General features: G+C 37.7%; 1 protein-coding gene across 1 annotated transcript; it reads left to right on the forward strand.

Moving 5' to 3' along the window:
- Positions 1-594: 594 nt before the first annotated feature.
- Positions 595-16423, forward strand: LOC131069427 (uncharacterized). The gene is made up of 6 exons (XM_058004849.2): positions 595-932; positions 5297-5421; positions 5692-5788; positions 6012-6121; positions 6385-6459; positions 15950-16423. The coding sequence occupies exons 1-6, from the start codon at positions 863-865 to the stop codon at positions 15998-16000; spliced, it is 528 nt and encodes a 175-aa protein (XP_057860832.1). The 5' UTR covers positions 595-862; the 3' UTR covers positions 16001-16423.
- Positions 16424-72089: the final 55666 nt, after the last annotated feature.

Consider the following 72089-nt stretch of genomic DNA (forward strand, 5'->3'; position numbering starts at 1 on the left):
CATTCTATTTCTAGACATCTCTCTCTCCATATATCCATATCTCTTTTATCCCCTAGCTTTATCTCTCCATACTTATTCTTACACATTTTCATTCATCTATATCTCATTATCTCTACACATCTCTCTCTCTCTCTCTCTCTCTCTCTCCATCTCCATCTTCCTCTCTATCTATATCCTTATACATTTACATCTCTCACTCGTCCCCCCTTCTCTCTCTTGTTATCCCTATCTCTCCCTCTATCCGTATTGCAAACATAGCATGAGCTTATTGGTAATTAAGCTTTATTATCTTCATGATTTCGAGTATTTTATTTTAGTCATGTTTACATCCATGTAAGTGAATGCATTGTTGATTTTAAGCTATCACTTCTCCATTGAGATCTATGTTTTATAGATAACATCATTTTCTAAATGACCTACCAATTCACTGCACTTACTATAAAATTGTATGTAAAAACTGGACCAAAATATTTTCTAATTGACCTTTCACACCAATTCGGCGTACCCATTGCACACCAAGGTGCAATTGCTAGTAGTATATCTCTTTAAACTATAAGGCAATGTAGACGGAGCTAATATTCTAGCACTTGCAACTACTAAATCTCACAAAAATGAACCTTCCATGCCCAAACCCTGTTCCAAAGCTACCATTTTCGCACAGGCTGCATCGTATAGAAAGTTTGGGACTGCAAGGCGGAGGTAATATTTTATTGGTAACCGCGGCGCACAACGGCTGATCCAAATGGGTGGCTGATATTATTTCCTCCACGTCAGCGGTTCGAGTCTTCCTCGTGTTAAGCTGTGTCTCACACTATCCTATCATCTGCGGTGCGAGTGGAGCAAAGGAAGTGTGCATACAGAGATGGGCAACACGTCAAGTATGCTTACTCAGTATGACATCGAGGAGGTCCAAGAGCACTGCAATAACATGTGTATGTTGATATTTCGTTTGAATCTCGTGGGTCACTCATGATTTTGTTTTTGGTGTTTCTAAATTGTCTTTCATTATATTTACCAATTTAATTTTTAAATCAACAAAATTTCCAGAATTTTGGTCCCTTACTTTAACATTTTCTAGGGTTTTGATGGAACGTTTGTTGGGTTTTTGATATGAGAAACTCTCAGAGAGATTCAGATCTCCTTTAGCAAAGAGAACCTTAAATTCTGTCAAATTTGCTGCCTAGAAATATCAATCAGCTCTAGACCGAATTTTTTTTGGGCAACCTGAAACTTTTTATTTCATATCGGTTGGAATCTATGCAAATTAAAAGAAAAACTTAGCAGTTTCCGAGGACTTTAAATATGTCTATACTTTAGCGATGAAATGAATTGTTAAATTGAATTGTGCCTTTGAAGCTTGTTTATGTTTGGGGTCAGTTCAATTTGGCGGAAATAAATATTTTTGTTAGGGTATTTGAAATTTCTCGTAAGTGTTGAATTTATTACAAAAAAATTGAATATCATAGAATTTCGAACATTATCCTGTCGAGCTTTTTTGGGTTGCTTCTGCTGCTATCGCCTTTTCTGTGTTAAATTTATCTTATTTGTGCCGAATTTATTTTCGGTTGTATTTTTTTAATTTTCTCTCTGATTGGCGGGAATATTTTTATAGGTCATTTTAACTTCTATTTAGTTTTGGTTAATCATGGGCTACTTTCGATGATAAAATTAGTTACATGTTAAATTTTATGAATTTTTAATTTCTGGAGTTTGGGTTTAAAATGTGGCCACGAGTACAAGCCGAGACTAGTTCTTAATGCCATTGGAATTTTGCTATTTGAAGCCTAGTTAGTACGGTTTATATTCTATTAATCTAAGGTTTATTTAGGTTTGATTCTGAATTACTAATTAATTAATATAGAGTAATGGAGATACAATTTTTTTTTTTGATCGGTAAATAGGATTGAATTACTTAGTCATAAAAAATAAATCTTTCAGTTTTCAAAAAAAGCTTCGAAAGTGTCTGTGCATTATCAACAATGTCTGTTCTATCTAAACCAGCATTGTCCTATCACACATTACTACCCTCTCCATATCATGGTTCCAGATTTACATAGTTTTAAACACAAAATAGGTATAAACAAAATGCGCTTAGAACAGAACAAGCTCCATATTCATGGAGCAGAGATTATCAGAACAAGCTCCATATTCATGGAGCAGAGATTATCTGCTTGCCTTTCCTGCTGGACGCCTCGGCCTGCTCCGTATCTTCTTCCTCATCCTCAATGTCATTGTCGTGTTCCTTGGGAGGAAAACCAATCCACAGTGTGCGCTTAGACTGCCTTTTCCTCACCTTTCTTGGCCGGCCCCTCTTACAATCGGTTGGTGTGGAGCTTCCTGATTGGGAGGGTTTGAACTCCATGCCTCCCCACTTTGACATCCCCATCCTCAACTCCTGCATCTCCCACGACCTCATAAATTCCTTGACACCGTGTAAGCCTATTTGTGCAGCGGTGCGTCTGGCCTCTTTGTTACAATTAGCGCTCCAAAGGAAGTATGGGCGCAATGGGGGTTTGAAGTCACTTGTTTATAACCATGCACCATTCGGGCACACAAATCCTACACCATCTCTAGTCATGCGAAGGAAACTATCCAGGCTGCCACACCATTCTTCTCGCACACACCCTCGGATTAACCATTCGGCCTGGTCTTTACTCTCTAGTTCTAAACACCAAGCAGCGAACATGGAGGCGACTTCGATGGTCGTCCGATACTTGAACTCCCCCCGCATGTATTCATCACCCAACACTATCTTCACGCGCATAAGAAAAGTCTGTTCTTCGAAGAGGAAAATGTTGGACAGCCTCTCATCTGAAATCGGACCCCAAAACGTCATCATTGATCGTGAAGCTTTGAGGGAGAAGTTTGGTTCCATGCTTCCGACTTTGCTTCCCGTTCGTCATGGATTTGTTTATGATGAGTACATACCCAGCGTCTTCTGGATTATTTAGCTTTCGTGTGTGGCTTGCCAAAGAAACTATCCCCACCAACTTTGCATTCTATCGAGGACAATTAATGCACTGTTGCCTCGAGGCGAGGCGGAGTTAATATGGGAGACGTTGTCTTCATCCACTTGTGCGTGTAGGTGAATAACACCGCCACCTTCTTGCCTTGCCTTCCCAGTTTGAAACTGCCGTCACAATCCATGTCAAGTTGAGGTGACATTGTATCAACTCGCATCCATGCTGGCCGTCTTCCTATCCTTCGCATTAATGTCTCCTGCTCACCCGTCTTTCCATGGCAAAAGTTGGCAGGAATGAAAATACATTTTCTAACCGTTGGGAGTAATCACCTCCCACTTGACTTCACCAAATTGAAGATCGAAAGCTCGGTTGGCACATTCATTAGCTTCTTTATTCCCCGCTCTTAAAGTATGGGAGATTTTGAAACTTTGAAAATTATTGAGGATGCTTCTAATCCACTTAACCTCCTTATCAATCCTCCAATTCTGAGTCTCACCTCGGATTAAAGCCTGCGTTATGAATTGAGAGTCACCCTGTAGATGAATCCTCTCAACCCCTAATCTTTCCCTACCTGAATTGCCAGTGAAGCGGCTTTCACCTCCGCTTCATTGTTTGTGCCTTGAGGTAGACGTTGTGCACATCTAGCTAGTATCACCCCCTTGCAATCCTTGGCAACATACCCCGCACTTGATGGTCCTGGATTACCTCAGGATGTGCCATCAAAGTTGACCTTAATCCAATCCGGTTCCGGTGGTAACCAGGTAGTAGGAATTGTTGTTGCTTTAGGAGGATTAGCCCTCAAAGACCCATTAACGGGTTATGGAGATACAAAATTTGCCTGAATGGGTTTAATGGATGATTTGAGCCCCATGGCCAAGGCAAGAAGATAAAAAATATTCCTACAAGAATAATATTTTGGTATCTTGTAGTTAGGACATTCAATGTTAATTAATAATTATATTGTATATTTAGTGTTGAAAGGATTAAAGTTGTTTTTTTTTATTGGGTTAAAAAAATAAATTAATACACACATTTCTTGTCATGTTATTTTTTTGTGATCAATAAAAGGCCAAGCCAAATTATATTCATTATAAAATATTATATCCATATAGTAAATCTGGAAGCCGAGCCGAACTCCAGGCTAAACCAGATAGGATTATGACTACCAGACACAGATACCTTGCAAAATGGTCTGAGACCTCCCTAAACCTGATACAAGCCTTTATATGATAATGCTGAGCCATGCTCAAGGCCATAAACTGGACTTGTACACCCAAGGTACATCCAAAAAAGACTGACATACTCAACTTAGCCGCTAACCCAAGTCAATACTAAAAGGACTAAATTCCACAATTAGAGCCGAACAGACCAGAGTAGACAACTCCAATTCCCGTGTCATTGCTGACCTCTCCAGTTCAGATGGACAAACTTCTTCCTGACAAGGGATAGGGCCACCAGCATCCACCAACGCCGGCTCGAACCCTTCCGCAATCAAATAGTCTTTCCACCAATTCCCACTTCCTGTCGTGTTGTTGTTGCCATTGTCCTTATTGGTAATTATGATGGACAATTCTTACATTCAACCTTTTTAGCCTCATTTCTGGTCATGTTATCATTGCCATTGTCATTTCTTGCAAGTATGATGGATAATAGATCAAAGTAGTTGTTGCACTTGCTACTTTGTTCATTTTGTTGAACTTTTGTGTGGAGGGAAATTTCATTCTTTCTTGAATACTGATGTAGAACGAAATTAGTTTCTTTTGTTTTTTTATCTGATCACATCTTTTTTAACTAATTCTTTGCTATAACAGGATATTGTCAAGCCTCCCATGCTTTCCTTAAGATAGTTTTCTTTTGCATCCATTAATATATATAAAAGGTGTCCTTTTTTCGGTTTGTGGACAATTATTTTGTATAATCGAATTTTATAATTTTGTAGCCTTCAATATATAGTGCAGGTATGATATTTCAAGGAAACAGATATTGTAGAAGTTTAGTAATTCTTGTCTTTTTTTCAATGTCATATTCCTCGTCATATTTTTTTCTTGTCCTTCTGAAATCAATAATATTTTTTGTATCTTATATGGAAAGTTAGCAAACTCTTATGTAGAGGAAACTCTGTTTCATAGAAATTCAGGCAAAACCTCATATTCCAATGACAAATGTTTATGGAGAAAATTTCAGGAAAATAGGCAATTGGGAAATTTTAACCTCTACACCAACATGCCTAGCAACAAGAGAAATGCCATGCCAAGGATTCAATTATATGAACAATGCATGCGTAATCACTTGTAATTCAGTGTCTTGATTTTCAAACTTTTTCATGGTTTCAGTTTCACAGCAAGAAATAGTTTCCCTCTATGAACGCTTTTGTGCTCTAGATCGAAATGGGACGGGTTTTATATCAGCAGACGAGTTTTTATCTGTGCCAGAGTTTGCAGTGAATCCACTTTCTAAGGTAATTTTTTTTGATGTTGAGGTTTATTGCAACTCTTTGTTTCATATAACTGAATTGCCCCTCACTATGTAGCTGAATGGTAAATCTTGATGTACCCTCTCAAACTAGATTCAAGATCACCCAATTTAGTTATATTGTTAATGAACACAAGTTAGCTAAATCTGTCACTAAAATAATAATGCAATTCAAAATATTGCTATTCATTTGCATATAGAATTGTATCAGCAGAATTCAGTTTGAAATTATTAATATTTGTCTTTTTCTGTGCAGAGGTTGTTGAGAATGCTTGATGGCTTAAACTTCAAAGATTTTATATCCTTTTTGTCACCTTTTAGCTCGAAAGCTAATCTGCTTCAAAAAATTGAATGTAAGAGTTCCAGTTAAGACCTTAATTAAAATTAATGTCCTTGAAATTCAAATGAAAGAAAAAAAGATATAGATATTTGTGTATTGGTTTTTACAAAGCATAAAGACATTACTAGGTTTGTTAAACATTGTTTTCCGATTTCCTACAACTTTTGATTCAAGAACATGGATTGACATTCATGCATGTACTTGGTGATCACTTTTGTTCTATGGCACTTTACCAGTCATCTACAAGGTTTATGATTCAGACGGCAATGGAAAAGTGACACTTCGTGATTTACTAGAAGTCTTGCAGGACTTGACTGGCTCTTTTATTTCTGAAGAGCAGCGCCAGGTAATTATATTCTCCTATCTTGTGTACTTAAACTAAATCCTCATCGGAATAGAATAGCTTCTTTGTACTTAGAATGCCATGCAGGTTTAAATTGTTCACTGTTTGCCGTAGAATGATTCATGCTTTTCATGAAAGATTGGACTTTTATGATAGATTTTGAAAGGAAAATTTTGGTTTGGTGCAATCGCTTTCCTTTCATAAATAACTGTATCTTTATTTTGTATACTTACTACTGAACTTCTAGATGCATTTCTTAACTGCAGCAAGTTGTGGGTCAAGTTTTGGAGGAAGCAGGGTATTCAAAAGATTGCACTTTGACGATAGATGATTTTGTGAAGGTATGCCCATTTCGAACTTACTGTTCTTTCTGGCTAGTTCAAAACTTCTAAGTGTTTAATAGGGACTCCCTCTTTGACCTCTCTATTTATGGAATGTTGGTATCTGGACAGTGTTATGGGATATAATTGGAGATAGGCTTTTCTTGCCAATTCCATCTGCATCTTCCTTATTTTTGCTATTCTCATGGCTCTGGCCATTTGGGAAGCTTTATTTTGGAATATGTAAGGTGATTCATTATTATTATTTTTCCATTTTGCCAAAAAAATAAAATAGGTATTCTCTTTGAATTCCTCTAATTAAATTCGATGGTCTTGATTTGTGTATTACTTAAGAAGGAGGGTTGGCACATAGGCACCCATGGGGCATATTAACCAAAGGAAACTGTTTAACTAAAGAGGAAAGCAAAAACGGAAGAGTGGTAAAAAAAGGAAAGAAAAATAAAGTGTCAATAAAGTGAAAGAACAGGATTGGGAAGGAGAAAAGTTAGTTGGAAATATAATGAGAGAGGGTTAGTGTTGAAAATTCCAATCACGATGTATAATTTTCATATTAACATTGAATTACACACAAAACATGAAATTAAAATGGTGCAGGAGCACCTGGGCAGACAAGCAATCAGCACCACCCAAAATATTTCCCGTTTGTTTTGGTTTAATGGTCTTGTTGGCATCTCTCTTTCAATGGAAGGTGAAAAGGAAAGTTTAAAATGCTGATTACGGGAACATTGATTCATGGGGTCACGAGTTTTCTCAAGTTGCAACTGTTGTCTCATGAAGCTGGAGTTCTTTTGTGAAATGCAATTAGCAAATGTGGAACCAAAAGCATACACCCTTGTCACTTGTCAGCATTCGGCAAGCATGTGGAGATGCTCAAAATGGCATTCTCAATGATGGATTGGATCTTTTTGATCAAATTGCATTTGCCAGGTGTGAAACCAAATTCCACAATCTTTGTCAGCATCAACGCAGGTTGTGTTAAGAGTCTTGGAACAGGCTGAACAAACATCCACCGAATGATAAAATAAGAAACCAATAAGATATGAATCGGTGAAATTGATCACTAGCAACGAAAAGACAAAGTGAGTCTTGTATTAAAGAAAAGGAAGAGAGCAGAATGCGTAGTGAAGAAGGGAACCTGGGAAATGATGCACAGATTTGTTTTTCAGTTTCAAAGTTTCAAACCCACAAACGAGTGCAGGCAAGAGGGGTAATAGCTGAGTGTCAGCTCAAATAATAGAAATTGGCTGGAATGACATGAGTAAGCACCAAATCGACTTTTTAGAAAAGGCTTTAACAACTTTCCAACGATTGCAATTGACAGGCGTTAGCCACCATTCAGACTTCCATTACGTAAAGCGATGAAAGAAGAGGCATCAGTTAGAAGCACAATGTTCATCCATCAAACAGATAACATTCTTATCGATTGGTCAAAACAACAAGCAATGACATGTGTTCTCATTTAATCATTTTGGAGGAAATACAGCCTAGAGAAGAGGAAGGAAAATTGAATTGGGAACACAGAGAGGCATCGATAGGAATTATGCAAATTGTTCAAGGGCTATTTAAAAGGGAGGCAACACAGTAGGTGAAGGAGTGAATGATTGAGTGGAACTGTGTAGTAAGTGGGCAGTTAGTAAAGAGTGTGGGGCTGCGTGTAGTGATTGTGAGAATCACGGGTGGGTTGCAGCTAATGGGAAGAGAATCTTGGTAGAAGACAGTAGAAAGATGTTAGCAGATCAAGAAAGGGTTGCAGAATGCGCAAAGAACAGAGTAGAAAGCAGTTTTAGATTACTTCATGAAAATTCTGTAATCATTGTTAATGAAAGGGAAGCCATTATTGGCCAATAAATGTAAACATTAAATTACAGATTTGATGTAAATTAAAGTATGTTTCTTTGTTGCAATCTTTGTGTTAGTATCATTTGAGTTTGTACGCAGAGAGTCTCTGCATTGTTGTTTCGTGTTAGTGAATGAAGTTGCAAGCAAGTGAAGGCTGTCTGGCATCATAAAACAGTGGAAATGATGAACGCGAGACAAATATTTACCCCTGTAATCTGCTTTGCATGCCTTCTGAAGCTTACAAGCAACCTCTACAATTAGTCCTGTTGTATTGAAATATTACATTGCTTTGAGTTATTGAACTTCTATTCAGCTAAAATATCTACTCTTCCAAAATAGAAATCTTATCTCTTGCAGGAGATAACTTGGAAGATATATATAAATCATTAGTGATTATCTACACTTTATTAGACTTATTGAACTAAATAAAATACTTTTACTCTAGTCACTAAAGTGAATTACAAAATAGAAATAACTCGAACTACTTGCATGCTCACACGGAACCTGTGCAGAAATTTCGAACTGAGGTTAAAAAACTCAAACAGTTAGGTGAGGTGAAAAGAAGAGAAGCTTTAGGAAGATAAACCACAACGAGATGAAATTTTTATTTTTGGGGCACAATAGTAAGATACAAACCAACCATAAATACAAAGGTCATGAGAAAGTGTAAAGAAACTAACATTAATTAAATCGTTGGAACAGGTAACAGCTTCTTGGATAGCAGTCAAATTTCAAGTGAGGCTAGGTCTAGCATAGGATCAATCCTATGTTTCACGTTGGAATCACCAAATTACCAGGGTTCGTATGAAGTAGAGGTCAAAAAGGTGCTTTTAGGTTGATTTGCAATAGAATGATTGATAGGAGCAAATTTCATGTGAGGCTAGGTCTAGCATGGGTTCAATCCTACATTCCATCTTGGAATCACCAAATTACCAGGGTTAGTATGAAGTAGAGGTCAAAAAGGTGCTTTAAGGTTGATTTGCAATGGAATGATTGATAGGAGCACAACAAAAAATGACATATTGAAATAGTAGAGATTAATGATAAAGTATCTTTCTCAACATTGCAAAGAATGTCAGAAGGGGCCATTGAATCTTTTCGTCCAGTGGTTAGTACACCTAGTACTTGCGATTCTTAATGGATATGGTTATGTGGCTCTTGGTTTCTGTGGTTGGAAGTTGAGGACTAGTTACATTCATCAGCATAGTCAATACAAAACTTCAACTCCTATGAGTGCATTTGGCCTGTGGTATAGGTGATCCCATTATTTTTTCCTGACAAGGACTTAATGTTGAGAGAGAGATAAGTAGATGAAGCAAGGCTAAATTAGATCATTCATTGTGGGCAAATGCTGTTTGTACATTTGTTGCGGTGTTCACATACAACATCATTTAATGTTTCTCTGGTTTTCACAGAAATATTTGGTTGGGAGACCCTTGGGCTCTTGAAAACCCAAGGTTTGATGCCATTTTTGAGTTATAATTGTTATAGATGCACTGAAGTTGGCTGTTAAAAGGGTTATTGTAGATGTTAAGGCACCACAAATGATTTGTGAAGTCATTAAAGTAGAATTCAAGAACCACAAAATATTTGTTTAAACAGATGAAGTTTGTTTTAAGAGAAGAGAATATTGTCATCAAAACAAAACATAAACTTGAATAAGGCTAACATAAAATGCAGATTTTTATCTTGGATTGGAAACTTCCAACGTGGAGGAAAAAACTAGACTTATGGTAGTGGCAATGGTCTTGCTACCTTATATATTAACTTTGGAAGATACTTATAACAAATGTGACTTCAATTTTATGCCCTCTATTTCTGCCTATCTCCTCTAATGAACAATTGAATTCTCTTACAATATTTTTCCTATACTCTCAACAATCCTAGTAATGCTTTAAAGCTCAAGATTCAACTCCCTTTTGTAGATTTCTGTAAACAAAAGGGTTCTTTGGGACCCTATAATAATTCCCGTGCACGCAGGAACTGAAATGATGACTATGCATTTCACATTTTGAATTTGGAGTGTTGACTATTGATGGCTACTGCTACAGTTGCAGTGTTGACCAGGTCATTATTGTGATTGTGTCCTATCTGTTGGAGTTTTTTTGTCAGTTGCTTGTTTTGTATCTGTTTTTGGTGTTTGAATCTACTTCAGTTCTGAAATTTTTGTTTCTCATACATTTTTCAAATCCAATATATTACTCACTCCCTCCTTAGGAGGCGTTTGGTGTTAGTGTGAGAGATTCCTTTATTGGACTAATTCCCTTTTGTATGCTATTCACACCTAGTAGGTTAAGCTTACTTAAGGATAGTTATCTAGTTGTCTCAAGACATGAGCACATGGCACTGTTACATGCTCATGTGTGGGCCAATGTATACTGGTGTTGTATCAGTATTGGCAATATATCACTTCTTGCTTCTCCTTATTTTGGAAAGTTATTAGGCATTGTAGAGGATTTTTGTTCATGTGAAATAATTTCAGTAACTTTGATATGATATCACGTGATTTTGCAAGCCCTTTTTCTTTTTTTGGGAGATCTTGCCAAGTCTTTTTATCTGGTGCAGCTTGGCCAAAAAGGATTTCACCTTTGAGTTTCGAAGTTCCAAATCAACTTGGAATGGTTCTAAACTTTGTGGGCTTTGGTTACAATACATGGAAAGTTTTTCTTGCCCCTCTTTGTCCTCTGTGTTTGCATGGTATTATATGATCTTCATGTCGTCATCACCTTTCATTTGGTCTGTAGTTGGCACAATAAGCATTTCATTGGAAAAAAAGGTATATAGTTTTTTTCGCACGTGTTAAGATTTTGATTTTAATTAAAAACCTAAGGTTTTATGAGAGTGCATCGTTCATGGATCGGTCATATAGTACAATGGGGTGCCCATTGAGCGTGGGCTCACACAATTCTTTATTTGTTTGAAGGTGGCAGATCAATACAGATCCATTTATTTCTTGTTGATATGAGGTACATGCTACTGTAGTCATATATCTTGTTGGCAATTTTTGGTCAGTCCCTAGTAGGTGTAAGAAATTCATGGTCCATTGTATTGTGTGTAGCATCAAAGATTTGCCCATATGAGTTCAAAATTGTTGTTGTATAGCATCGGTTGGATCCTACAGGGCCGACTTGTCATCAAATGCGTGAATGGCCTAATCGGCCTTACACATTTAATACATAGTTCGAATCCTATAATGCCGACCTTTGATTTATACTGGTAGATTAATAAAGCGGTTTATTAATATATAACTAATACTGAACTCGCCTTAATGAAGTGACGTGTTGGTTAAGCATTGAGGAAAGACGTGATGTTTGGGAAGAGCCGACTTTGAAGAAGTCGTGTTGTTCGATATTGATATATAGTTCGATCCACCTCACATTCCAACATGGCGATTTAACATACACAATTAGCAGATCATATACTATAAGCAGATTGAAGCAGATTGAATTGGCAGACCAAATACATTCTTCAGTGGATCGGATTCATCCTACAGCAGATTGACCTCCTTCATCTGCAGATTACGTAATACATTCAAGTCAGATTGAAGATCATCATTCATCCTTCTGCAGTCCGAGAATCCTACAGGAGTTCGGATTATATCACAGCAGTCTAGAGTGATTGACTTATTTATATAGATTCAAGAAGTGAAGCAACCTTGTAAAATCATATCCTTGTTTGATAAATATAATCAGAGACATTCACTGCTGGGTTTTTCACCTTCTAGAGGAAGGTTTTCCCAGGATATATTCTATGCATTTATGTTTGATTTACTGTCTATCTAATCTGATCATAAAAATTCAACAAAAATTGTTGCTGGTTTTTTAGGTCATGCATTGTACCCATGGCAGAGTTGCAGCTTTATTTCTTTGGTCGTTTAAATTTGTTGTTTGTGGGATTGAAGGATCCCTTTAGCAGATCTTGACATTTTATTATTAATACTATTGGGATTGTTGGGTTGTACATTGCATTCATTTGGCCATTCTATTGGCTACAAGCCGTACATTTGTGGCTTATTGCTTGGCACTGAAGCCATTTGTTGTGCTTAAGTACTCTCAAATTTGAAACTAGGGCTGCCACTTGAATCATGTGTGGTTTATTGCTTGGCACTTAAGCCTTTCGTGCCCTTTACCCTAAAATGTGAAACTAGAGTTGCCACTTAGATCTCGTGTGGCTTATTTCCAGGCAATTAAGCTTCTTGCTGCACTTAAGCACTCCAAAATTTGAAACTAGAGTCGCCACTTGGATCTTTGCCCTCCACTGTTACGCTAGGGATTTCCATCACTCTACCACGTTGCCACCACTTATTGGCTTTGCCTAATGAACTCTGCTCTTCCAAGTGCCTCACCACTTGTGCTCTCTCACCTACTGGCACCACCTTTGACTATCCTAGGGGCTCTTTTGTAGCCCTCAGAGGGCCTTTTCTTCAGATGTAGGGGATTTCAACTTCTAGGTATCACAAAAGTTCTTTCCAAGCTCTACAACATGATCCAGTTGGTTTTTTTTGGATTTTGGTTCAAGTAACTTTATTTTATGCTTGAAGCCTCTTGCATTTTTTTCTGTGATAGGGTGTAACTTTTGCCCACAAAGTTGAAATTGGACCTTTTGTTTTGAAATGATAAAAAATCACAAGGTTTTTATTTGCAACATTTTTTATTATTTGACAAGAACTTTTTCAGAAATTTGTAAAATTCATTGTGTTATAAATGGTCGATTCATCTTGTCGATTGTAAAGATGCAACTTTTATTATGTTAAGAGGGTAATGATTTCAACACTTATACAGTTTAGAGGGGGGTTGTAAGGCACAATTTAAGTACTTGTTCATTTTTGCTCTCTTGGTGTTTGTTGTCCTAACGGAAGAATCGAGAACAATTGAACTCCCAAGTCCACATAATTATTGCACATGGAAATTAAAGATGCAACTACTATAATCTGTGAGGGATTATGGCAAATGTTGGTTGAAATGCCACCAACTTTCACAGAGGAATTTGAGAAGTTTGCTTACAAAAATAAACTTGATGAAGCCACTTTTTTTGGATTTTAGGTATTAGATAGTTTTTTGTTTTGCACTATAGAGGGTACAACACCTAAGCAGATACGGGACAAGTTCAACTCATTGTTTGGCAAGGTCAGTGAATTTAGAGCCTTTCAGATTGAGGATTTTCTTACAAAGTTTGAGTTATTGTTGTTACAATTGAAGGGTTGTGGAAAGACTAAAGCAAAGAGTATATTTTTGGTTTTGTCGAAGTTGGAAGGTCCCTTTAAGGTCTTCTCTTCCACTTTTTGTTTCACCATGAATGCCTTAGGAGTTGATTTTAAGATACCCACAGTTGGACTTTCCTGCAAGCATCTTTGTATGGAACAAGCTAAACTTATGCAATTAGATGATCCCTGTAGTTCTAAGTGTCAAGCATTTGTGGCTCAATCATCCAAAGGCAATGGTAGAAATAGTCAGAAGCCTAAGATTGAATCCATTCTAGGATGTGAGTCTACCTCCAATTCTAAGGAGAAATCTAATTAGAAATCCACATCCTCCCATGGAATTTTTATGACAACTTTAAAGTTTTGAATCTTAATGTTGGAAGCAGCTAAGAGGCATTTGAGGAAGCCATGAAGTGGCTCATGATTTCTATCACCAAACCTTCTTCCATAGGTAAAGGGCAAGCCTGTTTTTCTTGAGCTTTGCATTGATCTTTGAATAATCGGATACTCGATTCAGGTTCCTTGCATCGTATGACTTATTTGCACAATCTTCTTTCTTCACTTTTTGATAGTTGCACTTCTCAAATTGCAGTTAGAAGGGTGCATCAATGATGTTCTCCTTGTTTTAGAGATTTCTGCTAACCTTATAGTTATATTTACTGATCAGATTTGTCATTTTGGTAAATGAGAAGAGAGTTGAGTTTTCTCCACATGATGTGGTCATTAGAGAGCTATGGAATCTAGAGATCGTTTTTGTTCAAGAAAGTGTGGACCATGATCATCACTCGTTGCACATGTTGATTCTTTGAGCAGACTTTGGCTTGAATGGTCTGGGCACATGCACTACAAGTGTTTGCAGCAAATGGGAACATAGAACTTAGTGCACAGTCTTCCTAAGGTATCTTGTATTGAGGGTGTTTGTAGAGGTTGTATGCTTGGCAAACAGTGTCAAGACCCCTTTTCTAAGGGTAAGGCATCCTTGAGTTGATACATATTAACTGGTCATTTTCAACCCCTTTTTTGGAGTCCAAGTATGCCTTCACCGTCATTGACGACATCTCATGACACATATGGATGTGCTTTTTTTTAAGTATAAGAGTGAGATCTTCACCACTTTTAGGACCTTCAAGGAATTCATCAAGAAGTAGTTTGACCTTTGAATAAGGAAGATATGCATTGATAATGGGGAGAGCATGAATCAAGCTTTCTTATCAATGTAAATCATTTTATAGCTGACAAAGTTCCCAAATTTACACCCTCTACATTTTCTTCACCAACCGACTTACTTGTCTTGTAACAATCAACATTGTCAAACATTCTTTCCAAAGCAACAAGACCTTTAGGAATGGTATTTGTTTTAAGCTGAATGATTTCGTTGCCAAAGAGAGTCTCCCTAGCTTCTTCATCCTTCTCCACCATGGGGTGCCAGTCAATTATCTGGCTCTTGAAATGATCAATGGAATTTAGGAACTCATATATCTACTGATCATTGTTGATGACTTGCTCTGTAGTATTGGGCCTAGTAAGAATTTGAACATCATACTAAGCATTTCTAGAAACCACAGACATTGCTGATATTGTCAGTTCCATTGAAGGGAATTTCAAATTCTCATCCTCACTTTTCAGCATGAGGCAACTCAGCCACTACAACAATAACCTATGAAAATCCTGTATTCCTTCCTGCAACTGTTTAATAATCTTGAAAAGGGATATTCAAGGCCATTTAGGCCTGCATATTTTCCATCTATTTTGGTGCAGAAGTTCTCTGCAATCTTGGTTTACATTATCAAAAAATGCATCTTTCTCCAGCAGGGATTAATTTAGATCTTCAAACGTTTTTATTCCCCCAATGTGATCAGATATACCTGGTAGAGATTGGGCTGCAAAGAATTGTAGTGCATTTTTTTGAACTTTACATCACATTTGATAAAATGACAGTTTGGACTTCTTCCTCTCTTGGCTGCGAATCTTGGTAATTTTTGCATCTTTTTCTTATTACCCTCTTCTGTAATTTGGTATCTTTTAGCTTTTCAAATTAACATATTAAAGACATAATTTCGACAGTACATGATATTAGCTTGAATATTTCTGGATTAGACTGTAAACTTTTTTCTTCATCAATGTTTTATATGACATTCCATGATCCATCACCAGGATGAGATAGCAAGAGATGAGGAAAAATGGATCATGGAGTGTGATAGAAATGTGGATGTGAAAAAAGTTTACATAGTCTAATCGAGAAATATTCAAGCTACTCTTCACATATTGTTTGATGTATTAAACTGAAGTTTGCAAACTGTTTCCAAATCATCTATAAAAGAGAGATTATTATTCAGGCATTTCACTTTTTTGTGACCCAACATTAAATTAGAATACAGAAATCTGAAATTTTTAGGAAGACAGTTTTTTCATTATTAGTGAGTGTTTTAAGTGAATTGCAACTTACTGCAGATTCTTGGAAAGTCTGGACTGAAGATGGAAGTTGAAGTCCCGGTAGATTGAAGCTCGTTGCTACATTTCTGCAAATGTCTGGAATGAAGATGGAAGTTGAAGTCCCAGTAGATATTCAGCATTTTACTACATTTCTGTACACAAGATTCATTCTCAGCATCTATTACAATTTGTTTTTTTTAACAGCTAAACTTCGGTGTTTCTGGAAAAAAAATTTCAAGCAGTTTTCAACACAGCTTTGATATATATCCATATTAAAGCTTCTCTTACCACACGTGGTCGAAAGTGTGAGTCCGCTATCTTAAATACTAGAAATTTATTATAATGCAGAAAACAGTATTGTCTTCAACTCTCAAAATCATAGGAAGCTTTGTTTGCATGTTATGTGCCAAGAAGCATGGTATTTCAAAAAATTAGAATGTTGTGCAAATGGAGGCTATAAGATCTTCAATCTTTCAAAGAAGATGTTTTTCACATTCTTTGTTTCATGTTTTTGGCTTTTTTATGATTTTTGTCTTGATAAGTAAAATAAAAATAACTAATGTATACAGTTGTATTAACAAAAAGGAATCTGATAAAAAATTTGTTCTACCAAATCCTAGATTTTATTTGCAGGAATACTGATGAAAACTAGATTTTATGCAACAGGCCTTACAATTTATTGAATTGTTCATGGATATTTCAACCCTAATTGAATGATATTATTATTAACTTGTGAAATTCTTAAATTAAGCACACTGTGTATATTCTATTTAAACCATTCTAGCATTGTAGTACAAAACGCTTTTATGTTCATCTCCCAGCCTTGTTACATCTCCATCCTTTTCTCTTCACAGATTGATTTATATTCATGTCTCGCTTCTGCATATGCCGTGCCATACCTTTCATAAATTTGTAATCTTATATGGTTTCATTCATAGGCACGCCTCTCTTTTTCTGATCTACGCATACCTTGTCATTTAATTTTTTTTTTCTGGGACCTTGTCATTTTTTCAAGATTTGCGCACCAATAATGTTGTTCAATATTTACCTCTAATTGTTGGGTTGCATGCTACACGATCATTGGGAATAAAATCTCTTAATATTTACAAGGTCATACCAAGCAAAAGGGGACAAACTTTACAAATAATATAGCTTGGACCTATGTTACTAGACCAATTTATCTCCTACTCCATTGACGTTGTGCCTCCAAGGACAATAGTCATGTTGATGCCATAGTCATAGTTTTTGTTGCTTCTTTAATGTCTTACCGTTGATGAAAGTACCATTATTCTGTAGTAGGCACATGATATAGTGCTTGTGGGGGTGACACTATTAGCCCAAAAGCTTTTTCATATGAAATACGATTGGAATTGGATGGAGAAGATTCACTTGAGTATGCTAAAAAATGCTTTATTTGTAAAAACATAGCACTCTTCTTCACACTTATATAGAATAAATTTAACTTTTTACTTCTCAATAAGTCATCTTATTTGTAAGATCATCTCTACCTCCTTCGTCAGTTACCTTTATTATCATTGCAACTGACTATTTCACAAAATTGGTGATGCCATCCCTCTTTCCCTCTTAAATCCACCATTGTTTTCAATATCTACAATTTTTTTACATAAAATATTATTTCTAGATTTGAACTTCCTATTATGCTCATAACAAATCTTTTAAAAACCCGAGTAAATAATTTTTGAAATTTTTTATTTTTAACAGTGCTGCTCTGCCTCTTACTACCCGCGATGCAATGGTTTATCTGAGGTGATAAATAAAACAATCAACCACATTCCATGAAAATTTATCAATAATCATGACACAAAATGACATTCCCAACTTCCTCCTACCTTATGTGATTACTGCATGTAATGTCCCCTAATAAATTCTAGTTTAAGTTCAACTAAATATTATATTAATTATCCATTTCATTAATATAAATTAATTAATAATTAAATAAATTATTCTCAGGTTAATTATTTTATATTAGTATTTCTTCACTAATATAAACTAATTAATAAGCCAATAAACTATTATTTATTTTGAAATGGAATAAGTTATCGGGTTGGTTTCCAAATAGTTCCTCACGGAACGGATTCCTTTCTAAATTCATTTTAAATAGAGGCACTGTTGGAAATGAGGGATAGCGGGAAATATCATTAGATTTAATAACTGGAAAAGAGTTCTTATTCATCTTTGTAGTTTCCGATAAGAAATATAGAGTATTCCTTTCGTCAATAATAATTGGCCTATTCGGATTTTCCTATTGCTTTTATATCCATGGCGGAATCGAAACAAAGGAAGTAACAACACGAATAGGTTCAAAATGGTATAATCTTGTCATTCTTCAGGCACAGAGGTATCACGTTGCTTATCTGCCAATATACGAATTGTCTGGGAGGCATCGGGTTGTTTATTAGGCAGTATACAAACACAAAGGTATCGTGTTGCTTGTGTCGTGTTTACTAAGATCGGGAGCCATTGCAAAGACAGTTTGAAACACGAAGGATTGCGGGTTTGTTCTAACATCATCGGGGGGCTAAGGCATGACTTGTCTATTCAACGCGGTAAACTACAAACCCGATATCTGGACTTAATTCATATACTATGCAAACCATGGAGAAACTGTCTTGCATCTGTGATTGCTTGTTGTGAATGCTTCGGTGTTTCCGGAAAGAGTCGTTTTAGTGTATTAATTTGAGTCAACACCGAATTGCCAATTTGGCTGTGAACTCTTCAAGTGCACAAATATTAAAATCTTTACCTGTTGCAAACTGCATATTCATTTACTTTCATTTGCAGAATTAAGAACATTATTTGAAATGATCAATAATCATTCCGCTGCGAATTAAGCAAGAGGAAGGATGCAATTAAAACATAACTATGTGATGAAATTTCCAGAAATTCAAAGATTCAATATCTTATGTTTTATTAGCAATCTTTTGCTTGATCTGTGATATTTCTTTTCCTTGCAAATGAATTCAGTTAAGGAATTTTACAATGGTATCAGAGCTTTTGAATCCTGCCAGCCTATAGGGTGTTTTTTTTAGTTGAAAATTCATTGAAGATCTATGCACAACCAAGTATGCACCAGGGAAATTTTAATTTTCGGAATACTAGGGCTCAACAAAACAGATATTTAAACTTTCCTTTAGCACAAAGTAGTTCTTCTATTCAGTTTGAAATTGAGGACAACCATACTGAAACTGACGAAGAGATTTTTTTTGAAACAAACAATATGGGGGAACCTGAAAACAATAGGGATTTCATAACAACTTTAATCAAAAGTCAACAAGATATGCAGGACAATGTCAACAAAATAACTAATTTAATGACCCAATTTATGACACAAAATAATAATCAACATCAAAATGTTGGGGTAAATAATGGGGGTAGAGATGAGCATTTTGTTAATAGTAATCAACAGGGATTAATTTAGAGTTGTTCCTGTTCTTTCCGGCTGATTATTATTAACAAAATGCTCATCTCTACCCCCATTATTTACCCCAACATTTTGATGTTGATTATTATTTTGTGCCATAAATTGGGTCATTAAATTAGTCATTCTGTTGACTTTGTCCTGCATATCTTGTTGACTTCTGATTAAAGTTGCTATGAGATCCCTATTGTTTTCAGGTTCCCCCATATTGTTTGTTTCAAAAATAATCTCTTAGTCATTTTCAGTATGGCTGTCCTCAATTTCAAACTTAATAGAAGAACTACTTTGTGCTAAAGGAAAGTTTTGATATCTGTTTTGTCGGGCCCTAGTATTCCGAAAATTATAATTTCCCTGGTGCATATTCAGCGGTGCATAGATTTTTCATGAATTTTCAACTAAAAAAAACACCCTATTGACAGGATTCAAAAGCTCCGATACCACTCTAAAATTCCTCAACTGAATTTATTTGCAAGGAAAAGAAATATCACAAATTAAGCAAAAGATTGCTAATAAAACATAAAGGTATTGAATCTTTGAATTTTTGGAAATTTTATCACAGTTTTGTTTTAATTGCATCCTTCCTCTTGCTTAATTCACAGCAAATTTATACTTGTTCGATATAATAGGGGAATGATTATTGATCATTTTAAATAATGTTCTTAATTCTGCAAATGAAAGGAAATTAATATGCAGTTTGCAATTGGTAAGATTTTAATATTTGTGCACCTGAAGCATTCACAGCCAAATTGGCAATTCGGTGTTGACTCAAATTAATACACTGAAACGACTCTTTCCGGAAACATCGAAGCATTCACAGCCAAATTGGCAATTCGGTGTTGACTCAAATTAATACACTGAAACGACTCTTTCCGGAAACATCGAAGCATTCACAGCAAGCAATCACAGACACTAGACAATTTTTCCACGGTTTGCACAGTATATGAATTAAGTCCCGATATCAGGTTTGTAGTTTACCGCGTTGAATAGACAAGCCATGCCTTAGCCCCCCCGATGATGTTAGAACAGACCCGCAATCCTTCATGTTTCGAACTGTCTTTGCAATGGCTTGCGATCTTAGCGAACACGACACAAGCAACATGATACCTTTGTGTTTGTATACTAGATAATAAACAACCCGATACCTCCCAGACAGTTCGTATATTGGTAGATAAGCAACGTGATACTTCCGTGCCTAAAGAATGACAAAATTATACCATTCCGAACCTGTTCGTGTCGTTACTTCCTCTATTTTGATTCCGCCATGGATATAAAAGCAATAGGGAAATCCCAATAGGCCAATTATTATTGACGAAAGGAATACTCTATATTTCTTATCGGAAACTACAGAGATGAATATGAACTCTCTTCCAGTTATTAAATCTAATGATATTTCTCACTATCCCTCATTTCCAACAGTGCCTCTATTTAAAATGAATTTAGAAAGGAATCCGTTCCGTGAGGAACTATTTGGAAACCAACCCGATAACTTATTCCATTTCAAAATAAATAATAGTTTATTGGCTTATTAATTAGTTTATATTAATGAAGAAATACTAATATAAAATAATTACCCCGAGAATAATTTATTTAATTATTAATTAATTTATATTAATGAAATGGATAATTAATAAAAAATAATTAATTTAATATTCTAGTTGAACTTAAACTAGAATTTATTAGGGGACATTACACTGCATGTCATGATGCTTCTTGAATTGGAGATCCCATCTTCGCAAGCCTCTCTTCGTAGCCTAATTTATGGTACCAATTGTTGAGAGTAGCGCTTGTAAGGGGCTTGAATTACTAATGTCAATGCTTTAGAGAATCTTCATATATATCAACAACAATTTAGAGCATCTTCATGTATATTAACAACAATTGAGATAATCTTACAGTCAATGCATTCTTTCTGGACAATACCGAGTGGGTGACCTTGTCGTTAAAAAAAATAAATAGAACTTGAGGGATGCCGTTGGACTCAGATGCAAGTTTCAACCAAATTAACTATGCCCATAATAATATCGTGCTTATAAACAATAAATAGAACTTGAGGGATGCCGTTGGACTCAGATGCAAGTTTCAAACAAATTAACTATGCCCATATAATATCGTGCTCATAAACATGGATTGGATGTGTATGTATTGTCCATGATGGATGGCGAACCTTTGGAAGGTCATCTTAACATCTCACTTCCTTGTCTTTTTCATGTCTAATCTCTTTCTCTCTTCCTTTCTCCAGATGCTTCAACTAGTCGTTCTCATTTTGTTTATAACCCTTTGTGCTCTGATGCTTATAGTTATTTATAAGTGGCTTAATGTCTATACTTATTAGACACGCTTTTACGTGTTTCTCATATTCAAAATTGTTATTATTCAAACACAGAAACATAAACATATATATGAACACATAATATACCAACAAGGGCCAAAAATGTTTAATATTATATGTTACAAACAAAAACGATACATATACAATGCCTAGTGGGGTGGCCTCGAGGAACTCTTCAAAGGTCTATCCCTTTGCTGTCTAACAGATGATATATATCTCATTCGTGATAACATTGTTGAAAAAATAATGAAATTTTACAGTGAAATTTATGTTTTTTTGTATTAAAGATCAGAGAAGAGTACAGAAGATGAGATACTGTCAAATCTCAGAAAAAGGCCTACGCTGCTCGACTATTACAAGACCATATTCAGCATATAACCATTACATACAGAGCATAGTTAATATTCGAGATCAAGACTTCCTAAAGAGTGAGCTGTCATGTGGCTGCTATGAACCGATATACATTGCAAAAAAGGAACTGGCCATCATTGTAATTATTCAAAGAGTATGCTGTCCACTTCATCCTCCATCCAAGCAGTCCATCCAAGCTGGCCGTCCATCCAGATCTGCTTTTTCCTCACAAAACCAGGAAGAGGAATGACATCTACAACATTAACTGTTGCAAGTGGATCGACTGCTACGGCAGGGTTGGCATCTTGGGTACCCCTTTTCTTTTCCAGCTCTGTCATGAAATTGGACAAACCAATCTCAAAAAGGCTCCTCTCCTCTGTGGTTCTTTTCCAAGTGAAGCCTTGGGAGATCTCCCAAGAGAACACCCTAGCCTGTCCTTCTCCCACAAGCTGTTCAAACTTTTTCTTGAAATCTTCATAACAACAGTAACCTGCGAAGAGACATTAGTATAGACTCTGTATGCAATCTTTCAATGCCATTAAAAAAGTCATTATAAATTTCCAAATTGACCACAATATCATAGATGATAGTAATGACCAAAAGACTTTAGCACTTTTTGACAAACCAGACACATACCCCACCACACATTCCTAGTTAATGATATTACAACTTACAGTAATGTCAAACATCTTCCACACCTCTTTAGCAAATAGACCTTCAGGGACTCTGCAACATGAACAAATAGCAGGGCTGCCATCTAAAAGATATTCAGCCTATGAAGAAGAAGACACCATCTAAAACATTTTTGCAACAGGTTTGGACCAAGGGTGACCAAGTAGATTGCTTCACATAGGGCCTTCAAAATTAACATTTCAGGACTTGTTAAGGTGATCCTAGATTTCATTCCTGTCTACAAGCTGAGTATAAATTTCTCTTAAGGTGATCCTAGATTTCATTCCTGTCTACAAGCTGAGTATAAATTTCTCTGGCTTTCACCTCGGGAAGAAGAGAACCATTGGGCCATTCAAATTGAGAGCACCTTTTCTTGTGCCTATCACAACCCTTGGGGAGAGATAGAACTGAACTTGCCTCTCTTAACATAGTGTAAGTTCTCCACTGTGATTGGAGAATGTCGAAGCTAGCACAAAGATCTGGCCAAGGGATGAGATGGCCGTCCCTTAGGGTGTCCTTGAAGCACTTAATCCTTTTAGCAATCCAATTTTTGGCCGAACATCCTTGAGTAAGAGCCAGAGGCTTGCTGTTATGGTGTAAATTCCACCAAATTGAGCATTCTCCACATATCAACTTATCCTTGCCCATAATACCATTGTTCTTAATTAGGTGCCTTACCCCTTCCCATGCTTTCCAAATGGCCTTAAATACCACTGAGCCAACATGTTTAACAACAAACTGACCAACAACCAAGTCATCAAATGGCAAAGATTCCCAAGCTTTACCCTGTTTTGGGAGAGATTGGGTGATATTGTGTCTAACACACACCTTCCAAGGCTCCTTCCCTTCCAAAGCCTTAAATATCCATTTTGCAGCTAATGACATGCCTTGAAGATGTAAATCTTTCAAACCTAAGCCTCCTTTAGATTTGCTCATCATGCACCAACTCCAACTAACAACATGAGCCTTCTTGCCTTTACCATTTGACCACAGAAAATCCCTAATTTGTTTCTAAATGTGACTCCATCGATAGTTATGAAACAACCATGTAGATGCATAGTAGATATTATAAGAAGATAGAATTTTCTGGCAGACTTGCACCTTCCCCGATAGAGAGAGGAAGTGTTTATTCCATTTTTTGAGCTTGCTATCTATTTTCCCATTGATCCATATCCACATATCCTTGAGGTTGGGGCTAATAGAGAAGGGGATCCCCAAGTATTTAACTTGGTGCTCTAGAACAACCCCCCCCCCCCCCATACTATAGAGTATTTGGTAAGCCAGTGAGGGGGATGGGGGTCCCATCCAAGCAAGATGGACTTGGTCAAAGATATCTTGTTCCTCGAGGCACCACAAAATAGGTTCAATTTATCCATTAGGGCTACAAAGTTACCTTCTGAGAGATCAATAATAATGACAATGTCGTTAGCAAATTGCACATTAGAGAGCTCTTGACTGTTTGGTAGGGATACCCCTTTGACCTTAGGGGAAAGACTATTGTCACTCATCAAGTAATGCATTGCATCTGCAACAATCACAAAAAGAGCAGGGGCTAAGGGGCATCCCTGCCGAATAGACCTAGAGAGCCCAAACCTTTCAGACTTGAGACCATTGACTTCAACACGAGCATTAGCATTAGTCAATAATGTTTTAACCATTTTGCAGAATCTTTCGGGGAATCCCAACCCTTTCAACATCATAAAAACAAAGCTCCATTCAATCTTGTCATAGGCCTTCTCAAAATCTTGCAAAAGCATGGCAGTGGATTGGTTAGAATATTTTGCCCAATGCATAGCTTCCCAACAAGTAATCAAGTTCTCTAGAATAAACCTCCCCTTAACAAAGTCAGTTTGTGTCAAGTTCACCACTTTGGGGAGGATATCCTCTAGTCTTTTAGCAAGCAGTTTAGCTAGAACTTTGTATGAGACATTCAAGAGAGTGAGAGGCCTCCAATTTTTGAGGAGAGACTTATCACTATCCTTAGGGAGTAGTTCACCACTTTGGGGAGGATATCCTCCAGTCTTTTAGCAAGCAGTTTGGTTAGAAATTTGTATGAGACATTCAAGAGAGTGATAGGCCTCCAAATTTTTTGAGCAGAGACTTATCACAATCCTTAGGGAGCAGTTTAATGAGTCCACTGTTAATCTCTTCACCTAATGAACCTGAGGCAATAGCTTCCCTGTAGACCTTCAACAAATTCTTACCAATCCAACCAATATTTCTCTTGTAGAACTCTAAGGTCAACCCATCAAGACCGGGGGCTTTGTCATTGTTACGAGAGGAAATGGTCTTATCAATTTCTTCCACAGAAATTTCCTTATTTAACCTGTCACAATCTTCCTTGCTCACCTTGTTAGGAATGATGCACCTAACTTTAGCCCTGTGACTCTCCTTGTCGTAGTCACCATTCTCTGAGGAGAATAGGGGGGAGTAAAACTGCTCGAAAGCATTGAGGATGTCCTTTAGATCATAAATGATTTTACCCTCTTCCCAAATTTCAGCAATCTTTTCTTTGGCCTCTTTATTCTTTAGTAGCTGAAAAAAGTAATTAGAGCCTTTATCACCTTGATCCACCCACTTTAACCTGGCTCTAGTTCTAATCCCTTGAATTTTGTGATTCTGCAATCTTCTGAGGGCATCCCTGGCCTGCCATGCAGCTGTAGTAGCAATTTCACTACTAGGGTTGTCCTGACAATGCTTCTCTGCTTCAAATAGAGAGTCATGTAACTCAACTTCTGTCTCCTAGAGTCATTAGCTTTCTTTCTTCCAACTACCTGAAATAACTTCCTCCAACTACTGACATTTTGATTCCACCTCTATACTTCTGTCACAAGTGACATGTTCTGCTTATTGAATAGATTAATCAACAACATCGCCTAATTAATATCTTCATCTAATAGCAAGCTGGGATTCAACATAAAGTTGTCACTATTATTGGCAGACAACCTAGTAGGGGTTCCTAGAGAGACCACAATTTGGATGGGGTGGTGGTCTGAGAGAAAGGCACAACCTTTACATAGTTGCCAGAGTCATTCTTCTTAAACTAAAACACCTCCATGTTGGCATAAAACCTATCAAGCTTGGAGTACCTTTTGTTACCTTTCTAGAAATTGCACCATGAGAACCATATATCTTTGCATTCACCCTTCTTATCAACCATTGGGTCAAATAACTTTAGCTTGTTAACCATCCTACTCTAGTAGAATTTTTCATCACCTTTCCATTCAATCTTGCAACTCCCCAATTTATCATAAGGTCTTTCTACCATACTGAAATCCCCACCTAGCACCCAAGGTATTTCTTCCAACTGAGAAGCCCACCTCCAAAGATCAATCCTTTCCCTGAAGTCATTTGAAGCGTAAACAGATCTAATTCCCACTTTTGTCTCCTTGATTTTGAGAACCACCCACACCACCTTGTTACACAAGAACACCCCCATCTTACAATAGCATTCCTCCACTTATGACCCTTCTGATGCTTAGTAGAGAAGTATTTTGCATCCCGCCAAATGCATTTCAAGTTGATGTCCAAAGAAAACTGAATAACCTTGACCTCTTGAAGTAGCAGCACATCAATATTCTTATAAAGCTTAAAGAATCTCTTCACCGCATATTTCTTGTCAGGGGACTCCAAGCCCCTAACATTCCAGGAAACACAGTTAAGTTCCATCAATTAGGATTATAGTGAGGTGTCTATGGGAGCCCTAAAGACTTTGTAACATTTAGGTAGTTGGTTAAGATCCCCTTTCTTAATGAGCATAGCAGCAATGGAGTTACTAGGTTTGCCCTTCTTTTTCTTAAAAACGAATATTTGTTTAGCACCAAGGTCCTAAGAGGTTTCCTTCTTCTTTTTGCCCCTAATCTTTTTCACTATTTTGGATATGGCTTTCTTGATACCATAAGCTTTCATAGCTTCTTCCAACAATTCTTGGTTAGGATCTCTAGAATAAGGGACAATGGCCCGAGTTATGCTCTTGTCCTCACCAATCTCCTTGAGGCTAGAGTCAGTTTTCAACGTGTCATCACAAATTTCTCTCTCCATATTACTTCCCAAGCCCGCATCAATACCTTGGGTGGCACTACCCCTACACCTTTCAAGTTCATGGGCAATAGTGCTATTGAGGGGAACATTCTTGGTGCCAAAAGTAACTAGAACAAGAGGGGGACTCATTTTCAAAGCCCTTACTAGAACTTGTACTGGCATCAGCCTGACTCTGAGACTTCAAACCCAAGGAAGGGTTGGACCTCCCCTCACTAGCATCTTTGTCTAGACCAATGATAGGATTAGGAGAAGGGCGATCCAGGGTACTGCCCACGGGCTTGGCAGGGATAACAACAACATCAAAGTTGTTGATTTGGTCTTCAATCCTCTTTCTAGTATCGACCATCTTCTTCAGTTTTTCCAGAACAATTTGTTGTGCATTCAATGAAGCATCTTTGGGCAAGGAGCCCCGAGAATCTTTGTTACTTTTGACCTCCTTTGTATTATTTTGAGTGGGAGGTAGTGATTCTTTAGATGCTTCTTTCACCGCAACATGAAGAGTTTCCAACTTCGAGAGAGTGCTCTCGTTATTAACAAACATTTCTTGCCTCGATTGTATAGTGTTAGTCGGAGCCCCTTCATGTTGCATGACACCTTCACATTGAGAGGCAGAAGGGAGAACAGAATCTGGAGTCTTTAAAGGCCTATTGAAATTAGGGATTACACCAACCCTATCACTCGGGTTAGTCGCGGGGAGGGTTTTTTTTTTTTTTTTTTTCTTCCCATTAAGGGCCTTTTGTTTGGAAACACCCAAAATCAGGCAATTCTTACAAATGTGCCCTTCTTTTTTACATAAGAAGCAAACATTGATGTCACCAAGGTATGCTAATGGGCATACAAATGCCTCTTCCTCCAGCTCAAACGTAACCTCATTTGAGATATCAACTTCCAGCTTAATGGAAATAAGCAGTCTTGCATTCATATGAGGAAGAAGAGAAGCGATGCTATCCATTCTTATGACATTACCGATTGATTCTAGGGCCTTGGGAAGCCAGTTCCATAACATAGGAGGGACATTTTTAACCGTAACCCATCTAGGGAACGATAGGGCAAGGATCTCCCCATGATTAGCCTTGGGAGACCACCTAATAGCCCGAAAACAACATTTACCTATAGACCAAAATTCTTTTTTCACAACTTCTTTCTGGCATTTAGCCTCTTTAAAAAAGATGATGTATAAACCCTTCTATAACATTCTACATAATGAAAATTGAAACCCTAGCCCGTTGACCCAAACATTTTGCAACCAGCTGTTCATGAAGTTCCTAGAGGGGAGTTTATTTTGGTCTAGGGCTGCCATGAAAATGACAACGTCTCTAAGTCTAGTACTCTCATCTTGAAAAATAGTGTTCATTTTAGAATTAGGCATAACGGTTAAGATGGCATTGGAAGATTTCTCATCTTCTCCTCGGTCGCAATCTCGCCCTCCATCTACAGGTGATAGACCAACCACGATATCACCCCTTTCCAGGTCGCTCTTCTCTCCAACGAGTGCTTGCACAAAGCTCTTGTTGTGCCCTTCCACTGCCATCAACAAAGAAATGCTTTGATTATCTCTGACTCCATCTCCCATAAACCCCCTCCCACGATTGATGGGAGGGTAAAGTTAATTTGCAAGCTACGTGCTAGTGAAGGCCGACTTCGCTCAGGCCTCTACTCATGCAAAGTCAGCCAAATCACACAAGTTGCAGAGTGGCTGATTTTTTTATTTATGTCTAGTGAAATTATGTTGATAATTTTATGCAACTAAATAAGCATATATCAATAAATTGTTGTCCTCGATTACAGCACGGCCAAAATCATGAGGCAACCCTACGAAATTGGTCCGTTTCGTACCTTACGACCTCTAGGAGAGCTTGATCGACTCTGTCGATTAGATCATTTAGCTTTTTGCTTTTCGTTTTTATTGTTTTCTAAGTTTTTAAGATTTGTAGTTTTTCCTGCAAGTCGGACTTTAAAGTCCGACCTGCAGGGTTCCTTCTTTTCAAAGGTAATTGCACATCAGACTTTAAAGTCCGATCTGCAGGTAATCCTTCCCCTGTAGTTCGGACTTTAAAGTCCGATCTGCAGGCCTTTCGATCAAAAGTTGCATTCGGACTTTAAAGTCTGACTTGCAAGGGTTTTATTCCTGCATGTCAGACTTTAAAGTCCGACATGCATTGCGTGATTAGTAATTATGATCGCATTTATTGCTAATTTAGGAGATTATTTATTAAATATAGGAGATTATTTCTTCATTCTTGTTTGTGAATTCCCCTTTGCGCGTGCCCTCCTCTGTTTTCCTCTGTTTTCGTTTGCCGGCCTTGCGGATTTGTCGAATCCCTACCAGATTTTTGTTCATCTTAGCGGATTGAGGTAGGTTATTGTTTTATTTTTATTTTTCCTTTCGGGTTTTTCCCCTACATTATTTCCTCTTTGGGTTTTCTGTTGGTTGGAGGCGTATCAGACATTAAAATCCGATTGTTCCTCAAGATCTCCCGATCAGCAGACTATGTGCAAGGATCTATCTTCTTTTCCCTTTTCCCATCATGTATGATGGATTTTATAACCCGATCCGCAGGACTGTGTGCGGAGATCCCTCCGCATATCGAACTTTAAAGTCCAGTATCAAGAGGGTAAACTTTACATATCAGACTTTAAAGTCCGATATGCGAGGGGAGATTGTTCGGTTGACATGTTGGGTTTTAAAACCCGACATGTCAATCAGTTACTTTTCCCCCAACTAGCACATCAGACTTTAAAGCCCGATGTGCTAGTCTTTTTGCAATGTTCTACACTTGCACATCGGACTTTAAAGTTCGATGTGCTAATGATTTTTTTTTCCCAACTTGCACATCGGACTTTAAAGTCCGATGTGCCAATGACTTTCCCCTATTTGCACATCGGATTTTAAAGTCCGATATGCAAGTAAAGATGTTTTATCTTTGCAGATCGGACTTTAAAGCCCGATGTGCAAATTTTTACTCTTAAAGTGCAGATCAGACTTTTTTCCCTGACCTGCTATTTTTGACAGTTTTGCTCCTAAGTCTACTCTGAATCCGTTTTTTCGATCCGATTGATAAAATGTGGTTTTATTGATGATGATAACTGTCGAAGAGGTTAATCTTCAGTATTGAATGCAATCATTTGCAAATGTCAAAGCCCTCTCACGAAAAATCAGAGCCTTATTCAAGTCAATTGGAATCTTCACGGGGAAAAACATCAGCAAAGAAGATGATGTACAAGTACGACAAGTACTTAAATTTGTACCTGGAAAGCTCAGTGGATTCAAACATCAAGGAAATTAAGGACACAAAAATTGGTCATGTTAGTATGCAAAAATTTGTTGATCGGGTTGAGAAAGCTCCTTCTCGCCTAACAAACTTGATCAAATTTGAGCTACATAAATATGCTTCCTTCCCAGTTGCAGCTCATGATCCTGATTTTGTACTTGCAGTAGCGGATCACTTCGATCCAAATACAAGACAGATTAGGGATGCTGACCAAAATGTGATCATGACTTTGGATAGTGTTTTCTTCAACATTGTTTTCAAAGGTTCTTCAGTTGAGGAAGTAGCTGACATTTCTCAAGAAAGTGCTCAAGAGTACTATGAGAAAAATGAGGAGAAATGCAAGAAAGTAATCAATACAGTGTACCTCTCTGCTGCAAGAAATTCTACCACCCATGATGGCCCAAGCATTTCCACAGAAGTGACTTCAATGAAGAGTACAATGATATGGTCACCATGTTATCAACGATGAAGGGTTTAAAGGATTCTCATTACTTTCAAACCTGGATGTGCTATTACATGAATATAATCAGGAAGGGGGCTACGAGAATTGATTGGGGCAAACAGATCAGTGATGCGCTCTGTGCTCAATTGAAGGAAGTCAAGGTGATGCTGAAATTCTATATGACCTCGTAACTAGTATATGCATCTGCCTCTATGAGGCAATATCTTAGTTTGTCTACCAGGGTGACAGGAGATTAGTACCTGTCTGGGAATACTATGATCAACTCATGATTAAGAATCAAGGTAGCCATTTTAAAAGAGTTAATGATGCATTCTTTGCTGTGTGGAAGTGCATGTTTGATAAAAACCCGCAGAAGAAAAGATTGTCAGAAGCTGCATATAACAGGGTGTCCCATTTTGGATGCGTTTTTCTTCAATTTCCAACTTTCACTTACATCCGGATCCAATGTTTCTCGGGTGCACCCTTCATTTTGCCAAGGTATCCTTCTGATAAGATCATCCTCATGGAATTGTGTCGACAACTGATCTATGTGCATGAAAAGCAATCACAAGCACATAAGACTGGGTTGAAGTTTCCTGAATCTATTGGCAGATACTCAGTTTTAACTAACCCCAAAGAAAAGAACATGGAGGAAGAGAAGCAATGGAACACTATGAGAAGATTCAGGGCACGAAACAATTTTGATTTTTGTGGCATGAAAAATAAGCTTAAAAGAAACTACACTCATGTTTTTTAGATTTGAGGATGTATGGGCAGATTGCCAAGATGAGGAAGACATAAGGAGGATGGATTTCAATCGTCTTACCTTGGAGCAGATTGAGAACCTGGATTTGGGAAAAATCCCAATGACCATGGAAGACACTAATGACATAATAGACCCAGTCTATTATGAGAAGAAGATAGTCGACTCCCCACTTCCTCCGGTGCAATGGTCGAGAAATGAAAATAAATCTATCACCCAAAGAATCTCTCCCATTCTGGAAAACACTAATGCTTGGCTGGTAAAAAAGAATCTTAGAATGAAACAACTTCCTGCTAGTTCTGGGGATGATGATATTAGTGATGGCCCAATTGGTAAGACAGCTACGGCTGAGACAAGGACAAAAAGTAGGGTAGATCCACAAGCACTATCCTCGCCCCCCATGACACAATCTAAGGGGAAAGGGCCCAAAATAAAATTCACAATTAAAGGGTCCAAGAAGGGTGAGTCATCATCAACAGTGCAAGGGAGAACTACAAAGGAACCAGAACAACCTGCTATTGAAACTGAAAAAGAGAAGGAGACTGAAGAAGGTGAAATTCCTCAACAAGAGGAAGCACAGGTTGAAGAAACATCACATCCTAGTGAAGTTAATGCCCCAGTTACTTCACAGGTACCAACTCATTTAGAGGTGATCATTCATTCTATCAATTATGATTCTGATTAGGAGGATGAGGAGTTTCATGATGAGGACCTGGGCATGGACATGGTGCAATCAGAGACTTCTCAACAATTTTTTGCATTAACCAATTTCTCCAATTTGGATGATTTTCCTTCATCCACTATTGAATCTTCAATGCTGGATTTTAATGAAGCTATGGAAGAGGCATTTGCAGATCAATCTATAGTGAATTTACCTGTTACTACAATCATAACAGAAATTCCACCATTGGTAAGTACTGAGGTTGCATCCATGACACCTTCAACTCTCCCATCTGTGACTGAAGAGATGTCAGTAGCAGCAACTGTTACAACATCGACAGGTATTTCACAAGATACTTCAACATTGGTGCCAATAACAACACTCACAACTGTTGCGAGCTCCAGTCCGCCTGCTCCCGAAATCTCAACTGAGACTCAACAAGGAGCTACTACTCCATCGGCCAATCCAGAATTACCACCTTGGATGGAGGTAGTGGCCCCTAAGAGGAAAAAACAATTAATTTCTCCTAATGAGTTTGATTTTGAGCAGTTGGTTCCTCCGAAGCCTAAAGGAACAAAGAAGCCAAAGACTGTCTCTCGGGTGTTAGTAGACCCAGTTTCTAAAAGGAAGTATGGTGAGGTCATGGTACCATTATCAGATAAGGATAAAGGCAATATACGACCTAGGGATTACACCATGCAAACCGTAGAGCTTGGGGTGGAAACACATGAGAGTGTTAAGTTGGATTCTCAGACAACTTTCAACTCTTTGTTACGAAGGTTTGATCAAGAGAGGGATGAGAAGAATGAATTAAAACAGAAATGTGAACAATTGACTAATGTTCTTCTGAAATTCACACAATCTTCTCAAGAAGTTGAGCCCATAGGATCCTCAATGGACACTGAAGCTCTTAAGAAAATTGAACAGGTAGGAGCCAAGGGATGAGTGATGGATGAGTGGATTTCGCGGCTAAGGTCGGAAGGCTCTCATCTTCTAAGTTGAACAGTTAGGCTATTGGCAGATTTTGAAATAATCCAAAGCCAAATGCAAGGACTCAAAATTTCATTATCTTAGGAGATTGAGGAAGTTGAGAAAAGTACAACAAACAACCCTTTGGAGCAAAATGGAGGACTTCAGAATAGATGTCCTCGTTGAAAATAAAGTAATTCCTACAAGGGAAAATTATATCCAAGTCTTGTCATTGTTGTCTCACAAGCAAGAGACAATAAGGTTGATGATTGCAGAGCTGGACCAAGAAAGGAAGGAAGGTGATGATGAGATTGATCTCATTTCAGCCAAAATTGCCGATCTTCCTTGTTATCTATATGATGACAATTAGAATCTCATTACTAGTGACACCATCACACATGAATTCCTTTCTCTAATGGATCACTACACGGGACAAGATTTCTCACTTGGTGCATTCGATAAGTTACTAGAGATCCAAGTCAGTCTTAGTCCTCGCATCCATGCTGAAGGACGGGAAAAAGAAACATGTAAAGATTGAAGATACAATTTCACGTGTTCGTGTGATCACAGATTCTACCCCAATGTGGGACGAAGTAGAGATGAAAGCCATCCTGACTAAGTTCAAAGAATTTCATAAATCGAACGAGGATGAGAAAGATGGATAAAGTGTCCCCTATTAGCTTTTTCTTTGTATGCAGTTGCATCATTAGATGCTGCTAGTTTTCTCGCAGCTGCACATTTTCCTCATGTTGTAGTTGTAGTGTAGTGGGACTGCACAGTTGAATTAGTCGACTGTGCAGTTGAATTAGTCAACTGTGCCCACATTTTTCTCCATTCTTTTCCTATTTAAGGAGTACCTTCATTTGTAAATATTTATCTTTTTCATGCTAAGCAAAACTCTGCATAATTTTTGCCTCAACTAAGACTTTAAGCTTTTGTTGTGAAGATTCTATCAAGCAAATAAAGAAAGCAATTTTGTTTGATCTCAAACTTTGTGTTGTTTCAAGAAAGTTGTTTATATTAGTTAATGTTCTTATGTTCATTACTTATATATGTTCTTTACTTCCTTGGTATTGGAGATATTGTTATGTGGGTAAAAGAGCTCTTCAATCGTGCAAGTAGACTGTGTGCTCCTCGCATATTTGGGAAATTTTCTAATAATTAAGTGATTAGTGGTAGGATTTGTATTACTGCAGTTACTTGTAGTTTAAAGGATTAGGAATTTATACTTGAAGACTTTGAGCTGCAAGTTAAGTTTCTAATTATTTGTAATAATCAGTTTGAGTTAGTGTTACATTTAAAGGAGATTTTGTGCTACTTGATTGTAAGTTTTAGCGTAGTTTGTTAGATTCATTGTTCTTTTCTTTAAGTATCTAAAGAGATAGAGAATTGTAACAAGGTGGAGGGAGAATACATAAACTCTGAAAAAAAAGAGTTATATGCCCAATACTAACCCACAAATTTTGATTTCTTATTAATTAGAGAAGAAATTTCAAAGGGAACCTCCCTTTGATGAGAGGAGAGATTAACTTCTCAACATAGCTGTGTGTGAATCATATATTTTGTCATTGGTACACTAGTGACAAAATATTCACCTAACAGTTTTTTGGCGACTTTGCTAGGGAGCGACGTGCAACCGATTTGTCTTTTTGGGTTGCAGTGCGCTTTCATTGTAATTTCCATATTGTTGCTTTTCTCCATATTCTAATCTGGCTGATCGAAGTTACACTCGTTGGTAGCGATTAGCAGGAATTGTTGATCCTACATTTGAGTTATTGCAACAATTTAATTTTCCCTTTGTGACACCTCCATAGACGCTCTCTCTTTTGTAGCGGACACGAAGTTTTCCTCCATCTGCACGGTGATCTCCTTTACCAAGTGAGGCGTCAAGTTTGCAAGTCTCAGTTGGTCCACTTGCAAATAGTTTTGTAATACAACCATATAATCCATTAAGGATGGTTGCTGTTGGCCCTTGGGGCACTGCTTTTGGTCCATTGAGCTTAACCACACCTTTACACGAACTTCCCAAAGGCAAGCGAAAAAATTTGCCTAATTTTTTGGGAGATGGATCTCAACATCTAGATGAGCACATTGCTTCCTTCTACATTGCATGTGGGGTTCTGGGGGTTGAACATGAAGATGTTTCAGTGAGAATGTTAATTGAAACTTTGCATGGAGCTGCTACTGATTGGTTCTATCATCTTCCGGACGCTTGTATCACAAGTTGGGCAACTCTCAGAACATTATTTGAGGCAAGATTCAAGTCTGCCGAAGATGATCATGCGTTATTGGCACAATTAACTCAGATGAAGAAAGAGCCTCAGGAACCCATGCGTGAGTTCATATCAAAATTCAATAAGCTACATAACTGTGTTCCGGTTGCTTCACGAACCATCGCTGGAAATTTGAAATTCTTCTTCATCAACGCTCAATTGCCAGAGGTGAGTTTTCTTTTGCGAAGGGACAATCCTACAGATTAGGCTGCTGCGCAACAAATGGCTATATCGATTGAAGATGATCTTATCCTTGCGGGAAAGATAAGGAGAGATCTTAACAAGGTTAGGAGTAATCGAGCTGTTGATGCGTCTTTCACTTCAACTAATTTTGTTGATCCCATGATACAAAAGCTAGCAAATGAGTTGTTAGCACTTAAGAAGCAGATTTCCTCACAAGGAAATACTTCTTATCATGATGTCCCGAGAAGGACTTATCCAAATAATGATTCCAATTACATCATGCGTAATCAGAACAAATTACCACCCACTCCAGAAAGGCTTGCGTTGGAAGCACCACCCCAAAATTCAGCTACAAGATATTATGAAGCTGAAAAAAATGATCTTCCCCCTTTTGGTGACAAAGATGCTAATTTGCATCAAGAAGATGACGCAAAATTGGCTGGCGACTCTAACATCAGGTTTATGCATTATCAAGAAGATGATATGTCAAATACACGCGAAGGAGATGTCTTTGCAATATTCACTCGTTCACAAGCACATGTGGCTCAGCCACCTGCCATGTGAAAAATGATGATTCTGTTCAAATTAAGGATTCTCAACGTTTGTCAGTTACTATTGCTAAGCGTGGGACTCCTATACCAAACCCCCCAAAAGACAACTATATCTCAAAGGATGTCGCGAAAGGTAAAAGTGTACGTATTCCTTTGACTATTGTCAATTTTTCTGCACCTGTCAGTTCTTCTACACCTGCACCGAAGACTAGTGTTCCTCATGTTTTAAGTTCTCAAAATGAGAACCCAAATTTGTCTTTAATGAATTCTTTTCAATCATTTGATATTCTAGACCATGCTAGGAAAACCAAAATACAAATGTTTGAGGTAGAGTTTTTGAGGTCTAACCTAGATCAATTTGAACGTTTGGTCAAGTTTGTTAAAGAAAAAGATAATACCCCAAGAAGTCTTCCCAATTCTGATTCACTTCAAAATAACCTAGTAATTTCCCCTTCTACGGAAAAGATAGAGCCATTCTATATCTCTTTGTTGATTAATGGTTTTAAGCTTAGTAATTGTGTGATCGATTCTGGGGCATCTGATAATGTTATGCCAACAAAAGTTGCCAATTCCCTTGGCTTGACTTTTTCCAAAACATTTGGAAGATGTTTCTCTATGGATAACAAGCAAGTCCCCTTGATAGGTCAGATCAAGGACGCACAATTTGCGTTCGCTGCATTTCCAGAAAAGAAGATTAAGATGATAGTATTGGTAGTAGATGTACCAGCTTCTCATGGCCTATTATTGGGAAGAAATTTATGTAGAGATGTTGGGGGAGAGTTAAGCATGGATATGACTGAGGCACACATTCCCGTCAAGGGGGAAGTTAAGAAGTTGTATCCTGAAAAAGAATCAAAGTACATTGTTGTTAAATCTGATGATCAACGGGCTCAGATCCTTTTTGAGTCATCAGGAATGGGTAATTATTTCTTGCATGCTAATGATGAGGTAGAGGTTGATCCTGAGATTGAAGATGTCTTTTCCCATAAAGAGGTTTCTAGTGATTGTGAGAGTACTATTACAGAGTCTGTGGGATCTTCGACCTCACAGGAGGAAATTCTTAATTTTGATACTGCTAACATTGGTAATCCAAATGATGTTTGGACGCTAGAATTTGATGGCAGTTGTTCTTCTACTAGATCAGGAGTCGGTATCGTTTTGGTTTCTCCCGAGGGTAATCTTTTCCCTTTCTCTTTCAAATTGCAATTTGATAATACAAATAACACTGCCGAGTACGAATCACTTCTCCTGGGAATGAATGTTGCTAAGCAGAAGGGAATCAAGAATTTGCATGCTCAAGGAGATGCGGAGTTAATTGTGTGTCAAGTCAGGAATATATATCAAACAAGGAGCGATAGGCTATGACATTATCATAACCTGGTTTGGGATTTGATTGAGGTATTCGATCCCTTTGATATATTTGTTGTCTCTTGTGAATTTAATGACAGGGCAGACTCATTAGCAATATCTGCAACCTCTTTGGTTCCTCACAAAGATATTTCAGGATCAACTTATGTTGTTGAATTGGTCTTTTGGCCAAGTGCTCCTGACAACTCTGATCATTGGCAAGTGTTTAATGATGATCGTCATGTAATCAATTTCTTGCAGACCGCTGACAATTTTGATGACCTGTATTTTGAAGGTAGTCACTGCCCTTCAAAAGATGCAGTTGAAAGCATTGACACAAAAACGTGAGAGAAATTTTTGCAGTTGAAAGGAAATAAGATCCCTAAAGGTCTGGTTTCTTTAGAAAAGTTGTTTGACAAGCATGACCGCTACGTCAAAAAGCAACAAAAATCAGCTGCGGGATCAATGGAATATGAGCAGGTAAATATTAGCATTGAAGTCAACCCAAAGTTGATTAACATCAGGAAGTGTTGTTCACAAGAAGAAAGGCATAAACTTGTTGCGTTTGTCTTGGCTTACTCCTATGAAGACTTGAAGTCTTTCTGTCCAGAAGAATTTCTTCACGACATTCCATTAAAGCCAGGTATCATGCCTTTTCGACAGAAGAAAAGGCAATATAATCCAAAGATATCAAATACTATCTTTGCTGAAGTTCAGAAGATGTTGAAAGCAAAGATAATTTTCCCCATTCATCATTCATCTTGGATAGCCAATTTGTACCTGTACGTAAGAATGGTGAGATTCAGATATGTGTTGATTTCCGGAATTTGAATCAGACATCCTTGAAAGATAACTATCCTTTACTTGTCATGGATCATGTCCTACAAGCTGTTACCAGAGTAGAGATGATGTCCATGTTGGACGGAGTTTTGGGTTACAACCAAGTAGAATTTCTGGAACAAGATCAACATAAGACCGCGTTTACTACACCTTGGGGTACCTTTGCATATCGCATGATGCCTTTTGGGTTAATAAATGCGAGAGAAACTTTCCAACGTGCAATGGACTTGGCCTTCTGAATTTTTCTTGGTAAGTTCATTGTAGTCTATTTGGATGATTTGACTGTTTATTCTAAGAAACGTCAAAATCATTTCTTTCATTTGCAACAAGTCTTAGAGAAGTGTCGTCAGCATGGAATTTTCCTCAATCCCAAGAAATATGTTTTTGGGGTCACTGAAGGTAAGTTACTTGGGCATATTGTTTCAAAAGAAGGTATAAAAATTGATGTTGAAAGAGTAAAAGCTATTCGTGACCTTTCCATGCCAACAAGTAAGACTGTCGTTCATTCTTTCTTCGACAAAGTAATTTTCTTACGAAGATTTATTCCAAACTTTGCTGAACAGACTCGTCACATAGTTAACCTAATGAAAGGTGATTCTCTTTTCAAGTGGACTCCTGAAGGAAAGAAAGCTTTCCATTAGATCAAGGAGGCCATGGCAAATGCCCCAATCTTGGTATGCCTAGATTATACCAAAGATTTTATCATGTATATCTATGCATCAAATCATACCTGTTCGGCTATATTGATGCAGAAAAATAATGAAGGCGTGGAATCACCCATTGCATTCATGAGTCATCCACTAAAGGCTCATGAGTTGAAGTACTCAGAAATGGAGAAGTATGCTTTTGTTGTGGTAAAAGCGATGAAACATTTCAGGTTTTATATTCTGAATTCACATGTCATTGCTCTTGTTCTCGATGTTGTTGTTAAGACAATTTTGACACAACAAGAGTTTGGAACTAAAAGGGACAAATGGATTACCAAGATTCAGGAATATGAGATGGAAATCAAGCCCACTAAGTTGGTTCGTGGAAAAGGTCTATGTCAATTGATGGCTGACAACAAATTAATTGATCAAGTGGTGTTGGAAAATGAAGGTATGAATCAAGATCTTCCCAAAGTTCTATTTGTCAGTACCACTGATGAGTGGTATTCCGACTTGGTGTATCTCTTAACATATGGAGACTGTCATGCACACCTATCAAGGAAAGAAAGGCGAACCCTGAGGCTTAAAGAAGTGAATTTTGTCCTATGGGACAATGGTTTGTATAAGAAAGGTCTATACGGAAATTTCCCGCACTGCGTAGACAAACAAAAACAAGTAAGATTACTTCAAGCTTTTCATGATCTTGCTTATGGTGGACATTTTTCTGCTCCTGTCACTGCACACAAAATTTTGCGTGCTAGATACTATTGGCCGACATTGTTTAAGGATACATACAATTGGGTTCGCAAGTGTGAGCAATGTCAACAATTTGTGGGTAAGCCCAAACTAGTTGTGCTCCCTCTTAAACTAGTAGTAATTGAAGAGCCCTTTCAACAGTGGGGATTGGACTTCATTGGACCTGTCAATCTGACATCTAGTGCAGGTCACATATACATTCTCACAACAACAGATTACTTCACCAAGTGGGTGGAGGCAATTCCAACTAAGCAAGCTACCTCGGCGGTGGTTTGTCAATTCCTGAAGGAAAACACCGTTTCAAGGTTTAGTGTTCCTCATAAGATAATAATCAATAATGCTTCATATTTTTCATCTTATGAGATCATTGACTTTTTTTTTTTTTTTTAATCATTGTATTACCCTTTCACACTCATCTAACTATTATCTGCAAGGAAATGGTCAAGTTGAGTTAAACAACAAGAATCTAGTTACCATTATGAGAAAGCTTGTTGATGAGAAACAACGAACTTGGCATAAAGCTCTCTATGATGCGCTATGGGTGGATCGTATAACTCCAAAAAGAGCAATCTGTATGTCACCTTTTCAACTTCTGTATGGGTTGAATGTCGAGATTCCAATCATTGTGGAACTTCCAACATTAAAGCTCGCCAAGGCCATTGAAGATGAAACCTATCAAAATTCGCTTGACAAGTGGATTATGTTTCTTTCTCAGTTGGAAGAAACAAGAGCAGAATTGGTTGATAGGATTGCTAAACATCAAAGTTAAGTGAAGATTTTTTTTGATAAGAAAACAACTTCTCGTGAGTTCTCAGTTGGTGATCAAGTCTTGTTATGGGACAAGAGGAGGGAACCAAATGGTTTGCATGGAAAGTTTGACTTCTTATGGAGAGGTCCCATCACTATTTATGAAGTATGTGGCAAGCATAGCTACTTACTTGCATATGCTGGTGGTACCCCGTTCTCACTAACTCATAGTGGAAAACATTTGAAGCTCTTTACTCAATAGAGAACAATGTAAATGAAGTTGTACTTATTGTAAAATATGTATAGTCTTTTCGTTGCCTGACTCTATAGCCCAATGGATACAGGCACTCGGAGTTATGGATTCTACAAGCTTCAAGTGGTGCAGCTTGTTCCCTAGTCAGAGCCAGCTATTGTCCTCGATTTCAGCATGGCCAAAATCGTGAGGCAACCCTACGAAACTGGTCCGTTTCATACCTTATGACCTCCGGGAGAGCTTGATCGACTCCGTCGGTTTTCTAAGTTTTTAAGATTTGCAAAGTCTGACCTGCAGGGTTCCTTCTTTTCAAAGGTAATTGCACATCGGACTTTAAAGTCCGATGTGCAAAGGTTTGGTTTTATCTTTGCAGATCAGACTTTAAAGTCCGACCTGTAGGTAATCCTTCCCCTACAGTTCGGACTTTAAAGTCCAATCTGCAGTCTTTCGATCAAAAGTTGCATGTCGGACTTTAAAGTCCGACTTGCAAGGGTTTTATTCTTGCATGTCAAGTCCGACATGCACTGTGTGATTAGTAATTATGGTCACATTTATTGCTAATTTAGGAGATTATTTATTAAATTTTGGAGATTATTTCTTCATTCTTGTTTGCCACTAATACATTTGGACTAGATTTTTGACTGAGGTTTCCGATGGAGAAGGTATATTATGGCCAAATTTGATTTTTTTTGAAAAATGGCCCGCATTCATCGTAATTCCGACGGAAATTTCCCATTTGGTTTCGACAAAGAAGGCATTAGCAATGAGAATTTTCTTTTTTTTTAAAAAGTGCTCAAGTTCATCGTAATTCCGATGACAGCGGCCATTACAAAATAAAAAAAGAGGCGGGGAATTCATTTGTGAATTGCAATCCTGCGTATGCGTCCATGGCGAATTCAACCCCCAAGAACATCAAACCCACGTCGAAGGCAATCCCGCGCAGGAGGTAGATTCAAATTGCCCTAGTTTTTAGTTTCATGTTGCAAAAAATATACATGTGGTGGTTAATTGTCCTAGTTTAATCTCATAAAACCATAGAATTGTGATTGAGGAGTGAGCGTTCAATTTTGTAGCAGCAATCCCTTCCTCCCGTATACGCGTGTGTTGATTGTTCACATGAGATCACATTTCTTTGTGGCATCGTATCAAATAACTCACGAGCCTTGTCCATGTTTCCACATTTTGCATTCATGTCAAGCAGGGCATTTGCAAGTACAACGCCTAACAAAATTCCTCTATCCGTTATGCTTTGATGGATGTCCATACCCTGTTCCAAAGCTCCCATTTTTGCACAGGTAGGGAGGATGCTGGCAAAGGTTGTGGAATTTGGCTTTATGCCTTCGAATTTCATTTGCTTGAAAATGTCTAAATCCTTTTCGATAAATCTATTTTGTGCATATCCAGCAATCGTTGCAGTCCACGAGACAACATTTCTTTCAGGCATTCTATCAAACAGTTCATGTGCCTTGTCTATGCTTCCACATTTTGCATACATGTCTACCAGGGCAGTTACAACTACAACATCTGACAAAATTTCTCTATCCTTTATGCTTTGATGAATGTCCATACCCTGTTCCAAATCTCCCATTTTGGTACAGGCAGGGAGGATAGTAGCAATGGTCGTGGAATTTGACTTTACACCTGCCGATTGCATTTGCTTGAAAGTTTATAAAGCCTTCTCAACAAATCCATTTTGTGCAGTTGCAACTACATCTGACAAAATTCCTCTATCTTTTATGCTTTGATGGATGTCCATACCTTGTTCCAAAGCTCCCATTTTGGCACAGGCTGGGAGTACGCTGGCAAACATAACTAAAGAAATGCAATGATCAACTCCAAAGACATCAAACCACTACTAACAAAACCAAGAGTCTAAAATATGATAGGGAATAGTGTGAGTTGTCCTGAAATAAAATATTTTATTTTCAATTTCAACTAAAACATAATTACTCAGCCATTTAATGTTATTAATAAGTGTTTAATTTATGAAAGAGATAAATGGTTGGCCACAAGTACATGAGTTAGTAAATGCACACAAATAAGTGAATTTGATATTCAAAACTATCTACAATGAATTCAATTCTTGTCCATTACTCATTTATGTTTGCAATAAGCATCTTTCTTTGTTTTTCTTAATTTTTATTCATAGTTATGTGCATATTTCACATTCTATAATTAGGATATCAATTGCTATGGCTGAACACTAGCATGATGTTTGTGTTGTGGTATAGATGCGTGGAAACATAATTATGGGATTGTTATATTATCGAGATCATAAATCTAGATATCGCATATTAGTTCTAGCTCTTCTTGGATTGAGTCTAAAGTTGACATACAGTCATAAAGCCATTATTAGCAAATCTATCCATTTCTAGTAAAGACAATTGAGAAAGTTATTTTGATATTGAGAGTTTCTTATCTGTTTACCTATTGATCATTATTAAGCCATTATATTTAGGTCTATTTATCTCTCTTGCAAAACCTCTGTAAGTGTCCTAGATTGTCCCTACTACTCACTCTTCAATGAAATAGTGGAGTTCTAAAGATTTGTTGCACAAGATGGTGTTGAACATATCAACAAGACTAGCATGGAAGGCATGTTCAAGCTTCCACTTGTACAACTTACAACAAATGATTTGTTGATAGAAGAAATTCTTGAAATAGGAATACAATCGAAAGACAAGTAAGTACATACAAACCTCCTCAGTTGAAAGTAAAATCTGTGTATAAAAAGAGTACATTGAATCCCAATCCATAAACACAATAGAGATACCGGTGGAGACTTAATTGGATGTAGCATGTCGCACCAAAGTTGTTAGAGTATGCTAAGCTAGTACATAATGTTTCCTAAAGCCACATTAGTATTTTACCCAGATCATTATCTACCAAAACTAACTATAGTAATCCTTTTGAGGATTCATTTCATGGTGCTAGATCTTCATTTAGTTCCACTTCTTGTTGGAGAAAAGAACAGTTATTTCTTGAGGTAGATGAATATCACATCAACAAAGGACAAGACCCTTTCTAGAATATAACAAATTCTACTCCAACAAAAGATCATGGGGGTTTCACTAGAGATATTGAATAAGAGATAGACTTCTACTGATGCATTAAAAGCATTGGCATGTTCTTCATTTATTGATGTAAACTCTCTGTGACGCCACCGCAACCAACAAAGGTGTAAAAAGTTGTTTGCAATGCATGGATTTTTAGGATTGTCCTTTGAGAAAACATAATTAAAGTATGGAAGCAGGATCTGCCAGCTCCTAAGGGAATCTTGATGAAAAATAACTGTAAAATATTTGGGCGAGCTTATATGCAAAATAAGCAAACTAGAAATCTAAATTCAATAAGATGCTCTGTTCAATGATGATAATTTATATTTTCTTGCCAGTGAAGAAAGACCATGTCAGACAATATCAACGAACAACAAAATAAGGAGACAATTGCTAGATTGTGGTCTAACTTGAAAAGAAAAGGTGATGGAAAATGTTATTGTCTGTGCAAAATTTGTAAGGGGTTAAAGACTAGAAGACTTCTAATCAAAATAGCGAAGAAACATTGTAGGTTGCATGGTCACATTGAAGGTGGACATGATTATCATCCATTGGTAATTTTTTCATTATATCGTGGCGATAATTTATATACATAATAAATCACGTGATGATGAGATCATGATCACGGTTTATTTGTTCCTATCAATTTTATATAGGTCGAGCACCCCGAAGCACATGGTATGGATCAACACAACCCTGAGAATATGGTTTTCAAAGTGGACGAACATGGAGGTGTGAATATCGAAGCTGAAGATAATGATCCCATGGAAGATGACGATCATGAGCCAGAAAACACAATTGAAGATGATGGTACAAATACATTGATCCATGACTCATTTAGTACTCGTGCAGCTAATCATGATGATGAAGATGACCTTGATGTTGTTCATGATGCCCCTCTACTCGAGAAGGCATCTGAGGCCCTTTACGAAGGCTCACAGGCAACTCTTCTCTCCGCTGTATTGTTGTTGGTGAACTTGAAGTTTATGAATGGTTTATCCAACATAACAATGTCACATATGTTAAGGTATGTCATATATGTCATAATAAACTATGAATCATGTTGTACCATTAATATTCTTTATTATAACAAATTATATTTTTTCGCTGTAGATTGATAGGTGAGTTTTTGTTACCACAATCAAATATTCTACCTCGCTCATACCGAGAATTATCTGCCGTTATGAAAGATATTGGAATGGAGTATCAAGCAATATATGCTTGTCCCAATGATCATATTATATATCACAAACAACATGAATTTCGAACTGAATTCCCTAAATATCATATCAGTAGATATCGAATAGATCAAATAACAAAAAGGGTTCCTCGCAAGGTTCTTTGCTATATTCCCATTATTCCATGTATGCAACGATTATTCAAGTGCACTAGCTTGGCACAATTTATGGATTACCATGCACGCAATAGAAGTCAAGATGACATTATTTGAATGCCTGCAAATGGTTCAACATTTATGGACATAGAGGAAAAGTGGTCACACTTTAAAGAAGAACCTCGTAATCTCAGGCTTTCATTGGCAGCAAACGGTGTCAATCCATTTGGAGAGATGAGATCTGTTTACTCAATGTGGCCTGTTTTTGTTATCAACAATAACATTCCTCCATGGATGTCAATAAAGAGGGAGCACATAATGTTGGCAATGATTGTTCCAGGTATTTTATCATTTAAATATAGTCATCTAAATTTAATTATAAATATTGCAGTAAAATGGTCATAATAATTATGTAATGTTTTTGTTCATTCGATTAGGTAAGTACCAAGTTAAAGATATGAATGTATATATCGAGCCTCTTATCGACGAGTTGTTGGAGTTATGGAATGGTGTCACTATGTATGACATCTCTAGACCAATAGGACAAAGACAATTTCAATTCGATGCGATGCTTCTATGGACAATACACAACGCCCCGGGGCTAACACATTTTTGTGGTATGTTATAGTGTTTAAGTTGTGCATGAACATTATAATTCAAAAAATTATCATATTTAATCCAATTATACATTATCTTGTAGGTCTTCAAACAAAGGGAAAATTTGCATGTCCTGTTTGTGGTCCAAAGATGAAATCTCGTCATTCAAAAGTTTAGGAAAGCAGGTGTTTGATGAGTATAGGCACTTTCTCCACAAAAATCATAAGCATCGAAATACTGAAAAACATCTTTTCAATGGGAAAGAAGAGAATACATCAAAGCCACGAAGAATGACACCTCACCTGTGGAAGTTGGAATATAATAGAATTAATCATCAAGGTAATGTCATTCCATCTATTGGTTTGTCATAAAACATCTTTTCTATTTTGTTTTGTTTACTGATGATGTGATTGATGATCCTGAAGGTCGTGAAGGTATAAATGACCACCTTCCTAAGGGAATAAAAAGTTATCCCCGACAATTTAGTAGGTTGCCCTACTACGAGCAATTACAAATTGTTCATTTGTTTGATAGTATGCATATTGGAAAGAATATAACAGAGACAATATGGAAAATATTGGATGGAAGACGTGACAAAGAAAAAATTGTCAAAATATGTAGTGACATTCAGGATTCCAATCATGCAATGATAAATGTCATTCAATCAAATAGCCATGGAGACCAGATTAATATAAGTGAGCTTCCTTGGTTATTAACAGACCAACAAAGCAATGCTATAAAAGAAGTCAAACGAAAAATTCGATTTCCCACAGGATTTGCTACGAACATAAACAATCTCATATCAAAGAAAAGTGAATTTGGGCCAGGGATGAAAACGCATGATTGACATACCTTCATTAAGGTAATTCATGTTCTTGTGTTTTTAGTATGTATTTAAGTATTGCGCGTACGTGTACTTTTCATTATGTTACAAAAAAATGAAAAGATAATTTTATAATTGTTGCAGTACGTTCTACCTCTATCTCTCCTAGACGACTTCGACAATAATGTCAAGCAAGTCATATATGATCTTAGAAAATACATGAGGTAAGTAGTGATATTTGTTTAGTTTGTTGTATAGATATTATATTTGCGATTTGTTTTACTTGTTATGTAATATATTTTTTTGCGTCTTGAATACCTTGTAGGTGGTTGTCATGTAAAGAAATCCATAAAGACGATATAAAATATTGGAAGAGAAAAATTCCTCATTTAATGTGTGAAATGCAAAAGTGTCTACCTCCAACTTTTTTCAATGCACAAGAACACTACCTCATACACCAAGTTGAGGAGATTGAATTGCGTGGACCTGTACACACTAGGTCAATGTGGATGGTTGAGAGGCACTTGAAATTTTTGAAGGCTTTGGTTCGACAAAGAGTACATCCTGAGGGTTCTATGGTGGAGGGATATATGGTATACCAGACTATGGTGTACATTTCTGAATATCTTCGTAAGTTTGCAGCAAAAATCCACGTGGATCGCATTTGGGATCCCAACACCATTTAAAAATTCGAAGGGGAGTACTTGACGGGGAAAGGTAGATTGAGGAAAGTGAGAGGTAATTATAAGATGTTATTGTATTTAATTAATTCTTAATCTTCAAAATAAATCGATTGTAAGACTTCTATTTATTTTTTGTACAGTTGGTCGAGAGTGGGATGCACTGCATTTGTATATTGCAAACAATCTTGATTGGATGACGTTATGGATTGAACGTTGCCAACATTCTGGACGCACGTTAACATGGGAAGGTGTGGCTTCATTGGTTAAAGAAGCACATCGTAATGGAGATTCCAATGTTACGCAAAGGGAAATTGATTTAGCATATGGTTTAAGAGATAAACAGGTACGTATAAATTTATTAATCACCCATATGTTTATCAACTCACAGTGCAATAAATTTTACATGTTTGACATATTGCAGGTCAAACACCACAACGCTATGTGCTGCAATGGTCATAAATTTCGCATAAAAAAGTTGGATGACACGAAGAAAACTTGTGATTCTGGCATCACTGCAGTCTTTGAGGTGACAAATATTTCATCGAGAAATGACATTCATCCTCAACATTCTCAAAATTGATACTATGGCATTTTGGATGATATACTTGAGTGTGACTTTAATTCCTTCAAATTAGTTTTGTTCGTCATCAAATGCTACAGGCTACGATTGAATAAAAATGATCCTAATAGAACTGTTATTGAACATAATAATGGTTTTATAATGCTAAATACAAGGTCATTTGAACCAGTTGGGGATGAGCCCTATGTTCTTCCAAGCCAATGTGAGCAAGTATTTTACCCAGAGGTTCCACATAAACCGGGTTGGTCATTTGTTGTTAGACATGATCGAAGAGGAAGGCCGATAAAGTATAATGTGATGGAAGAAGAAGATGCTGAAGAAGTAGAAGATGAAGTGGATGATGATCACGATCGACAGTTTCTCAATGACGATGAAGAAGAAGAAGAAGAAGAAGAAGATGATGATGATGATGATGATGATGGTGATGGTGGTGATGGTGATGGTGATGATGATGGCGAAGATGTTGATGATGATGATGATGACGACAACGATGATGATGATGATGATGATGTTGGCGATTGTTTATTACCTATGTGATGCATGGTGATTTATGATACATATGTGATGGATTACATGTTTATGATGACACATGATATGTGATGCTAATCGTGATGCTCAATTACATATATGATGACACGTCATGTGATGCTTCTGATGCTTATGATAGTATGTATTTATTGTTTATCAACATACAAATGTAGTAATGCTTATGATGCTCAATTGATGGTGTTGATTTTAGGTATAGTCCCTGTGGGATGTTGTCACCCTTGGTGGGAATAGGTCGTTGACTATAGACATTGTCAACCATTTAGTTGAGGATCCTGCATAGTCTACATAAAGTAAAGGTAAGGAATTAAAAAATTTACAATGATTTTGATGACATCATCTTTTTATTATTTAATACTCTTTTTATCTACAAAGTTCAAGTTGTTCATGTTGTGTACTATGTAATTTCGCTAACGTTTTTTATACTTTTTCTTCACAGGCTGACATGGATTCATCACATATCGCAAACAGAGATGTAGCTTGCGACACTTCTACCGAGCAGGTAAACCTCATTGTAATTGTACAAATTAGATAAAAGCAAACTGTTACATTATTATGTTCTTTTTTTTAGTGATTTATACTAATTTTATAATTGTTAATGATATTATTGACACAGACGAATGTTCGGGGAAAGGGAAAGGGAATTGTAGTACCTGAGCACCTTTCTATGGATGTGGAATCATTAGGGTTAAGCAATGATGACCTTGAAGATCCCACAGACCTTGTGAAATTCTTTAAAATGCCTCTTATAAAAATTAGAAAAGAGATTGTTGCTTTGGCAACCGTGCATCCTACCATTGATGAGATACGACAAAGGGTGGAATTATTATTTAAGACAACAGAAAACTTGCAAGTAAGCAGTAATGAAAGCTTTAATTATAACAAAAGTTCAATAATGGTTTATATTTTATTATTTTATGTCATTAACTAAAATATGTACGTATTGTTTTTACAACAATTTATCTGCCCTCATGAAAGTCGTTCCCATGATCAGGGTGTTGCAGGATCTTCAGGTGATGATGATTTTCTTGTATTATCACTTGCTTGGCTTATCACTCTGAGTACCCAAAACACATCATACTTGATACCATCAATTTTCAAAATAAAGGTTCATTCTTGTTTACAATTCTTGCACTTTTCATATATTTAATGTTTGATATATTTAATGTATTATTCTTTAGTTGTTGTCAATGTTACTGTGCAAATGCCGCCACCGCCTCATCAGAGGTCACCCTCACCTGTATTGCCGACTGCAATGTCGGCAACACGTAGCATGCAGACATCCTCTAGTGCACGTCATATTGGCCCGCCCATTGTTGGTAGATCCCTCTTTTTCTCTATCTTCTGTCATGTGTTTATTTCCCTTCAAGCGTTCTTTTTTGAATTCTAATGCTATTTCATAGTGGATTCATTTTTTGCAGGAGGAGATGCACATGAGGATGTTACAGAGGCGACTACTGCTTGTATATGGTGAAAATGGATAACAATAATAACAATATTGAAAGGCTAAATGAATTCAACCACAAAACCCTAGCCTAACAACAACAAAGATCCACCATAATATATGAAGATTACCTAAGACAATGCAAATCAAATGAAATCACAAAGATTATACCATCACATGTCCAATAGGGTTTTGATCTTCATTCTTCCTATCTCCATTGATCTTGCTTGATATATTTGCTCTCAGATTTTATGTGCACAAGAGCTCAACAAAGAACAGAATGTGGTTGCAAGTAGGATCGTAGTGTAGTCAATTGATCAAGTCATTAGGTCATTAGTCATTAGGGTTTGATAATGAAGGAAGCATCTCCTTATATAGAAGACACTATATGAAATGGAGGGATAAGATTGAGAGGTGTAAAAGGAGGTCGGCTATGATTAGAGGGTAGGTAAAAGAAATAATAAAATAATGAAAGGGGTTGGTAGTGTATGAATTAAGAGATGAATGACGTGTCATGGGTAGAAAAGGTTAATGAATTAATTAAATAAATAAAGATTTATTTAATTAATAGAAGAAGTGGGATCAATTAAATAAATAAGAAAATTTATTTAATATAGGAAAAGGATAATTTAAATAAATAAATGTATTTATTTAAATGAGAAATAAGGCTAGAAGAGGATAAATGAATTAATTAAATAAATAAAGATTTATTTAATTAATAGAAGAATTAAGCTTAGATAATTAAATAAATAAATATTTATTTAATTAGACATGACAATTTTGGGTGTCTACATTTTGCCCCTCTTTGAGACAATGCGGCTTGTCGCGTTGTTTCAAAGAAGATAAGATGAACTGATACAAATTTGACCCAAGATGGGAATGATATGCCCCCTTGAGAGATTGGATGAAAATGTCTGAAAAGATTGCAGACAATCTCTTGATAAGAAAGAGAGGCTAGAATGGACTGACCGGATAAAGTGACAGAGTCACGGGATAATGAAGACTGACTTGGGAAACGAGGGCTAGGGCAGTCTATAAAATAGACCACAAGGGAAATACATCCTCATTGTCATCTACACATCCACGAGAGCAGATTGCAGAGCGAAAATAGAGCAGCATCAGTCAGCAACGATGGCCTTCATTCATAGATTCGACCACGTTCGTCGATTTCAGAGGCCAGCAGAGGCAGGAGAGCCGGTAAGTACCGCCAAACCTTTTCGTACTTTGACGCATTTAATTTTTGTCATTAATGCATGCTAGATAGGGTCATAAATGCACTTAGACTAGGGTCCAAAAAGCGTCAAAAAATGTCCAAGCGCATCTGCATTGGTGCCAGGCGCGTCTACGTTTGAACCCGTGTCTGTGTTAAATGCGGTCGCGTTTGTGAAGTGCAGGCGCGTTTGTGCCAAGAAGGCACGTCTGTGTCACGCAGGCGTGTCTATGCAGAGCATAGGCACGTCTATGTCAATCAGGCATGTTTGTGTTTTTCAAGCGTGTCTGTGCAGTCTGTAAGCGCGTTTATGTCAAGTAAGTGCGTTTGTGCTAAGTTTTTGTCTTCTAGGTCAAATCGGCAGTTCTATGATGAACATACGTTGTCAATTGGATAAGCTGATGAGAGGATACACTCAAGCAGGTCCTCTAGGAAGACTAGGATAGATCAAGGCACTTTGTGATGAACATGGAGTACTAAAATATGAGCAGCACTTTGTGATGAACAGGGAGTGCAAATGTGAGTAACACTTTGTGATGAACAGGGAGTGTCACACACGTAGTACTTTGTGATGAACAGGGAGTACCACTAGGATAAATAGCAACACTTTGTGATGAACAGTGAGTGTCACTAGGATAGATAGCAACACTTTGTGATGAACACTGAGTGTCACTAGGATAGAATGCCCTATGCATTTGGATAAAAAAGTAGCATTTTGTGATAAACAATGAATGCCACGATGACTGACATGAGTGATTTGCTTGACTGCAGGAGTATTTGCCGATGCTGGAGTCACGGGAGAGATTCCCGTCGACTCAGAGGTTGCGACCTGAATTGACAGCCGAGGAGCGAGCTGCGATCGAGGAGATGGGACTGAGACATGTTCTATATGTGCCCGAGTTTCGGACGAACATGGGTTTGTTGACTGCATTAGTTGAGAGATGGTACTCTGAGACGTGCACGTTCCATTTGCCGATGGGTGAGATGACAGTCACCCTTGAGGATGTATATAGGATACTGAGGATACCGATCAATGGGGAGCTGATCCCATACGATCGAGATGGAGACAGGGAGGCCCTGAGACGAGTATTCTAGGACCCAGGACTGGAGATGAGGGCAGGACATGTGGCGTGGGACACCGTGATAGCCACAGGATTAGCATTACCAGCAGTAGTAGGAGGAGCGATCAGTGGGTTCCTGTGTCCAGATAGGGCAACACGAGGGTTGGCTGCGAGATCGGGGAGGAGAAGGATGAGACAACTAGGCTCAGGAGACAGAGGGGACAGGAGAGATGATCTTGGGACGGGTCCTTCTAGGGCTCAGACTCCGTTGAGGCCAGCCGGCTCTGAGCGAGGGAGTTCTTCATAGCCGTAGAGGGCTCCCTATGTATCAGTATTGTACCATTTTTGTATGATGATGTAGACACCTGCGGGTGATTGTAGCCATATGATTTTGACATCATTGTATCATGACACTTTTATGATTATATATATGAGATGATTCATTTTTGTGGAAGCTATATGCATGCGTACCTATGTGATGTATGTTTCTATGTGATGTATGTTTTATGCTATGGATGCAAATATGTATATGATGCAATGTTTTTGTTCTTTTATGTTTTAAAATGTTATGCCAATGCAAATGTGAATGTATGAAATGCAAATGAATATGATAATGCAAATGTAAATTGTGCTAACATGTGTTGTGTGCAGGATGTGATGCAGTTGTGATATCTATATGTATGTATGAAATGCTTATATGTGGTAATGCAGGTGCAACTACATGAAATGCAAATGTTTTTGGTGTGTCCTTATACTCAGTCATGTGGTAGCAGGCTACACGGACTCGAGAAGGATGATGGAAGTCAATCAAGAAAGGGGGATGGAAGACAGAAGATATGAAAGTGAAAAAGCTTCTTGTGCGTTATCATCATTGAGCTTTATTATGGCAAGTAGGTTATGACAATCGAGGCATATGTTCAACCCAGAAAGTCATTGTACCTGTTTGCATGGAGATAAGATAGTCACAAACAAGGAATGCCCCAGTTTACACTAGACTCACAGTGTCCTCATATCTTTGGACAAGTCATAGCATTACTAAGAGACAATCCACAGACAACAAATACAAATAGGTGACGATACCCCATCCTCGCCTTTCTAGTCAAAGACATCCTGGAGATAGAATCTCTAGTCAAAGACATCCCGGAAAAGCTAAAAGACATGTCACCAAAAGATAAAATCAAAAGAAAACCAAGACTCGACACCAACATCCACTGTAGTCCTCAAGTTTAATGTCTCTTGTCACTTGTATAAGTCATGTTTGATTGTGGTCACAATGTTTACTTTCACAAAAAGGATAGATAGCACTGAACCATAATGTTGTCTGAGTCTGTTGAAAGATTTGATTTGTTGAAGCCCATTGTTGCTGCTGGGTCTCATCTGAAACTGATTGAATCCATGAAACTGATACTTTATTGCGGAGAAGATGAAACTGTATTGCGGATCTGGCGATGCAAGATGCTGCTTTATTGCGAATTGTGCGCGGATAGACTGAAGAAAGCTGGAAGAAACTGTACTCCTCGAAACATGTGATGTTCTCAGTTCCACACCCATCACTAGACGTAGGATTTGCCTTAGCCACAGATAGGATCTGATTTATTATGGATGGAAAGGGAGGTTTATTATGAATGGCTAACCAATCTTTGGGAGATCAATAACAAGCCATGATGGGAATGGGTAAGTTTATTATGGATGAATAGGTTGTGAGTGTTTGCAAAGTGAAAGGATGAAAGTGAATCCTAAAGGAGGGAGGAGCAATGTCTCTACGCATGGCGCTGGTGATCCAGTTTTCACCATGGTACTTGCCCAGGGCACCACCGAAGTGGTTTTCACCGTTGGATGAAATTATTTCTCTTTACTTTTTTCAAATTTTCAATGTTTTTTTGTGTCACAAGGCGCCTGTTTGCCAGGTTTTCACCAAGTAACGGTTTTTTTGATTTTTTTAATTTTTTTTAATTTTTTTGAAATTTTTAAATATTTTTTTTGTATTTTTTTGAAATTTTTGAATTTTTTTTTTGTATTTTTAAATTAGGATATTCTGAAGAGCTATGTGTAAAACCTGCGAAGGTGCATGCTGTTGATAGGATCCTCCAAAGGTTCACCTTCTGTAGTTGAGAGCTGATATGCCCCGGATCCATATGCTGCTGTAATGATGTAAAGACCAAGCCAATTTGGTTCGAACTTGCCCTTCTTCTCTCTGTCTTGCTGATTTTTGGGGTTTTCTCTGAGAACCAAGTCGCCTACCTCAAATGTGCGAGGCTTGACCTTGTGATTGTAGCTGCGACTTATTCGTTGTTGGTAAGCTTTGAGATGATTAAAAGCGGTTTATCTTTGTTCATCCAGTAGTTCTAGCTCTTGTAAGTGAGAGACCCTATAGTCTTCATCTCTGATGATGTTTTGCAAAGAGACCCGTAAAGAGGGTAACTCGACCTCAATAGGCAAGATAGCTTCAACACCATAGACAAGTGAATAGGGTGTAGCTCCTGTAGGTGTGCGGACACTTGTGCGGTAGGCCCAAAGTGCAGGATTAAGTTGAATATGCTAATTACAACTAGCATCGTCGACTGTCTTCTTTAGGATTTTAAGGATTGTTTTGTTAGACGCCTCAGCTTGGCCATTACCTTGGGGGTAATATGGTGTGGAGAAACGATAGGAAATATGGAAGCGGTCACAGAGTTCACGAACATCCTGATTTTTGAAGGGACGCCCGTTATCAGTGATAATGGAAACAGGAATGTCGTATCGGCAAATGATATAGTTAAGGATGAATGTAGAAATTTGTTTTCCAATGACTTGTGTGAGAGGCACGGCTTCAATCCATTTTGTAAAATACTCTGTGGCAATGATAATGAATTTGTGATCATTGGAAGAAGGAGGGTGAATCTTGCCTATGAGATCGAGTCCCCATTGACAAAAGGGCCAAGGAGACGCAAGTGGTTGAAGTTCTTGTGCTAGCGCATGTATGAGGTCTCCATGAATTTGACATTGCTTACATTTCTTGACAAACTGATATGAGTCTTTCTCCATATTGGGCCAGTAATATCTAGTCCTGATGAGTTTCTTGGCCAAGGTAGGACCACTAGCATGTGGACCACATATCCCTTCATGCACTTCCCGTAACGCCATCTGAGCTTCGTCGCTTTCTAAACATCTAAGAAGAGTGCCATCTAGACCTCGCCGGTATAGGATATCAGCTAAAATGACATATCGAGAGGATTGGCGAATGAAAGTGCGACGTTGGTTATTTGATATATCAAGAGGTAGGGTATTGTCACGTAGGTATGTGAAAACGGAACCATATAACTGGTATTCGGGACCGACAATGCATAATGTCTCAGTAGGCATGATCTCATATGAAGGGACCAAAAGGTTATCCACCAAGAACACATAGCGGGTCTCGTTTGGAGGTAGATCAATAAGTGAAGCAATTGTAGCCATGGCATCTGTGGCGTGATTCTGCTCTCTTGGTATCTACTCAAAGTCTATCTTTGTGAAGTGTTGTTTCAGATCATCCACCATTTGTTTATAAGTCATTAATTTCTTATCTTTTGTTTGGTAATCATCAATTGCTTGACGGATGACAAGTTGAGATTCCCCAAAAACACGAAGTTCCTGGATCTTCCATTGAACTGCAATTCATAATTCTGTTGTTAATGCCTCATATTCCGCTATATTGTTAGTGCAAGGAAATGATAAGCGGTATGATTTTGGTATAGAATCCCCTTGAGGAGTTATAAAGAGGATGCCAGCTCCTGCCCCATGCTGTGTGTATGAGCCGTCGAAATACAGTTGCCATGGCTTTGCATGTGACATTGTCAAAATGGATTCATCTGGAAATTCTGAACTTAGAGGAACATCATCTATCATGGGAGCATTTGCTAATTGATCTGCAATGGCTTGTCCTTTTATTGCTTTTCTATCCACATAGTCGATGTCAAATTCACTCAGGATCATTACCCATTTGGCCAGTCGCCCAGTAAGTGTTGCTTTATTGAGAAGGTATTTCAATGGGTCTATCCGTGCAACTAACTTAGTCTTATGAGTGAGCATGTAATGTCATAATTTCTGCGAAGCAAAGACCACGGCGAGACATGCACGCTCAATTGGTGTGTAGTTCAGCTCATATCCCACCAATGTGCGACTGATATAATATACTGCTTTTTCCTTGCCCTCAGCAATTTGTTGCGCTAAGAGTGCCCCCAGTGCTGTTGGAGTAGCTGATATGTATAGTAACAGAGGCTGATCTGGAACTGGTGGCATCAGAACTGGCGGATTTAGAAGATAATCTTTGAGCGTCTGGAAAGCCTGTTGACAGTTATCATCCCATTAGAATTTGATGTTTTTATGTAGCAGGTGCTGAAAAGGATTACACTTATCTGCCAGTTGTGCTATGAATCTTCGGATGGACTGGAGTCTGCCTTGTAAGGATCGAAGTTGACTGATATTTCTTGGTGGTTGCATTTCCAAGATGGCCTTTACTTTTGCTGGATCAGCTTCAATTCCCCTTTTGGATACAATGAATCCTAGGAGCTTCCCGGAGGTTACTCCAAAGACACATTTCTTGGGGTTTAATCTTACTTTGTATTTTTCCAACCGATCAAAGATGACTGAAAGTATGTCCAAATGTGTATTTCTGTCTATTGATTTGCCCAAGAGGTTGTCAACATAATCTTCCATAGTTACGTGCATGAGATCATGAAAGATAGTAGTCATGGCTCTTTGATATGTAGCACCTGCATTCTTTAGCCCGAAAGGCATGACATTCCAGCAGAAAGTTCCCCACGAACAAGTAAATGATGTTTTATGTTGATCCTCGGGTGCAATTCTTATTTGATTATAACCAGAGAATCCATCCATCAATGATAACATTTCATGACCTGCTGTGAGATCCACAATCAAGTCAATATTCGGTAATGGGAAGTCATCCTTTGGACAAGCTTTGTTGATATCTCTGAAATTTGTGCAAATTCTGATGCTGTGATCTGGTTTACTGACAGGCACTAAGTTGGAGATCCATTCGAGATAATCGATTGGGCGTATGAATCCGACATCCAATAATTTCTCAAGTTCTGCTTTGACTAGTAATGCCACTTGGGGATGCATTTTTCTTAATTTCTGTTTTATTGGTTTTGCCCCCAATTTGACTGTCAAATGATGCATTACCAAATCCGGATCCAATCCAGGCATATCAGCGTATGACCAGGCGAAGTTGATTTGTCTCTCTTTGAAGAAACTTATGAATTTTGACCTTTCGGACTCTGTCAGTGATTGAGCTAGGAATATGTTGTGTGGAACCTCTTCTGTACCAATGTTTGTTTTGATAGACTCCTCTACCAACATGGATGACTTTTCCTCATATGATGCTGGGAGAATGTCGAGCCTTCCATCTTCGGGTGCCTCGGAGAGGTTTTCACCCTCAGATATGCCCTTTCTTTTTACTTTTTTGGGGTCAGACAGCGCCACAGTGTGGTTTTCACCATAAGACCCTTGATTCGTTCTTATTTTCACATTTTTGCAACTGGAAGGTCCGACACCCTCACCAAAATATGCCACGCTATTGAGTTCTATAGTGTATCCCGCTTTATGGTCTCCAGGAGGAAGATCATCTCGTATGCCCAGATAGTCAATAAAAGCTTCATCGTTTTGAAATGTGTCAAACTATGCCGGTCCTTCATGATCCCAGTCAATGAGTTGGTGGTGAACAAGGGGAAGGCCGTTAATGTCTTCGAAGTTAGCGGGGCTAAGAGTGAAGATGCAGTTATATTCGGGTATGTCAAGGTAATTATCGAGGTCATTGATGACACTCTCCTCATCAGTCTCGATCGCGAGCAAATCCAAATTATCATCACTAGTAGCGCATTCAGGGACAGGTGTTCTCATCCTATGTGATTTCATCCTAGAACCTTGAGACAAGGACTGTGTGGACTCCTCATGGGTTGTTTCTTGACCAACTTTGAACTTGTTATAAAACTCCTCCTCTTCTGTGGGTTCATCTGGCTCTTTGAATGTCTCGGTGAGCTCGTAGTCACTGGAAGACTTGTCGGAACCCCATTCTCATTCGTTGGAATCTATGGAATAGCGATCCTCTTGTTGAATTTTGGCAGCTTTGATTTGTAAGGCTTCTTTTGTCCTTTGGGTGTGGACCTTGGAAGTTAAGAAACCAAGTCCTTTCGAGTGTCCCTTCTTGAAAGTCAATTCAGGTTGTAAAGGTTCAATGATGCCTTCCTTTCGTAACCCTAGAGGGCCTTTTCCATCATACCTGAATTTTTGTAGAATTTTGAAGCCTTTGCCATATTTCTCACATGGTAGATTGATGTGATCTTTTGTTTCCTCTTCATTGTCTCTGAAAAGCATTTTATATAAATCTTCCTCTTCTAGTTCACCCCATCTTTGAAAGGTAGTAGGGTCCCATTTGAGCATCATGATGGAGATTTTCTTGTTAGGATGTGGTCTTCCATATTCTTTTGGGGAACTCATGACTTGTCGTAAGTACATGGTCTGATTTAAAGTATATTCCCCCATGCCTTTGTCCTGAAACTTGCCTTTAAGCTCACCTTGTTTTGATGTCGAAGGTTTTAATGACTCAGGATCAATGTATGCCGAGGAAGGAATAGCCTCACGATTATTGGGAATGATGGTCTCAGTCTTTGATTTCAGGTTATTCAGTATATGAATGGATTTGGATCACCGTTAACTGTTACTTCCACTCCATTATGAGGAAACTTAATGCATTGGTGATATGTGGATGGGACTGCCCTCATTTCATGAATCCAAGGGCGTCCTAGCAATATGTTGTAAGTGAGATTTAAATCCAGGACTTGACAAACCACATCCTTTGTAACTGGCCCAACTCTGAGAGGTAAGGTGACTGTGCCTTTGGATGAATGCTCTTCATCATCATATGCTTTGATAGTAATTTTGTTTGTAGAATTCACAGCTTTATCTGAATATCCCAATTATGTAATAGTGCTTAATGTGCAAATGTTTAGACCTGCTCCTCCATCTATCAGGACTCTTTTTATTCGATGTTTGTGTATGAAGGCTTCAATGTGTAATGGTGCATTATGTGGCTGACTTACGGAGGCGTCATCGACTTCTATGAAGGTAAGTGAATGTGGAACGGAAAGGTATCCCACCATGGCTTGAAATTGGTCCACGTTCAGATCAGTAGGAATAGCAGTATCTCTCAAGATTTTGTCAAGAATGGCTTTATGTGCGGGAGATATGCGTAGGAGCTCAAGGATCGAGATGAGCGCGGGTGTCTTCCCTAGTTGTTCTACAAGGTCATACTCAGGTTTGGTTGATAAAGAAGCTGTGTTTTTAGTTGGAGCACCTTGCAAAGTGATTTTACCATGGCGGGTTGTAACATGACATTTAGAGGTAGGTTCAGAAGAAGATCCAACGCCTTTTAGGACAATCTTGGGTCTCTGGGTAGAATTCTCAGACGTTTTGTCCTTGATGATAATGGTAGAGACGTAATTGTCCATTGAAATGTGATTGATAGTTGAATCATAGTTGTAGGATGCTCTGGTATAATTGGTTTGATCCTCTGTGGCTTTAGCTTTTCCCTTGTCATGTTTTGGGAATGGTTCCTTAAACATCTCATGTTCTTGATTAGACGAATGTCCCTCAATCTCAATGTCTATCAATGAGATCTTGTATGATGTTCTTCAGTCGATGACAATTTCCTATTTTATGACCCTTGCTCTTATGAAATTCACAATACTCATCATCATTCCACCAATTTGGTTTAACCTTTGGTTCATATGGAGGAAAATCTGGAACTGTGATTACCTTGTTTGCCACTAGCTTCTTGAAGACTGACTCAAGTGGTTCTCCCAATGGGGTGTACTTCCTTCGTGATTTGGAAGTTGTTTGAGTATTCACTTGATTGTTTGTAGAACTTGATCCAGAAAAAATGAATTTGGGTCGCACTGTATTGGCATCAACAACACCATCATTGACTGTGTTCTTGTTTTTATTCCAAAATCTTGGCTTGTCTTTTCCTTTAAAGTCATCTTTGTTTTCCTTGAATATCTTGATGACTCCTTGTTCAATGAGGACCTTTTTTGTAGCTAAGCCTTTTTCAATAACGTCCTTGAAGGTGGACAAACAAGCTTTTCTTAGATCATAGCCAATGTCTTTGTTAACATTTTGGGTGAACATTTCTACCATTTGTTTTTGTGGAATTTCACAAGAGCATCTGCTAGCTAGATTTCTCCATCTTTGTAAAAATGATGCAAAAGACTCTCCCTCTTTTTGCTTGGTGTTGCACAAAGTAGTGACTGATATGTCTGTCTCTATGTTGTAGGAGAAATGTTGAATAAATGCCTCTGCTAAGTCACCCCATGACTTAATACCAGGTGGAAGTTGGGAGAACCATTCCATAGCTTGATCGCCTAGGCTTTGTGGGAATAATCTCATCAAATATGTCTCTTCTGCTACTACCTCAATGCAGGCTGTGAAAAACTGTCTTATGTGTGCCTTAGGATCCCCTTTTCCTCTATACTTATCAAATTTAGGCGTCACAAAGTGTGTAGGAAAAGGAGGCATTCGAATGCTCTTGTCAAATGGATAAGGACATATGTCTCTCATTGTGTACGTTGGCTTTGGTGTATTTATGTCCTCCATTTTCTTTTGTAAGTCCCTAATTTGTTGCTCCAAATTGTTCTTAGGTGGAGATCGACTTCTTGGACCATATCCTATGTTTGAGGTACCCATTGGAGGAGGAGCATGTTGCATATATGGATGATATTGATCATACACATGTTCATATGGAGGAGGTCTGTAATGATGCTGCGTATATGGACCACTTGGTATAGATTCATGTTGAGGAACACCATATCTATTTTGTGCATGTATACCATACTCTACAGGCATGTCATGTTCTATTGTATTGCCCCCAAATTTGACACGAGGTTTCCTTGTGTCCAAATTTTGAGCATGCCTTTGAATATCCCATTGCTTTGGTGATTGATCCTTAGCATTGATATGTGATTGAGCATATTTTTCTCCATAAGACTTCCATAATGGTCTGCGAAGGTGAGTATCATATGTTTGACCATGTGTATTTGGGACCTCTGGTTTTTGAAGCAAAGTTGATGGTGATTCAGGTACCATATGTGGTCCTCTATTTCCTCCACTATTAGGTCTCCTTTGATCCATGTTGGAGTGAGGTTGTTGCAAAGGTTGATTTTCCATTATTTGAGACATGTCAAAATCATGAGGTATCTTGGCTCCACTTTGTGCCATCATTTGTAAGAAGTATTGTCTATCCCTCCTCATTATTTCCTCAACCAATCGATTGAAATGGCGATTCATAATGGATTCTTCCACATCTGCTAAATGTACTGAAAAGTTGTCCATATTGTCATTATGTGTAGCATTGTTGTTTATAGTGTCCATGTTCTCAACATTTGGAATGTTTCTATAGGCATCCATGTCAGGTAATGTAGTATGATCAGAATTGAAAAAGATCTCATTGTCATACTCATAAGAACTCATGTTTGCGGACTCTTGAGCCTCTTTAGTTTCTCTCCTAGATTTTTGAAGGCGGGTTTCAACCATGAACTAGGTATTGACCAAGATGTGTGAGACTAGATGAAAAATGGAAAGAGTATGGAAGACTAAGAGTTGGATGGAATGTAAATGAATCTGAAGTGTACTTGCAATGTCCAAAGTGTAAGACCAAGTATGTATGTAGTAGAGTAGGTGTGACTTCCAAAGAGAGGATAGTTTCTCTTGATGAGGTAAGTTGACCTTGACTCTAAGTAAGACCAAATGAGACCCAAAGGTAAGAAACCTTGATGAGGGACCACTTAGCAAAGTGTTGTTGTATGTAGTGTGTTGACAAAGTATAGTGAGGACAAGCAAGTGACCTTTTGACTCAAGTTTAGACAAGTGTGACTGTAAAGTGAGATGTGAAGCAATGATAGATTTTGTGAGACCTAAGGACAGGTTGAATGCTAAATGAAACCCCGGAGAAATGACCTAGGAAGCTCAAGAATTCCGAACTGACTGTGTTTGTTTGCTAGACTGTAACAGTTTTTCAATTCTAGACACAGACGCGCCTGTATACTTCACAGACGCAGTTTCTTGACGCAGACGCAGCTCTGTTTAACACAGACGCATTTCTGAGTTTTTTTTTTTTTTTTGCAAAGTGTAATGTTGACTGTTGGAACACAGACGCGATTCTGCCCTTCATAGACGCGGTTATACAACATAGACGCTATTATGTCAGACACAGACGCGTTTCTGTAAAATTTGTGCAATTTTTTCCAATCTGTGAAGTCGTTTTGTTGTGACCAAATCTAACTGTTTGACTATTTTTCGTGACAAGAGGACACAATGTTGATGAAGACCCAATGTTTGCAAGTGTCTAGACTCAAAATGATTCCAAGAAAAGTGTGTTGTTTGATGTAAAAATGTTTTGCATACACTTGAAGACACAAAAGACACAATGTTTTGCTATTTGGTCTTGAATGTTTTGAATGTTTAACATAAGTCAAGCACAATTCTTATGGCTGGCCAAGACAATAGTTGTTGATCCCACATGGGGTTTTACCCCCGAGGCTACGCTATTCAGAGTGGATGCTTAGATGCTTGACCTCACTGACTCCACCCTCGGCACTCACTTCTCGGGTCAGCCAAGCATCAGTCCCCACGAAAACTCCCCGTGGTGAACTTTGTATCTCTACTAAGAACCGTATGTGTGTGGGCCACTACCAGAGGTCCGACCTCCTGCCCCAACAACTAGAAGGATTTCGGCTTCTAAAACAAAAAGGTGCTAGTAAGGGCATCCGCTTGTGTGGCCATACATGTGGCACTTTCAGCTCTGTAAATACAGAAGGCTCCCAGCCGGTAGGGGTTACGCCCTACAACTGATCAAATAAATTTGATCAAACGGGTTTATGGGGATACATAGTGTCGGTATGAACTAATCAACACACGTTATTGATAGTTTTCACCATGAATACATTTGATTATAGTGGTTCGGAAGAGGTGGGTTTTCCTCGCCACCACTTGAGTCGTTCTCTTCTCACTAGAAGTCCTAATGATCACACGGGAAGACAGGCCCTCTAAAAATTAGACAAAAAGAGCCTATTGCTCAAGACACAAAAGACAATGATTCAATTTTAGTGCACCAATTGAAGTGTTTGCTAGTCTATGAAAACAAGGCACACAATAAAAATCCAAAACAACCTTGTCAAGGACCTGCAACAAAGAGTTGTTAGTAGTTTGGATTGTTTCAAATAATCACCCCTTCTTACAAGCACACAAGTTAGGTAAATTTTAAACCCAAAAGACTTTGTGAAAATAGGGGCCTTCAACCAAACGATTTAGCCTTCAAGACAAGCTGCACCAATTTTGTTAGCTAGATCTGAAAATGTTAGCTCAAAATAAACCAGATCTGAAACCCTAAATGCAAAATCCGAAAACTGAATCAATAAAAATCCAAAATTTGAAACTGGCAAACACAGACGTGATTACCCTCAACACAGACGCGACTGGGTGATAGAGACGCGACTGGGTGACACAGACGCGGTTCTGTGAAACACAAACGCGACTACAAAACACAGACGCTTCTCCCGGACACAGACGTGGCTTAAAACATCGCAAATGCGATTCTATAACACAGACTCGCTTTCCGGGAACCTGCAAAATAAAAATTGTCGATAACACAAATGCGATTCTTGAGGTCATAGACGCGCCTGAAAATCAAAGACGCGATCCGAAAGTACGCAGACGCGGAAATATCAAAATGCTGCCGAAAACGTCAGATCTGCCAATTCAAAATACAAAATCTGCAACAACAAAGTTAAATGAAAAAGGGACAAGAGTCCCACCGGGCGTGCCAAAATGTATATGGTGAAAATGGATAACAATAATAACAATATTGAAAGGCTAAATGAATTCAACCACAAAACCCTAGCCTAACAACAAAAAAGATCCACCATAACATATGAAGATTACCTAAGACAATGCAAATCAAATGAAATCACAAAGATTATACCATCACATGTCCAATAGGGTTTTGATCTCCATTCTTCCTATCTCCATTGATCTTGCTTGATATATTTTCTCTCAGATTTTATGTGCACAAGAGCTCAACAAAGAACGAAATGTGGTTGCAAGTAGGATCGTAGTGTAGTCAATTGATCAAGTCATTAGGTCATTAGTCATTAGGGTTTGATAATGAAGGAAGCATCTCCTTATATAGAAGACACTATATGAAATGGAGGGATAAGATTGAGAGGTGTAAAAGGAGGTCGGCTATGATTAGAGGGTAGGTAAAAGAAATAATAAAATAATGAAAGGGGTTGGTAGTGTATGAATTAAGAGATGAATGACATGTGTCATGGGTAGAAAAGGTTAATGAATTAATTAAATAAATAAAGATTTATTTAATTAATAGAAGAAGTGGGATCAATTAAATAAATAAGAAAATTTATTTAATATAGGAAAAGGATAATTTAAATAAATAAATGTATTTATTTAAATGAGAAATAAGGCTAGAAGAGGATAAATGAATTAATTAAATAAATAAAGATTTATTTAATTAATAGAAGAATTAAGCTTAGATAATTAAATAAATAAAATATTTATTTAATTAGACATGACAATTGTGGGTGTCTACACTGCTAATAACATACCATCGTTTCTTGGATCTTCTCGTATTGCTAGTACGGGAACGTTGCAAGCCACATTGGTGGTGAGCGACGAAGAAATGATTCCCTTAAAGATACAAAAGGTTCCAGGTACTTTAAAATTATTATTATATATACTCTAATTGTAATTTACTTTATGATCACTTGTTGTGGACTAATGATCTCATGAATTTTTTCAAGCAATGATATTTTCTATAAACATCTTAGTGACATTGCATTGCAGATATTTGGGCCCACCATACATAAAAGGTGGTACATCATATGTGAACTAATCCTAATCCACTTTTGATTTCATATCATTGCTAGAATAGTTTTCCTTTGATCCATTTCTTGAAATGTAGTAAATGTAGCTTCAGTTCATTTCTAAATCTAACAGGTTTGTTTTTGCTTTAAAAGGTGGAATGACCAAGAAAAAAGGTTAAAAGATGAATTGACAAACCAAATGGTCGAGTGGTTTGGAAATGACACCTTTGACAAAACCAAGCTCCTTAAAAAAGCTGGCACATATCTAAAGTATGTGAGGGACCAATACAGGACCCATTTGGAGTGGAACCTAAAGTACGAGCGTCCCCCCATGATTCCAGAGAGGGAGTGGAAGGACCTGATTTTGGATGCCAAGGAGAAAATTGAAAGGAAAAAAGAAAATAAACCACTAGATGCCAGAAGAAGGTATGGGATACTATTAAGAATGTAATTATGTATTAATTAATTACTCTTTATATTTATATAATCTAACATATTTCAAACTTTTTATAGACTGAGTGACACGTCAAAGGCAACCAAGGCAAGGAAAGAAAAGCACGGGCAACACAAACTCGACTCTGGTGGTTACATGAAACGTGTTGCACGAATTGTAAGTATCTCATGTAAACGAAATATAGCATCAAAATATTAATAAATTGCAAACATTTTTTTTTTATCAAACAATGCAAGCAAAATTCACGGTACCAAGCAAAAATGCAGGGCTCTGAATTCAATAGAGCACCCATAGAAGATGACAAGAGAATTGCCTACCAGCAAGGCTATTCAGCCGTGGCTGATCGACTACGAGAATTGAGTGGGCATACACAACATTCGAGTGCATCTGTCACACAGGTAAATATGGTAAATGGAAGTTGTTTCAAATTGAATACTTTACCAATAATCTAATTGATGCTGAGTTCCAACATAAAGTGACTATATTTGTTTTAAATAAGCAAGCAATGATAACAATGTGCATGTCATTGGAATGCAGCCTGCTAATTGTGAAACACCACCTGCACATGAAGGTCTGGATGTGCATCCTAGTAGTGGAGCTATTCACTTGCTATTCAAATTTATTTATTTAGCTATTAATACAAGTATATATATCTTAATTTGTAATTAGAGTAGTAATTAATGTAACCTTTTTTGTTAATATTTTAGAGCATGTAGTCAGTGGTGAGCAAGTGGAGCATGATCTGGGTACACAACCTCAAGAACATGATGTTCCCCACTCAGGTAAAGAGGACCATTGTTATTGCTTTAAACAAATATAATTGCAATTGGTGTTCAACATTAATCTAACCTTTAGTATTTCAACTCTAGATGATCTAGAGGGTGTTCAACATGTTGAGGTTGAGGCTACACAAAATGATGTGGCCCCATCAGGTAAAGAGCACAACAATTATGTTCTCTAAATTAATGAAATACTTGTAACAATAATTTTTTTTTTTTGAATTTAACCCATTTTTTTTTGTTATTGCAGAGGACCCCCCTTCGCTTCAGTGTCCTCGTCCTCAGTATAGGACTAGGAATACATTGAGATCACGAGCAATTGGCGAAACGTCTGCAGAAGGGGGAAATGATGAAGAAACCGACGTTCCACTTAGTCTTTTCATAGCTTCAAAGAAAAAACAAAGAAAGAAATGATTGTAATCTAACTAATTTGATAATGACTGATTTTTATGTGTTAGTGAATGTAATTATGTGCTAATTAATGGTTATGGATGATATGTGTTAATTAATATTGATGAATGTTGCGTGTTAATTAATGTTAATGAATGTTATGTGTTAATGAACGTTATGTGATATTAATGAATGAATGCTATATTTTATTAATGGTAGAAATAATTAATGAATGAATGTTATAAGATGTTAACGGGGAATTTAGAGTGATGTTAAGGTGGGGGGGGGAAGGGCCAAATGAGCTTTAACCTTCACGTGGTTTGCTTTGTTAAGTAGAGAATATTAAACTATTCTCGAAACCAAGCGAAGCTCAACAAGGTAACACACTTTTCAATATTTCATTATGTTGCACAATTAATCTTATTGAATAATGTATATTGAATCTTAATTGCAGGGTGCAAGTGGAGCCAACATGAACAACACCACAAGTTGTTGGGTATAATGAAGTCCCATATTGTCTTGTCTGTACACGAACAATATGCGTTGCTTCTAGTGTTGATATCCAAGGTAGCACTGCAAAAGTTATGAATATGCCTCATCCTTGTAAGTTTTTTTATTACTTGTAAGTAATGAATATGCCTCATCCTTGTAAGTTTTTTTATTACTTGTAAGTCATGAATATTGCTCTTTAGTTGATTAAAATTAAATGAAAATCTTTAATGAATACACAAAACTATATACATATGCAGGTGCACCATGGTTGAGATGGTCCAACTCCCTAGTCTCACTCTACGACTAAGCTCATGCCACATCTAAATCAAAGACATCTCAAATACATGGTCGGTGGAAAGCTGCAAAATGTCATTTTCATACATAAGCAAGACATACACAATTGGGCAAAATCACCAAGAGAACGGTAAAAAGTGTGTTTGAGATTGTATCATGGATGCTTTTAAGGATTGTATCATAGATGCAAAAAATATCTTCATTTATCCTTGACTCATGATTGCTATAATACTTCTTTAGACTTCTCATGTCATTTGTTGCACTTCTTCACTATTTTGGACTGAGTTTCAACTATGAATTTGCCTTGACTTGTGACTGTACCTAGCTTTGTCCTATCTTTGTAAGCTTCCTCTTTGAATTGTGGTTGTAGCTTTGATAATACCTTTTTAATGTTGCACTATTTGTAAGGAGGACAACTCCTAATGCATGTTGCAAATTGTGTTCTAGTGACTGAGACTAACCTAATGCATCTCAGAATGGCATAAATTGCCAGGATGGAGATATAGCAGATGAGTTCAAGATTGTTGTTGTAGAAACTATTCAATTTCTATGCTTGAAATTTATGTATATACACTATTTATAGTCTACTCTATATTTCCTACTCAGCTACTCCTATTGCTTTAAAATGAAATGTGAATTGATGAATTGTACTCTATAGATGACCAGTGCCTTTCTTCGCTGGTCAATTGAAATAACCCTAAATTACCCAAATGAAACCAGTAAAATATTTGAAAGCATACCAAAAGACAACACAAATTTTAGGCTCAAAGTTAATGGTCTGTATATTTATATTCAATTTGGAAAATCTTACAAAACTTAGATAGTTTTATGTGAAACACTAGAAAAAACGCAGATAAATTTCTGCAGAGTTTCTTTACAAATTCTTGTGATCATTTTTCCTCTGTCCTGGTATCCATTTATAACATTATGGATGCATACAAGCTTCGGACATCCCTAAGGAAAATTAGTTACAACCATAGCTTCTTTCAAGAAGCAGTTACAAGTCTTTTTCTGTCTCAACGGCCTTTTCGGTTGGTAACTCTTCTGCAACATCTTCTAACTGTCTCGGAGCATCTTCCAACTGTTCTGGAGCATCTTCCTCTTGCACCGCATACCTTTTGGTCCACTCTTGGAACACATCATCAGTAGGCCATGAGTAGCCAACAATATTTTTCTCTAACTTAAGTAACCTTTTCCAAGAGTTTCTTATTTTCCTCACCTCTGATTCCAAAAAACCGTAATGTGATTTTATCTTTTCTATCTCCTCAATTGTTTTAACAAACAGAGAGTTGTCATCTTTGTTAACAATTTCATTTACCCTCAAAGACAAATTAGCTCCCAGCTCATCAAGCCATACCTGTTTGTCCTTCAACTGATTTTGGCTGACAAAACCCCCAGGAAATAATTCAAATTTATGCTCAGTATATTCTTTCTTGTACAAGTTAGCTTTCCTCTCTACATTGGCTCTTCCTTCTGCTAACTTGGTCAAACATTTTTCCAACTCAAATGTGGATTTGATAGTAACATCAGATCCTTCTTCATCATAGGATGCACACATAAGTTCTAAATCCACTTCTCTTGGTATCCACTTATTCAAAATAGGCTCTAAAATAGCCTTGTCCCCATTTAACTCACATAGAGTGTCTAAAATTCTTTTCATATTAGTGTGCACAGTGGGGGCCTCTACAGTATCAGCAAAACTCAAAATGGTGGCCTTTACCTTCTCTTCATACTTACTTACAAACAAGGCTTGAGCCTGTTTCATTTTTTCCAACTCATGTTGAAAAGTCTCAGCTAGTTGAAAACCAGAAGGCATAGGAGAAGGGGGGAATTCTATAATAGGACTGGTAGGTGGAGGTCTTGATGGAGAAGAAGAGATCGCCAAGGTAGAGGACTCACCTCCTTAGTGTTGTCCTACCAACTAACTCTGAAGTCTAGCAATAATAGTATCCCTGTTGGCTACCTCCTTTTTGGCTTCATTATAAGCCTTTAAAATTGTCTCCAACTTGACTTGGAGATTAGCTTTTTCCTTTGCTTCTTTCTCTGCTACTGCCACATTAAACTTTGCAGTTTCTAAGACTGTACTGGCAACTTCTACCACCCCTGTATCCTAGACTCTTTGTACTATCATACCTCTTAGAAGATTAGATCTCGAGATATCTTTTCTTCTTCTACTTTCATCCCTCTTGAGGGACCACATGACCAAAGAAGCATTATCTTTTCTAAATGTCACTCCCTTCATTGGCTTGGTTTCTTTTCTAACTACTTCAAGAACCAATGCATCTGCTATATCCCATTCAGGGAGGATTAGATCACCAACCTTTGACACCATCTCTCTTCCAGCTTAAGGAGTGATAGCTTTGAATTTAGCCATCATTTCTTGTTTAACCTCTTCTTCCACTGAATTTGTATCTTTGTGAGGTTGCTCACTCATTCTCTTTTCACATCTAGCCTTGAATTGTTCAATGTTTTGTTTCCATACAAATTGCATGAAAGCCCCTGTTGTGACAAAATTGTTGTCAGCTAGAAACTCTTCACTAGCTTGTTTGACAATGAGGTCTAATTCCTTTCCCTTTAGCTCACCATCAGTTATATTCATTTCAACACTAGGTGGCTCTTCCAGCATTCCCTATCGGGTCTCATCATAGGTGTATGCAATTTCACCGAGACTCCCTAACTGTAGCAATTGTTCAACCACTGCTTGCTCATCTCCTATGTGAATAGGGGATTGAGATGGAGAGTATTGAGGCTCATCAGTTTCAACTTCCTTCCCTACTCTTTGCCTTTTAGGGGAATCTTGAATATCAATGACATCTTCAATAGCCCTTTTTCCTCTTGAAGTGGAAGGCTCACTTGTCACTGGCATCATCATAGAATATTTAGATTTTTTATGCATCATATAATTACCAGGTGGGATAGCCTTAGCAAAGGCAGGCTTAGCTAAGACCAATTTAGCCCTATGATCATTTTGCATTATAGCCTCCCATTTTTCTTTCAGGGTTTGCATTAGGTCTTCAAAATAAAGAATTAAGAATTTAACCTTCTCTTCAAAAGGGGTAAAACTAGAAAGATGGTCATAGCTAAAATCAAATTGATGAATAAAATCAAGTCCTCTTTTGTATGCAACCCACTTCTCCTTTCTTAATTCTTGCTCGTCTAAGCTAAATTCATTTCTAATTAAATCTTCAAGAAATTGAAATTGGTGAGGCCTACTTTTACATACTGCCCTCTTTCTGAACATGCCATTGAAGAAATCCTCAGGGTCTGCACACCTTGAAACTGCAGTTGACAACATATATGGCTTAAAGAATTCTTCAAAGTATTTCCAGCCACCTTTGGTAATTACAAAATGATGGGCCATGGTAATAGTTGGGAAAATGGTCCCTTTACCCCTATTGGTCAGCTCGGCCTCTTGTACTCCTCCAATCTGTCTCAACACTTCTGCAATCCCTATCTTCAATGGGACCTAATAGGGCAGTAGATAGAGGGTTCCTTTGAAGCCATATACTCTGAAAAATAGTAGAAATGGGGTACAAATACATGTCTCCCCGGTTGTGAACAATCTTGATATTTTCTGCAAACTCTTTAGGCCTAAGGAATTCCAAAAGAGCCTTAGGAATCCTAGGGTTTTCTGCACATAAAAAACTCTAATCTTAGATGCAAAGCATCTATCAAACTTCAAAAAACTAGCATCCTCTCTATCCCAAGATAGAACGATGCTCCAAAGTTGCACATGCATCTCCTCTTTATCTTTAACCTTGACCAAATCCATATCTTTTGCAAAATAATCAACACCTTTGAACAAAAACATGTGCATTAATAGGGAGTACCATCCAAATGGCCTATCCACCCTACCATTTTTAATCCCTACAAGCCTTGCATGAATAGCATCAGTGAGGTATGGGGCAAAATCAAATGTTATTACCAGGGAAGGGTTTAGAATTTGGGCAATCATCAGCATATAATGGGTTGGCATATGTTTCTCAGCATCTTCTCCAAAGATCTGACACAGTGTCCAATACATACCCTTAGCTCTTAAAGTAAACAAATTCAGGGAAAATGGTTCCATTGTACTGGGGCCTACAACTGTTAAGCCTCCTATTTTAACAAGGAATTCTCTCAATGGGCCACTCCTAAGATGATCTCTTTGTGCATTGTAGACTTGAGCTAATGCTTCAAAATCAATAGGCTCAAGATAATTTGAAGCTTCACTAAGCTTGAAAATATTTCTAAACTCATCATCTTTGATTTCAACTAGGGCTGATCCCTTTATATTTCTGATACATCTGGTAGCATGGTCATAATTCTGTGTGATCGGGGTCAACAAATCTACATCCATGAACACACCAGGGACCACAAGCTTCCCCACATCCAGTTCCCAGATGCTACTCAAAGGGGCGGGGGCATGTCTTTGACCAAAACTAACTTTAAAAAGACTTAGACCTAATATCCCTATTTCAAGGTCCCTTAACCAATTTCCTTTGTCATACAGGCCATCCCTAATTTTCAAACGAGGGTTTTTTGCTACTAACTTTTTGGCCCTAGCCCCGACATTAGTTGACATGGTTAACTGCTCTAGAAAGTCATCACAGATGTTTCTGTCCTAATAGTTCACCTTTCCTGTCAATTCCCATCTAGGTGCCATTTTGAAACTATGCAACTATGCCAATTATCAATCAAAGTAGTTCTTTAACAGAACAAAACCACAATTCAACAATTTTCAAGCAATGGGTAAGCAAAGAACAAGAAAACCTGATTTTGGCTTGAAGAATTCTGCTCTGCACCAACTTTCTCTGCAACAACTTCTTTGAAATGATACCTTCATTCAATTGATGCAAGAGTATATATGGAAATTGGTCTTCTTAACTATGACATTAACACCGCATGCTTTGGTCGTCCCTTAATGTCGCATGGTTCGGCCGTCCCTTCAAAATTGAATTCATGAAAGAATTCAAAAATTTGGCTCCAACTG

Source organism: Cryptomeria japonica, chromosome 10 (assembly GCF_030272615.1).
Source record: "Cryptomeria japonica chromosome 10, Sugi_1.0, whole genome shotgun sequence".
Classification (NCBI taxonomy): Eukaryota; Viridiplantae; Streptophyta; class Pinopsida; order Cupressales; family Cupressaceae; genus Cryptomeria; species Cryptomeria japonica.

What these genes read in the sequence shown, in the direction of transcription:
- LOC131069427 (XM_058004849.2), top strand. Translation starts at nt 863, where the DNA reads ATGGGCAACACGTCAAGTATGCTTACTCAGTATGACATCGAGGAGGTC. An exon ending in CAGTGAATCCACTTTCTAAG is followed by an intron (nt 5,422 to 5,691) that starts GTAATTTTTTTT and finishes TTTTCTGTGCAG; the next exon opens with AGGTTGTTGAGAATGCTTGA. An exon ending in CGATAGATGATTTTGTGAAG is followed by an intron (nt 6,460 to 15,949) that starts GTATGCCCATTT and finishes AACTTACTGCAG; the next exon opens with ATTCTTGGAAAGTCTGGACT.